A 72,089-nucleotide genomic window follows, 5' to 3' on the forward strand; every position below is an offset into this window, starting at 1 on the left:
AAATTTGTGTGTCTTGTTTAATGAACAGCCCACTAGTAAGCTGCAACATATTCCATCAAATCTGAAACGTAGCAGAATATGTGTTTATAACAGCCAAAATCACTACATATTATGGTGTGGAAAATGTTAAAGTGCATGTGCAATAGACATTAACTATGGGTCAGAAATGCTCTAGTTGTCATGCATGAAAATTGATATTTAAAAATGCATTTTCTATACACGCATGTAAAAATGAAGAACACAAGACATGTGAAGGTTTTCAAGGAAGAACATAATGAACCTGTGCAAAACAGTTTGGTGAAAGCTTTTTACAAACTCTCAAACAAACATACTATTAACCATTGAAAACTTCCTCAAAAACACCATCACTCTAATGAAAAACTGTGAAGCATAAAAAGATTGAACCTGCAATTTCAATATGCAATCAGAAGACAAAATGAAAGTATCAATCAAAAGGACAAATGGGTTGTCCCACCGGGCGTGCCAATTGTAGATGGAGGAAACGGATTGAATACAAGATTCAATCTTCCAAAATCCAACAATGAAGTACCTACAAGAAAAACACACATGCAAAGCCAAAATAAACAAAGAAACACACATGCATTAACAGAAATTTGCCTCCATTGCTCTCCTATCAACCAAGGTCTTGTATTTTTAAGATTTCGCTCTCAGAGCATTGTGCACAAGAGGCTATGGTGAATGGTGATAATTTTAAAATAAAGATGTGCGATTTGATCAAGAAAACAAAATGCAAGATGCATGAAAGATCTCAAAAGATGCAAGCAATGAATTTTGAATGCAAAAGTTGTGGATGAGTACTCAAAATGCAAAGATGGTGAAGAATACAAATTGACATAAGTTCGACGCATAAAGATGAGATGCTCAAATAAGAGAGAGGGGCTTGTTTAAATAGATTTTCTCTGGGCGAGTTCATGTTGTGGGATGAATATGGGATAATGCAAGATGAGTGGTATAGGGAAGAAGAGTGGTAAATGGGAAATGGTAAGTGGTAGGAGGGAATATTAAAGGGGTTTTATTAAATAAATAGATAAATGTATATAAGGTGAATGCATGAAGGCGTATAAATGAATATGATAGAAGTTTTATTTAATAAATTAAATGGATAAATGGTAAGATATTAATAATAATATAATGAAAGATGGAGATTATGAATAATGAATTATGGAGAAATAATAATGTAATAATAAGGACTCGTCCGATGTTTGAAGAAATTTGAAATTAAATGAGGACAAATTAATGGAAATTTTTGTGTCTACACCAAGTCTAGTGTCAAATCTATGTGGGGGAAAAGGTGCTTCACCTTGATAATTAAAGCCCTCATTTGCCTGAAAAGGGACGTCTCTTGAGAGACAAAGTATGCAAGGGTGTGATAGCTTTGGGTCTCTTTGGGACAAGGAGAGGTTGTCAACTTGAAGAGGAAGAGGTAACCATTGGTTTTTTCATAGTAGCTTCTACAGTCTTGAGATGGGGGTTGAGATGTCTTAGCAATGGGAGGAATGGATGATTAATCCTCAAAACTAGGTGGGGGTGATGGTGAATGAGAATCAAAGACAATAGGAAAACCAACAAAATAAGGTGAATTAGGTTCCGCCTCTTCAACTTGTTGCACTTGGGGCTCCACAACTCTAGGCCTTAGGTGAGGCAATGGCATCTTATTCACATCGATATAAGCACTGAAAATACTCCTCATCCTTTCTTTTGGCATTAAGAGCTTCTCCCATGTAGGGGAATATGAGCTATCAACACTTCTCTTCCCATTCTCCTCATATTACATTTTATATCATCTCTCCTTTTGCTTTAAGGCCTCATTATAATCAAAGGCATTCCTTATAATTTCTTCCTCATCATCCCATTAATGTTGACGGATATTTTGTTTTCCATGATCTTGCACAAACCACTCCAAATCATAATACCTATAATTGCCCCAAGGGAGGTTGATCTATTCAGCATACTATCCAAGATATAAATTTTTTTCTATTAGTGAAGTGGTACATTCCTACCTTAACCTAAGAAGGAAGAAGCACACCTTTCTTGTGAGCTCCCCCAATAAGGGATCTCTCTGCCTCAACCAATTGATGTAGAATTCCTAAAAAGGCCATCTAATCAGTTATAGTAGTGGGAAGGAGTCTTGGGACCACAGGGCTACCAAAAATCTTAATAATAGTATGGTCTTTAAAATAAAACCATGACCCCCAATTGTGGTCAATGCCTAACTTTGGCAAAAAATCCTTAGGCCTCAGAAACTCCTTTGCCTCCTTACTCACACCCCATTGTACCTCCCCTTAGAGAATACTCATTAATTTCCTAACAAAATGGTTATCAAATGTAAGATAATTGGCTTCCCTTAAATGAATATCCCAAATATATGTTCATTCTTGGACATGGAGGGGTTAACCTTTAAGAACTAGTACAACCTTCAAATCAAGGTGTCAAACCTTAAGGCCCTTATAAAACAAAATATGCATTAGGATAGAGTAATACCTAAAATTAAAGAAGGCCCCTTCCTCAAATCATAGACGGTCTTGTTGAGTCCCTCGGCCAACAAACTTGCATAATCAAAAGGCTTATTTATATTATTGCTTTGAATATACATGCAGAAATAAGCATTCAATTAGGGATCATATTCTGAGCATCAACTTCTCAAAATTGACACAAAGCATAGTATGTGTCCTTGAAGTATCCAACAAACATGTTGATATTGTAGGGTGAAATATCATTTGAAGTCAAGGCCCTTTCATCCCTCTTCAAATGTGTGAGCCTAAAGGTTGGAATTTTGCTTCTATATAAGATTTTATGTGTCTTGTATTCCTTTTCTAGATCCTCCTAATTTATAGGCAAATCATTATTGACATTCAACATGAAGACTTCTTCAATAATTTTCTTGGTAATAGCAACTAGTTGTTAGAATCAATGATAGTCCCAAAGACACTGAGAGGGGGAGTGAATCAGTGTCTAACTGGTTAATAGAATATTTAAACTTGTTAAGAACTTTGTATCCCAAAACAGTGTACCGGTAAATAAGAATTAATGCAACATATAAGAATAACAAAGATATCATAGAAAACACACCATGACACAAGATATTTAACGAGGAAACCTAGTGTGGGAAAAACCTCGGTGAGATTTGTGACCCACAATATTCACTCACTGGCCAATGAATAAATATTACTTACAATGAGGGGCCTGCACATGCAGGAAGGCTAGCAGCCTAGAGCTCACTACTCAATCACAAAACAAAAGTCTCGCTGACTTACAAAATGGATTATCAAAATCCAATACAATGTACTGCTTCAGATCAACATCAACTATGTCAGGTTCAGTATCGGTTTAAGCTCAGTCTATTACCAAAAACCTTCGTTGTCAACTATATCACCTTATACAAATATATCATTTATATCCACTCTCTCTATCATATCTTCTCTCTCTATCATATCATCTCTCTCTATTATATCATCTCTCAAAATGATCTATAAGATCTCATACATATATATGAGTCTTTTACAATATGCCATGTCGGCTTTTACAAAATATAATTACAATATAAAACGATAAACAAAAGTTTATTCCATGTCGGCTTGAGTGTTGATATGCATTATTGTCGTTGCCGGTGAAGTGTCTGTTGGTGAATGTAAAAGTCTATTGTCGATACCGGTAACTGTCGGTGGGTTGACAGATGATTGCTAGTTGGTTACCATCTGTGACAACATCAACTATTCTCATAAGAGTGTAGAATGCCAACAATCTTCCCCTTTGACATTAATGGCAACACTCATGAGAAAAATCCAAAACTGTTCCAAAAACTGAAGTCCAAAAAGTTTCCAAAAAGATGTGCTCCCCTGAGCAAATGATCTCCTCTGAATAAGCATTTTTCTCTCCACAACTCCCCCTTTGACATCAATGACAAAGGTTGTCAAAAATTGTCAAATGAGTGCAAAAATTTCACCTTAAAGTCTGTAACCGGTTGGTTACAATTTGAAAGATATCTGCCAAAACCAAATTCAGACTCTGCATAAACCTTTTGTTGTCATTCAAAATTTGTCTCAGTCTGTTGGATCATGTCAGTGGGATAATGCATGTGATCTTCCGGTGATTGTTCTCCTTGAAGTAATGCCTTAGATATTTCTATTCTCTGAGATATAAGATTGTCCAACTTGGGACCAAGTTTATTTTTAATTTCTTTGACATTAGACCTTATCCTTGCCTTTTCTTTCTCAAGTTTCTCTAGTTTTTCTTCAAAGCCTGCCATTTCTTGCTCAAAAACTGATATGTAGTCGGATGAACCAATTATGTTATCAGCTATGTCATCAATTTCTTTTTGTATTTTACTGATCTCCATGTCTATATCCTCTGTCAGAATGTGAGGTTTGCATATTTCCCTATACAACTCTTTGTAATCCAAAATAATAGAGTTCAATGTCGGTAATAATGTATTCAGGTTGTTATGTGCACTTCTTTATAGTGTCATCAAAGAATTTGTCCTTCTCTTTTTCAAATCTCTCCTTTATTGTATCCTCATTCACTTTATCAATGGTTATTATGTGTTGTAAGCAATAAATTTGGACAATGTGTCCAATTTACCTAAAGAGTCCTTAATATGATCTATATTGTAATTTGGTGCAATCAATTTAAGAATGGGTATAGTGTTATCAATTGCCTTGTAGGCCAAACCATTGCAATCTGTTATCTTTTTGCTTGAATCCAAAAGTACCTCTGTTACATTAGTAGGTCTGAATTCATTTGTTGATGTGTCGGATGTCTGACCAATTGCCTTTATTACCTCTGTGCTTCCATCAGTTGTAACCATTTTACTTGTGCTTTCCTCCGATGGATCAGTCTGTGTTTGCATCTCAACTAGCAAGGGTTTCTCAGACTACTTTGATGTCACAATGATTGTCGGTTTCTCTGCCTTAGCATGTACCTCTGCCTCAGTAGGTTTCTCAGTATCTTCAATTGTCGGTATCTCAGTCTCTGGTGGCCCTGTGCTAGTATCTATTCCTTCAGTAGGTTTGCCAATATCTAATGATTGCTCTGTTTGGGTTAGGATCTCAACCTCAACCATCTCTACCGATTTCATGACCATGTTGCCACTATCAACATTGTCTTCTTTAACCTCTACATTGTCCTTATCTACAACAAGATTCACTTCCTGAGTATCCACATTCATGGTGAATAGTATCTCAGATTTAGGATTTGTGTCATCATGTGTAACACCTTCAGTGTAATTAACCTGTGGATCATCTGTGTGTACTGGTGTAGTATCCAAAGGTGGCGGTAGATTGTCAGTAATCTTGATGTTGTTGGCAAATGCACACTCCAATGAGAAATTGTAGGTGATTGAAGGTATTGTGATTGAAGGTAGGTTACTGTAAAGTAAGGTTTATGATTATTGCAAAGCTTAAACCGCTACTGGATCTGGCATAGTAGATGCTTTTTGTAGCATTACACTATATTGGATTTCCATAATCCACTTTTGTAAGTCAGTGTGACTTGTTTTGTATTTGAGCAGTGAGCTCTAGGCACTTGGCCTTCCTGCATGTGCAGACCCCCATTTTTGTAAGTAATATTCACTTATTGGCCAATGAGCGAATATTGTGGGTCACAAATTCCATCGAGGTTTTTCCCACACTGGGTTTGCTCGCTAAAAATATTGTGTTATGGTGTGCTTTTTATATTGTGTTTATTTCTCTTATTTACTGCATTAATTCTGGTTTACTGGTACACTGTTTTGGAATGCATTTCATTTAATAAGTTCAGAAAATCCATTAACCGGTTAGATACTGATTCACTCCCCCCTCTCAGTATCTTTGGGAATCCTGACAGATTTTGGAATACCACCAACTTTTCCTTTGCCCTTGTCCTTATCCTTCTGATACACTTTAAATATTTTCTTCGGTCGGTTCATTTCCTCTTGTTTTTCCTTCTCCACAAAAAATATATCCCAATTATCAATAGTCTCATCTGCAATCTCTTTTACTCTTCCTACCATTAAACTTACTTGTCGATGACCACTAGCAAAAATAGATCGGTTAGCCTTAGAGATTAATTCATCAATTTCCTCTTTAGAGTTTACAGGATGTACAGCTAGAAGTTTTTCAACTTTCAGTATCTTATCTAATTCCATCACTGCAATCCTTTTTGCTTCCAATCTCCTATATAGTTCATTGGGGAAGTCATTCACAACTTCAATCAAAACCTAATTATATATGTCCAGATGTAAAATAATATTGTTTTCAATGCTTTCCTTTTCAAAGTCATTAAATGTGTTATATAGTTTGTGTACATTAGCCAAGTTTCCATCATCAGTTATTTCATTCAATAAATCATTCAAAGAAGGAGTAACAGGTTGTTGTTTCTTCTTTGGTGTTAGTTTCTTTTGTGGTTCCCTTACTGTCTATTGTTTCTTCCTCAAGGTCCTTGTTCTCTTAGGTGAAGGAGAGGGTACCGGTGAAGGTTTTCTCTTCCTTCTTTCAACTCTTTTTAACTCTGCTATTTCTCACTGTCAGAAGATGTGCCAACTGGTGAAATGTGTGCCTCTGATTGAAGTCCTTCAAGCTCACTAGCCGATATGCCACTAATGTTCATTACATTTTCCTTGATTTCCTTCACTTTCTTGGATTCATCTCTAATATATTTTTCTCTTTTCTTTGTTTGCTTCAATATTTTTACACCACTTTCAATAGTCTCGGCACTACCAAAAACTTGTTCTGATGGTTCTCTCGGTGCATCTAGTAATTTTTTGCATAAGTCTCAAGAATGTTAAGATCTACCTCATATCCCATTTTAGTCACCCAGACAGTCCTAGGGAGTATAGCTTCCATCCATGTCTCATCTTTCATGATAACAAAACAGATCTCTTTGTCATATTTGTCCACTATACTCTGTGGTAGTCTTTCTCTAGTTTTCATTTTAGCTTGGAAGGTTTTAAAGTATTCAATTATGTTATTGCCCTTTGCAGTTCCCACGCCAGTAAAAGCTTCCTATAATTGTCTTCCTACTGGTATATCATATCCAAAGTTTTTAGGTCCTGTACCGGGGATTTCCTTAGTGAAATACAACAAGAAGCATACCAAAAGATTTCAAAGTGGAATGTCCCTTTCTTATCTCCTTTAATCTTTTTTAAATTGTCAATAAGTTCATCTTTTAGTCATTCACATACATCTATCATTGCATTGTTGTTAACCATCTCATAAGCATTGTTTATACAAAGACTAGAAACTAAGTTTAGCCTGTTAACATGTGTGGTCTTGTATCCTAGCACCATACTTACAAATCTCACATTGATGTCCTTGATATCATTCACTCTCAGTGATCTATTGTCAGATGTTGCTCTTGTTAGGGTCATCACTTTGAAGTTAGGAATCTTCTATGTTTTATCAGGTCTACTGTCGGTTGAGGGTAAACCAGTTACTTCCCTAATTGTTTGCCGGGTTATTTTGCAGACAAAATCCAACCATAAGAATCCTCCATGTGCTCTACTCAAAACAATTCTTACTACTTCCTTTGGAAATTGAGGAATGTTCGGTATCTCCACAAAACCTAGAGTTTCTACAATCTTGTGTTCGTGTTTAACAGCACCATTTTCATAACAAATTACCTTCGTAAACATTTTCATCAATTCATCAGAACCTAGTTATTCTATATTGTAATGTACATAAATGCTAGGGTCTTCTGCAAATACTACACCTTTAGGAATTTTTGAAAATGCCCCTACAGAGTCATCGTATTCGGCAATCTCGGGAATTATCTTAAATATGGGCCTAGGGTGTTTCACGTTTTCCACAATAGTAGGGTTCGGAATAAACTCGAGAGCAGAAGAAGAAGCCATTGAAAAATATTCTAAATGCTTGAAGAAATCACTTCGCACCTTCGCCTTGAATGCCTTTGCTCTATTTTTGCGCTCACTACTAATTTGAATGTTCGGCGAGTCGAAAATGAGGGAAATCCGATGATTTATAATGACATATATTCTACCAACCGCATTAAATGCTCATCGGTTCAGTGAAAACTTAACACATCTACCAGTAAAGAAGAAATCTATCTTCTCACCATCAACCAAGGGTAATCTGCATGATTTTCAACTTGCTGCAATACCCCCAAAGGGTTACTTCTTAGTTGGATGAAGAATCTCCTGCCGGTGGAGGGCTACTCTGTTCTACTGGTATAGAGTTAGTTTCATCAACATTCTGATCTCTCTTCCTAATCCATTGTTTCAAAAATTCTTTCTTTACCTCATCTACCTTTTCTTTTCCTTTCAAACTGGATCCTTTATTGTTTGCCGGTGAAGTCTTGCTTCTACAAAATTTAGCAATATGTCCAATTTTGTTACAAGCATAACAAGTCACATAATTCCTTTGAATAGCCTTTCCATATCCTATGCCGATTTGTGTTCTGCATTGTTTAGATAAGTGTCCATATCTTCCACAAACATAACATTTCACATTCATTCTGCAATTTTCTGAATTATGACCAACTTTGTTGCCTTCGGAACATTGACCAGTGGGTGCATTAATATTCTGATTGTTTCTAAATCTACATTGATTTTCTCTATGACCATATTTGTTACAATTGAAATATTTTCCATTAAACTTATAAGCACTAGGTTGTCTTACCGGTTTGTTCTGATCTAGATTGTTTGCAGTGCCTGAACATTCTCCAACTTCAAATCCAAGTCCATTTGTATCTACATTAGGTTTCTGACTTTTCAGCATGTCATCAAGCTCCTCTGAACTTTTCTTGAATTTCTCTTTGTGTTGATTTGCATTAGCCAACTCATTTTCCAGAATTTCCTTTTGTCTCATAAGCTCAGTTTTATCATGTTGCATGTGAATCAGATCTGTCTTCAACATATCATTTTCATGACTAAGTCTTAGATTTTCATTTCCAGCATCATTGAGTCTCCTAGTCAAGTCTTCTTCATTCTTCTTCTTGTCTTCAATGTCTTTACAAAACCTCATAGTCATATCTTGCATTTCATTCTTCATAGTATTGTTTTCTCAACTTGTTTGCAAGTTCTCTAAGAGTTTCTTTTTCATCATCCTCATTCTGCATCTGCATATGAAGTTCTTTTCTCTTGTTCTTTGGAATAACCAGGTTATTTTGAAGTGCCAAAATAAATTCTTGAGTAGTTTTAAGTTCATCCTCCAATCTGATGTTCTTCACCTTTTCTGCATCATAGTCTACAAGAGCTCCTTCCAATTGTTTCCTTAAGTTCTCCATTTGTACCGGTGTTAGAATCTACCCTAAGAACTTCACAAAAATAATTACAAACACACAAAAACATGCATAAGAACCTACCCTAAGTGCTCAAAATGAAAGTATAAATACAATACAAGATTCACAACACCGCTTAGTTCATAAAACAATCCATTATCAACCTATTAATGCTTCATTTGTGCCGACTGGCAACAAAAACCCAATCATAGTCAGGGTCTTTACTCTTGGCCGTACAATCTGACATTCAACCCATCATTTTAGGGTTTGCAACTATATATTAGCCTTTCCTTGTTCTGTGTGCCCAAATTAGGGTTTTCCATGCTAAGCTAAGGTTTTGACCTATTAGGTTGAAAAGTTGCTTGACAACTTTGAAAAGTTGTCATGCAACTTTTTGCAACTTTTGAGTAACTTTTCCAAAGTTGCTTTTCTTAACTCCTAGGCCTACATTGGGTTATCCTATGGACACCACCATGCTAAAAGGACCCCAAGCTCATCAATGGCACACATAACCTCTCCTCCACAAGAAATGAGAACCTAGGACCTAGATTGGGACCTAATTAAGACTAATGAGCTCATGGCTCTTATTACATTTACAATGGCTCCTTAAAGAAGCAAAACACCAACAAAAACCAAAAAGAGGAAGACCTTACAAGGGTGCTCCTGCACCAGCAGGCCCCTCATTGTTAGTAATATTTATTCAATGGGTAGTGAGTGAATATTGTGGATCACAAATCCCACTGAGGTTTTTCCCATACTGGGTTTCCTCGTTAAATGTCTTGTGTTATGGTGTGTTCTCTATGATGTCTCTGTTATTTATATTTGCTGCATTAATTCTTATTTACTAGTACACTATTTTGGGATGCAAAGTTATTAATAAGTTTAAATATTATGTAAACCAGTTAGATATTGATTAACCCCCCCTCTCAGTGTCTTTGGGACTATCATTGAATCTAACACCCCCCCTCTCAGTTGTTCATCAGTTATCCTAACACTTTCAATAAACAATTTTTTTTTTCTATTTTTTTTGTTGTCCTTACTAACAACTTAATCAAATGCTATAAGAGGGCCCATAAGATGATATCCCTTTATTAGGGGTTAATTATGATTATTTTCATCTTCATAAGGCTTAGGAACTACACTAAATTTTTCACCATGTCCAAAAAAGAAAAATATTAAGGGGAAAAGAGTAATAGTTTATTTTGAATATCTTTGTTAATTCACTAAATTGTTATCATGTTAATGATTCTTGGAATGATTCTAAGAATGACACCAACTTTCAAAATGTATTAGGAAGGTAACTGCAAAGAAATTATTTATAACAAAATTGATAAATGGAAGAGATTTGAGTCATTTGTGCAGTATCTTATAATTATGGTTACAAGGAACACAAGTATTGGTAAAACCCAAGAGTCCCAAAGAAAAGGTATGCTTAAAAAAGTATAATAAGTGTAAAGAGAAGGCCTTTGATTTCCCTTAGTCCATTATGGATGAAGTCTTCTTGATATAGAAAATCATTGTCCTTATCTCCCTAAGGATGCATTGCTCTCCTTCTCCAAACTCATTTCCTTGAAGGAATCATCTGATGTGGTCCATTAAGTGGTTCAAAATTTGGATGCTCATCAAGAATCCTTTAAAGAATGACATAGTCTCAAGAAATGGTTCTTCATGGATATTAATATAATTAAAGATCAAACCATCTACAATGGTTAAAAATTGGAAGGTATTGCCTAGGTCTCTACTAAGGAGGATGATAGAATCTTTTAAAAATGGGATATTATCCATTAGGTCAATACGTTGGTTATTGAATGCATCAATCAAAAATATAAAATGAAAACTTGATATGAAGAAATTAAACAAGGCTTGGACAACCATGACACCAAATTTTTTACACTAGAGTAGGACATGAAAACAATAAAAATAAATAAAAAAATGAAAACAATCATTAAAATCAATAATTTCTCTATAGAGAATAGCTCTTTTAGTTTTAAAATTATGAGTAATAAATAAAAGAAGCTTATTGTGAACCTTAAAGTCTCCTTCACACATGTGATAGAACATAGATTAATGCTAGTCCTAGCTCTAGGACTAGGAGCGACAGAAAGAAAAAATACAATGAGCAAAAAGAAATATAGGAGTTTGTTGATCTTCATGAAAGTTTCTAGAAGACAAAGCTAGAAGTAGCTAAATCCTTAAGTATAACTCTAAAGGGACTTGATCCTTAATGAACTCATTCAAATCCACATAAAAAGAGAAGAAAGGAGAGATGTCAAAGTGCCCTCATTTTACTAGTGAAGTTGAATGGTTGTGAATGATTCCATAAGGATCAAGTCTTATTGACTGTGAGATCCTAACACTATAAGGGATGTAGCTAGGATTGTGCCCCATGCAACTTTGGTAAAAATGGGTGTCCCATACCTAAAAAGGCTTTAGCTTAAAGACCCAAAAACTATAAAAGATGAGGTAGAAATTGTGACTCGTGCAACTTTGACAAAATAGACATCTCTCGACTAAAGAGGTTTCAACCTAAAGCTAATGCTCCTCCTTAACTAAAAAAGCTGCAATATAAAAATCAAACTTCCATATGAGATATGGGAACAGTTCTATAAGATTAGTGTGGAGTAGTGTAGAAACTTTGGTTAAAAAACAAAGATAAAAAAAGAAGAAAAGGAGAGGTTGAACAAATATTTTTATCCCAACGGAATAAAAGCTTAGACTAGCTTGGCTTCTAGTTATGTCTTCCCTATAATAAAATGATATGATGACGGGTGTACTAGCACGGACGTTTTCAACCTTTTTTCCAGCGCGAGTGTCACTGAACCGTTGATCAAATATGGGAAGATCTTTGCGTGCTTACGTAACTTTTCATGCAATACAATAGTTGATGCTTTAGTTTGTTTAACGCGTAACTTGAGAACAATTTTTCTCGAACCGACTGGAAAATTAGGGTAACATAGGCAGTTAAGTCAATTGCACTGCTAAGATTGCCGTTTTTCTCAACTACAGGACAACTTTTATAAGCACATATCCCACAAAGTCACATCTATAATTTCGAGATTTTCGCATCATGTCTTTCAATACGATCAGATCTGTGTTTTTTAATGTTTTGGGTGTTTAAAATCTAGGCGTGAAAGATAACGAGGATGTTGGTAAGGTTGTTGGCTGCAAAATTGACTACAAAAGTGCTCTGGAAATGGATCTCCCAGATGCATGGCAATTGGTTTCTTTTTTTGTTTAGATTATATGCATCAGCAATTTCAACATTGTTGTTCCTCAAGTTGGAATTGCTCTAATTTTTGCAGAGCAATATGCCAATAGTTTTCCAGACTTCTCTAGAGATTACTCCTCATGTTTATGGATTCCAAAGTTCATTCAAAAAATTGCAGGTGAATGGGAGAAATGGTTTGAATGGTAGATCTGGTCTTAGAAAAGCGGTTGCTGCTAAGATTGTTGATAGTAACCTAAAGAGTAGTATTTCAGCAAATGTTAATGGATCGGCAAGAAGGAAAAGTGTTTCAGTTGAAGGAGATTCTATCATGACTCTGACTGCCATGGCCTCTGCAGCCTTAGCAGCTGAGAAGCAAGATGAATGCAAAGCGAGAATAGGAGTAGAGAATAATGTTCCTGTGGATGCTTTTAGATTGGGTAGACTGATTGAAGGTAATCTTCTTTATCGACAGACTTATGTAATCAGATCATATGAGGTTGGAGCAGACAAGACTGCTTCCATTGAGACCTTGATGAACCTTCTTCAGGTATTTAGAATGCTGCCATTATTGTGCTTCATGTTGGAATATTATTAAGTAATTCTTTCTATTTGCATAGTTTTGTGTTTTTAGTTTTTTAGTTTTATTTAACATGAGTACTTTTCGTTGTTTCTATAATGCAAGTTTTTTCAGAAATGTTTGTAGAAGTCTTTGGATGTATTTAAGACATCTGATTTTGATCATTTGATCACGAAACACTTGAATCAATAGAACATTTTATTTGTGTTTTAATTTATGATGTTGTAATTTATGAATTCCAAACCTTAAACGAGTTGGCTTTTTCTTTTAATTATGTTATAGGCATTTGTCTGGGACTCGAACCAAAGACCATCTAAAATCATTGGTGGTTGGTTCCAGATAACTTGCATACCTCGCCTAAAATCGATTGTTTGATTGGGGTCTCTGGTTTATTTCATTACTATATTAGTTGCCTGTCGTATGACCTGCTCTAGTGTTCAGCATTTGCATTAAATTACTTTTGGTTGTTCAGAATTCTTAGTTAAATAACACTTGGTTGCTTAGCATTTTTAGTCTTGGTTTCATACCATATAAATATAAAGCACTTTCTTAATTATTATTACAATGAAAATCAAGATTTGATAATGGTTAATTTTGTTGTGTTGCAGGAAACTGCTCTCAACCATGTGTGGGCTGTTGGATTGGCGGGGGATGGGTTTGGTGCTACACATGAGATGAGTCGACGTAATCTCATTTGGGTCGTAGCTCGCATGCAAGTTCAAATTGACCGCTATCCTTCATGGTAATTATATATATTTTTATAATACATAAATATCTTGTTGCAAATTTCTCTCTATTCTCTTGAAGAAATTTATGGTAATTTGATATATATATATATAGTTTTGATTGGCTAAGCATGGAAAGAGGTCTCTGATCTATTACAAATCATGGTTATGAGGGGTTAGATCATTTATTCTTGAGTTTACGATGGTTTTTTTTTTTTAAATAAGTTAATAAAGTAGATTTTTGTAGTTTTAATATTAAGAAAATTATTTTTTAATATATGAAAGAAATCATAAAGAATCAATGCGTAATAGAATAAAATAATATTGAATTGATATAGTCTGTAAACACATAATGATATAAAGATATATTAATGATAGAAATTGTTTACAGATCTATTATGATTAGGAGTGTATTTTGTTATCTAGATCAATTATGTGAGTGTGAATTTGATTCAATTATATTAATTTAAATTTTTAAAGTTAAAATAAGTAGCTGCAACATTTGATAACATGATTGTGTTTTATTAATATTTTTCAAACTAAAAAAAATTCATTTATGTTATTAATTATTTTTGAATGAAAATGAGAATAATAGAATTAGATTTACATTAAAAAAAAAGGCAAGATAAATCACATTTAATAGATATATGTTGTGTCATATATTTATATTTGTGTGTCTACGATGTTGACACATTTTTATGTTTGTTCAGTTAAATTGGTTTGCAATTATTTTAAATGTTCAATTGATTTACATTTAACAAGTAAGTTGAATTGGCTGTAGAAAGTTGAAATGAAACATATTTTTAATTCCATCTATCTAGGACCAACCATATTGTAGTGGTATATACCAGTATACCCATGCCCTTTTTTCTTTATTTTTTGTGTCCATTTCTAACCTTAATGTCTTACATGCAGTATCTTGTCTACAAGTAACATATTGTCAAGTGAATTTGGTTTTTGAAATCATCGTATCCTAATCTTATTTTCACTTATCCCCAAAGATTTATCTTGATCTCTATATTCATTTTTCATCATCTAGATAAGCCATGTGTGAGGACTTTACCCAAGCCACTTCCATGGTTGTAGGTTTGAACATTGAACTTTTAAAATTCAATATTAATATTTATGTTATGAACATTTTTATTGGTCTTTGCGAGCTAACTTAACACACATTTGTGTTGATTTTAGTACAATGGTTTTGTATTCAAGAACATTCACTCATTCATTTAAAATTGTATTGAAGATCATCATCTACAAGCATGCTATAGTTATTCAGTAATCTTGTCGTAGAAAATTCATTCAAAATCATTTTATTAAATTTTCTTGAAGTACATCATCCAAGGTCTATTGTACACTTGCTTCTTAACTTTGATCTATCTTTCACTCATCACTATTGTATCAATCCAACCAAAAATATGACTAAGCAAAACTTGATCCATAGATCAAGTAGGATCAGGTAGATTCTTTGCAACTTGTTCTTACAAACATTTAAAACAAATACATAAAGATGAATACTTTATAAGCAATAAATATATACTAGATCATGTTTAGATTCAAATAAACATACATGATTTAAAACTAGACTTACAAAATTTTTATTTATACTCACAATGTAAACATTTAAAACAACTACATAGAGATGAAAATGTTATACTAGATCATGTTCAGATTCAAATACACATACATGATTTAGAAATACATTTATAAAAATTACCTTTACGCTCACAATGTGAACTAACATCAAATTCCTAGAGCAATGACAAATATGACAATAACAAAGTGAACGATTTTCTGACATCTCCATTAAAATCATTGCCCTTTCGAAGGATAAAATAAAATTTAAAAATTTGCAAAGTCAATCTAGATATTATCGACATTGCTTCTTGTAATAAAGAAAATGCTCTAATACAAAAGTCAAGAAATTGTTGTTATTACTTGACCTGATTCCATAGACATTTTGCATTGTTCTTAACGTAGGTGTGACGTGGTGGAAGTGGATACATGGGCTTCTGCATCTGGCAAAAATGGTATGAAGCGTGATTGGTTTGTCCGTGATTACAAAACGGGACGCATTTTAGCTCGAGCCACAAGGTAACATCACCAAATTTAGTATTGCAGCCCCAGTTTTTTACAATCTCCTTTGTTCTTCTTTTGTAAAGAGCATTTAATGGATTTTTTTGGTTTGGAAATAGTACATGGGTAATGATGAACAGAGAAACCAGAAAGCTATCTAAAATTCCAGAAGCAGTCAAGGAAGAAATCCAGCCTTACTTTCTTGAAAGGACAGCTATTGTAGCTCACGATACAAAGAAACTATATAAACTAGATGAATGCACTGCTCAACACATTAAGTCTGAGCTGACGGTAAGCTTTTAACATCTCCAATGTTCATGTTTTCAAAATATTTCACAGTCCATAATGATAGTAAAATGTCTCTATAACGGATTGGGGATCTAATTCGTTCATGTGGAAACGAGGTCATGAAATCTAGTATCCTCCCAAACTATATGGTATTGGAAGACATTTTACATCACTCACGTTAAAAAGTTTATTCACACATTATTGTTTATAAAAGATCTATCCAATTTACTACTGTTATACAATTTATTGTGTTTTATATGTTTGATTAATAGAAAGCTGGGAATTGGTAGAGTTTCTTATATTAATGAGGTCATGAAATCTAGTATCCTCCCAAACTATATGGTATTGGAAGACATATTACATCACTCACGTTAAAAAGTTTATCCACACACTGTTGTTTATAAAAGATCTATCCAATTTACTACTGTTATACAATTTATTGTGTTTTATATGTTTGAATAATAGAAAGCTGGGAATTGGTAGAGGGTTTTATATTAATGAGGTCATGAGGTCTAGTATCCTCCCAAATTACATGGTATTGGAGGATGTTTTACATCACTCACCATTAAAAAGTTTACCCACGCACTGTAGTTTTTAAAAGACCCACCCAATTACTATTGTTATACAACTTATTGTGTTTTATATGCTTGATTAATAGAAAGTTGGGAATTGGTAGAGCTTCTTGTGGTAATAAGGTCATGGGGTCTAGTATCTTCTCAAACTACATGATATTGGAGAATGTTTTACATCACTCACCATTAAAAAGTTTACCCATGCACTGTAGTTTATAAAAGACCCACCCCAATCACTATTGTTATACAACTTATTGTGTTTTATATGCTTGATTAATAGAAAGTTGGGAATTGGTAGAGCTTCTTGTGGTAATAAGGTCATGGGGTCTAGTATCCTCTCAAACTACATGATATTGGAGAATGTTTTACATCACTCACCATTAAAAAGTTTACCCACGCACTGTAGTTTATAAAAGACCCACCCAATTCATTATTATTATACAACTTATTGTGTTTTATATGTTTGATTAATAGAAAGTTGGGAATTGGTAGAGCTTCTTGTGATAATAAGATCATGGGGTCTAGTATCCTCTCAAACTACATGATATTGGAGGGTGTTTTACATCACTCACCGTTTTAAAAAGTTTACCCACACGCACTTTAGTTTATAAAAGACCTATCTAACTCACTATTGTTATACAGCTTATCCTATTTTATATACTTGACTAATAGAAAATTGAAAATTATTTTTACAGCCAAAAAGAAGTGACTTGGACGTGAACCAGCATGTGAACAACGTTAAATACGTTGGCTGGATACTTGAGGTGAAGCTTGAGATTTTTGCTTCATTTTATTGTAATACTGCATGTCCTTGGCTGGATTAATAACATGTTTTTGGGCATTATATTTGCAGAGTGTGCCTCTACAAATATTAGAAAACAATGAACTGGTGAATATGACTTTGGAGTACAAACGAGAATGTGGGCAAACACATGTGCTTCAGTCATTGACACACCTACAATCTGAATTTGCTGACATTGATCCCAAAAGCAAACGCATTGATGATCTACAGTTGATGCATTTGCTTCGAATGCAAAGAGCAGGGTCTGAAATTGTTAGAGCAAGAACCGATTGGAGGCCAAAAATGGACGAGAAATCTACAATCTTATTTGCTTAGTATATTAATATAATGTAAATGGATAGTTTATTTATTTTGAGTAAAATTATTCTTGCTTTCATAATATGAGATGGAGGAATTTGATTCTCATTCCTCTAGCTAAAAAGAAGGAAAAGAGAAAGAAGAAGATCCGTGATAGGGGACAGCTTTATAAGCTTATATGAGTCCCAAACGGGTGTTACAAAATAGGATACGCTATGTTGTTTAATGATATGCATTTTGAGATTTATATGAAAATCATTTTTTAAAATTGTAACAAAAGGTTGCATATTGGCAAACTTAAGAAGTGCATATTGTATTTGGAATATAAAATGTTAAATTGGGATGAAAAATTAGTAATATAATTATATTATAATTTATATATATGGGATGTGAGATCTTTAAACATACAAATAAAAAGATATGTTAAAGTAAGAATTATAGTTATAAAATCGAAATTGGTTCAATGTGAATATTAACTATCATGACATTATGACAGAATTAATATTTCATTCTTTAAGACTTGGGTGCCTTACCATATTCTAAAAATGTTTCATGATATAGTTAAAACATTTTTTTTCCAAAACTACTTGACATAATTCGGACCTGGGTTCCTTACCAAGTAGTCCAATCCCATAGCTACAACACACAAGGAAAGAAAAAAATTAAGTGAAAACACATTTTTATTACATTTGTTAAAAAATTCATTACAATATGATTATTTGCAAGACAAAAATATCTTCATTTTATCTTCCCAACATCTGGGATAGATGCACATATTACATGGATAATTGGACCTCGGGATCGAAGGGATACTAATGCAGATTAGTTCTAGTGTTTGGAGCCAATATATAAACATCTTGAGAACCCATGGAGGGGAGGATCAAGAGTTAGGGGAAGGTAGATCCAAAAAACTTTCATTTTGGTATTTTCTCAATAATAAGCGCATGGTAGATTGTGTGCTAGTATGTGGGACCAATGTGTCGAGTGTGACTATTATGTGTAGGATTGTGGGCATGAAAGATTTCTATTATAATCAATAAAAAACATACTTTTTTATTTGCATTCAATCTTCTATTGTCCTTTGTGTGTAGCTTGGCTACAAGACTAGATAGTCCATTCCATACCCTCCAGCATTAACGCAACCATGGTCCAGAGGGTCCTCAAAGAGAACAATCTGGATCATGCAACAAGAGTAACACAATGGAAGCAACAACACAAAATGTAGAAAATTCAAGATAAGACATCTACAATATCATAGATTCATCATAAACTAGCTAGCAACATGCAGGCAAATATGCAAGCTTATAGGCCTTATTATAGAATAGATTCCAAAATACAATCCATCCGGATCTCCAAGAGGTGCTCTGATTACAAAGCATGAAATGGAATCATCATATCTCTTTGCTATCTCCCAAATGATCAAATACAATAATATATATAGCATCCGGAACACATCCGGGTCGGCCACAAAAGATTAAATTCTCCAAGATAGGAAATGAAATGTGTAAAATAGGGCGGACCCAAAGCACGAAGATCTCCTCCACCAAGGATGCAAATGAAGTGTGGACCATAAAAGAAGGCTGACCAAGGGCCCGGGAACATCGTGTGTGGTGTCAATTAGATCTGAAAGCCAAGAAAATGCTCCGCAAGAGAAGAAATCTCCAACTAGCTGTTAAGCTCAAAACTGCTTCAGGAACCAAGAAATAGACAATCTGGAAGTGACAACTTGTCGGAGAAAGATCCAAATGAACTGAAAATCTAGAACAAGGAACGAGAACAAGTTTGGAAGCCAAAGATCTTATCTACAACATAAAATGAACAACTTGCGGAGAATGCCAGAAGAAACACAAAAGTTGCAACACATAACAAAACTAAAACAAATATTTTTGGTTGATGCAAGCTAGCTCATTGACCAGGGATGCTCATGCATCAAGCATTTACTGCATTAATTTATTATCAATACACAATAAATATGCATTGAGAGAATGAAATATATAATCATGAGTATGTACCTATATATATATTTTGATAACACCTTGATCAATGAACATATACTTGCAAATACTTAAAGGTGGGTATGTATAAACAATGCACATATAGTTACATTGAGTGGATGTTTATTATGTATAACACCAAATTTTTAATTAAATCATTTATGACTTGATATGAGTGTGTGTGTGTGTATGCCTCCTACAAATCTATGACCAAAATATAACTATGCATACAAAACTAGGTAGGGATGATGGTATAGTCATACAATTGTACAAAATTTCATAAAATTATATAGATTTTTGTATAGGGGTCCTTAAGGACCTAATTTTTTTTGCAACATTTTCTATTAAGCATAATATGGAAAATTATGTATCAAAAGTCATCTCTCGACCCTCTTGAATGTGACCATAAAGTCCATTTCATGATACATGGATCTCTCGACCCTCTTGAATGTGACCATAAAGTCCATTTCATGATACATGGTTCTTGTAAAAAGTTGGTTCTCAAAACCCCTTCATAAAAGAATTCACCTACAAGATTAAAATCATATAAGCTCACAAATACGTATTTTTGATGTATCAATTCGCATGTCAAGTTCACCAAAATATATTGCATGCAAATAAAATTCCTAAAAATAACATCAAATGAAGACTAGTTCAAGTCTAATACATGCAAACATTAGGATGATCATATGTGATGTGTTGATATATGAAATGTGGTTTCTCATAAAACCATTAGCATGATAGTATTATTTAAGATGTTGAATGATCAATAGACAACATAACAATATTATGATACTGGATTCAATAAGAAATAAGATAGCATAATAATATGATGAAGGTGGATTCTTGAATGGATAACATTATAGCATGATAATAAGATATGCTCTAATGGAATGGGGGGCCTTCAATTTATAGACTTTTGGAGAGCTAAATCAAGGGCCAATATGCATTGGTTAATGGATGACTATAATTTGAGAAATATGTTCAAGCATAGATTGAAGTTATAGTCACATGAGAAGTGTGTCATGAGGTGTCTTGAGCTAGTAGGTATGAGGAATGGAGCTCCCACAATTCATGAGAGCTCTCACGCAAGGGGGATTAGATAAATGTCAAAAGGGGATTCATTGAAAAAGGTGGATAGGATGTCAATGGTGTAGATTTGACATAGGAAATAGTGGCTGGATAAGATTTGGTTGGAAATTTGAAATTGATTTCTTGTGAGGAAAGGTTTGATTTCTAAAAAGATGAGATTTTATTTCTAGAAAGGCAATATTTGAATTCTAGAAAGTAAAAATTTGTTTTGTTGCACATTCCCAAGGAGGTTTTGAATTTACAATAAAGATTTTTAATTAAAAGGGGATTCTTATCACATATGCACATGATCATGGATTAATTAAAGCCTAAGTCAATTAAATATGTATTAATTATTTTTAAATTTAGTTGGAGGATTTGAGGGATGAGGTTAAACTTAATCAAATAAATATAAATTTATTTAATTATGGTGGGATATAAAGTTGAATTTTAAAATCAATAAATGTATTTTTTTTAATTAAGGGTGATAGATAAAGCTAAAGGGTTGATTGATTTAGTAACATTTTATTTAATTTGTTAGGATGAGGTAAAATCATATGTGGCCAAGAATAGGTGTGCTAAAATACTTCAATTTCAATATTTTTGTGATTATGATCAGATATATGGCCATATTATAGGCTTATGTGTAATATTAAAACATAAATCTAAGATGTTATTGATAACAAGATGATTCGAGTTGAGGATATTAATCATAAAAGAAATGAACTTGTAGTATCTCAATGTAAAGGAGTGTAAATGGATAAGGGGGATCATCCTAAGCCTAGTCATAACAAATGTAATGATTTCACGAACAAAAATTAAGGATATAGTTAGCACATCTCTTGGTAGTATTACAAATATTAATATTTAACAAAACGTCAATGAAGGTAAGATCTACATAGAAGTGAGCATAAATAAATCATCATAATGTTTATGATTAAAATTTCTACTCCAAAGAAAATTTATAATAGAATAAAAAATATACAAAGATAATCAAGAAGAGCCAACAACTACAACATATACATCTCTAGTTTGACATTTTCATTATCATGATCAATATGATAATGATGAAACATCTATGGAAATTTGACACAAATGGCAACATAAAATGTGTTATATTTATACACAACTTTGATTTATATAGATATAATAAATTATCCTCCATTATTATCATTTCCACATGGGCATCAAATCATCATAGAGTATACAATAATGAGATGATATATATTTTGATACATCTAAGTTATAAAATTGTCATATTACACCAAAAATTTGCATGTATAACCTTGGTTAGCCTCATGCTCTACTTTATCTTAGTATATACTATGGTCATGTTTTTTTTCATATGTTTACTTGATGATGCGACTTAGGGGTGGGGAATTTTATGGTAGGTTATGTCCACTTAATTTGCTTCCATTAGGTGCATCATAATCACACGTTCTAAAATTTGATCAAACACACAAGTAACTAGGTATTAGGTACATAGTTTTTTATTTATATCGCACTCAATTTTTATTCACACTTCGAATTCTCTATCTTTGATTTGTGGGCACAAATTTTTAGTACAAACAATTTGAGAAACATATTATCTAATAATTCCATTTCTAGCTTATGATCAACTCCATAGATTGGGGATTTTTCTTTGATGGTATGAAAAGTTCAATAGATTCTTATTATACATTAGGGACAAAGGTAAAATAACTTGTTCTGATTATTCATATTTTTTATAAATCCTTTACTATAATTTTTATATATAATTCACCTTTTTTGATTATCTACACAACAAAATTGGGAGAAAGTGTAGAGGAGAAAATTGCACACTACAATATTTTCCCCAATTTTTATAATACTTTACTTAGCTTTCATTAATGCATAATTCTACCACCTATTTGGCTCTTTTGGCATATGTACTCATTAACTCCAAGCCTATAACAACCACTCTAATGTATAAAATTCTCAAGTTCAAAACATGCATGTCTCAAATTCATTAGTATATTTACCATTCTAGATGACATCATAAGCACAATGTAGTTCCTTGTTTTGAAATTCATATTTATTGCTTTACAAGGATGAGAACCTTAGGATGGGACTATTACCCATCAATGTGTATGCCTAAAGAGTTAAATTAAGCAAATTGGACTATGCATTTCAGAATATAATGCAAGGTCATTTTTAAACATTAGTCACTAAAATATATGCTCAAAAGCATCAATTAATTTCAATGTTAATTAGTATTAGATTCATTAGTTTAATATTCAAGATTTATATCTTCTCAATTTTGATCTTTATTGTCAAGAAACACCACACAAGGTATTTCTCATATCTAAATTAGCATTACAATCAACATGCATTAGTGTTGATTTGCATTAAATGTCAATAATATTAATTGCCCCTTTTCTTTTTTAAATTTCAATATTGTCAAAAAAGCCCAAGGGCTCAACTATCATCAAGGAAGTTTCATATTTCCTTCCATACATACTAAGCTTGCGACAATGCTTTTTAACACCAAAATATTTTCCAAACACAAGCATAAACCTAGGGCAACATTTTTGTATAGGTATTAAAAGAGAAACTCCCAACCTTATGAACTCACACCACCTTAACGAAATTATGATAGAATCACATGCCAACATTCAAAGATCTCAGAGTTTGTTCATCTTAGATCTTTCATAGTAAATCCAATACCATATCCTTGATATAATTTTTTTTACAAATCTCTATTGACAATATCAAAACAAACTCAATTTCTCAATAAACTTTAATTTCTTTCACTTTTATTTATCACTTACATTTATTTTCTTTCTTTTAATATTTTAAATATCAACACCTAATTGCCTTAATTTATTTATCATATCCTATTTAACCATCAACATTAACTTAACATTAACTTAGAATCTACCAAACCAATTACATTTGAATGAGAGCTTTATTCCAATTTGATCTAAGCTAAAAGTCCTCATGATATCATTTCGAAATTATTATCAATTTTGTCTTGTTTGGTTTGTTAAACCAAACATTCTCCTATAACACACGTAATGGCCCTTACTAAAGACTAAATCTTAAAAATATATACATAATGGATGCATTGATGCTTGTCCCTGTCTTCCTCTGAATTAATGATTATATAACGAATTTGTACAGCACTATTTTTGTTTATTAATTTAGAACGGAGAATCCCACACACTTCAAACATTCCCGACCATCTTCAAGGAAATAGCCTAATTTTTTACCGTATTATCAATTGGATTTTACTTTCTTCACGATATTCTCTGCAGTCCTCTAAATTTGTTACACTTGTGTTTGATTATAAGAGTATAAGAGCTTCGCATTACAGTTTGCCTACCTGAACAACCTTTTCTTCCTGTGGGCATTGCCTTTAACGTGAAGTTATAGTTTACCAGGCCATAGATAAACCAAATACATGAAAGCTTAGCATTTAAAACGGAGAGATTAGTATTTAACCATTTATTGCCTAAAATTGTCAACCCACATGCTCGCAACTAAATTAAATTCACCGGACTGTCTCACAATCAAACTCTGATCACTATTTATAACATGGCCGCGTATATGTCTCCATTGTTAAATTGTTCAGAGTCTATAGAAACAAGAAGTTTATTTTTGTTTTCAGAAGGGAAAGAAAGCTATGGCTACAGAGCGTATGGCCACGATTCTTAGCATTGATGGAGGAGGAGTTAGAGGGATCATCCCAGGAGTGATCCTCGATTTTCTAGAGGGAAAACTCCAGGTATTCTAAAATAGCAGGATCATTAAGAAACAGTAGGAAAGCCATATTAAAATTGTTGTATTTTGATAGAATTTTTTATATGATTTATGAGTTTGTTTTGTTATTTGGTATGGATGTAAAAGTTTGTGTTGAGATCTTTTTGACTAAGAATTAAAAACTGAAGGGTATCCATTCCATTAAAGTTGTGTAGGACATGATATCATTTCTTATATCCTACTTTTGAAGGTTTCAATCTTGATAGGTGGTGTAATGAAAGAGCATACCATCATTCTTATCAATTATCGGCAACCAAATTTTTATTGTCGTATTTTCTACAATTTCGTTCAGTTTATATTTTTGATCTCAAAATTATTGATTTAGACTAATCAACAGGAACTAGATGGTCCAGATGTAAGGCTTGCGGATTATTTTGATGTCATCGCTGGAACAAGTACAGGCGGACTAATTACAGCCATGATAACAGCTCCTGATAGCCAAAATCGTCCTCTGTTTGCAGCAAAAGATATTGTCAAGTTTTATTGGGACAATTCGGATAAGATTTTTCCTTCTTATACGTTAGTATCTGTTGAGCTACAGTTCATTTAAATCAATTAAGACTCAAACCTAGAACCTTTCATTTACTTTCATAATTATTTCTAGATAAATTTAACTGATTTCAAACCCCCTGTGCTTTCTTGACAGCCCTTTATGTACACTATGTCATATGCTGACAGGACCCAAATACTCTAACAAATACCTCCACTCTTTAGTTAACAAATACCTTGATAAAAAACGGCTGCATCAAACGCTCACAAACGTGGTGATTCCAGCTTATGATATAAAACTACGACTGCCTTCAATCTTCTCTACCTTTCAGGTGTTTTCAAAGCTCTTTTGTGAGATTTCACTTTTTTGGTTTTTACTTTTTTTTCATGTATCCCATCACTATTTCTTATACCATTAATTTTCCCACTTTTGCAGTCTAAGGTAGAGGTGTCCAAGGATGCACTTCTATCTGATGTATGCATGGGGACCTCTGCAGCTCCAACGTATTTACCTCCTTACTATTTTGAAACCTCAGATTCTGATGGAAAAAAAACAAGTTTCAATTTAATAGATGGAGGAGTAGTTGCTTCAAATCCAGTAAGCCATGTTACACTATGTCGATCAAACATTAGATGACATTTTTTATATTTGAAAGCTAACCATGAAAAGGTTTCTGCAGACCCTGTTAGCCATAAACGAGATCATAAAGGAAGAACTTAAAAAAAGCTCAGAGTTTCCATCCATGAGCCCTAAGGTAGATTACCCTCCAATTTTAAGTTCTATTATAGACAGAAATGCAAAAAATTAATATATTTCTTTTACTTATTTGGACTGCAAAAATTAGATAACCTCGTTATAATGGATAACCCGTATAACATAGGGTGCACTGGATAAACTTTTTAATTTATGATAAATATTAGAGCTTGGATTGCTTTTGGACAGGATTACAGTAAGTTTATTGTAATATCTCTTGGAACGGGACATGAAGCAAGTGGTAGCTACACTGCAAAAGAAGCCAGCAAATGGGGGATTTTTAGTTGGTTTTACAACAACGGAGATATTCCCATCCTGAATATGTATGGAGATGCCAGTGATGACGTAGTCGACATTAACCTCTCTGTGGTTTTCGAATCTTTTCAGTGCACTCAAAACTATCTGAGAATCCAGGTTTTCAAACAGTTTACATTAAACTTTCTAGTCATATGCTTGGATAGTCAATAAGTATTTATAACATATATGATGTTAATTTGTATGCTGTTTTAAATTTGATTATGTCAAGATTTCGGATCATATTCTGTGATCCATCATTTTTTCCTTATATTTTTTTATCATTGTGATGAATGTGATTCGAAATATTGATATAAAAAAACTCCCACAATCAAATTCAGAAGCAGCATACAAATTGTTTCATACATTATAAAAATCTTCATCATCATACTTTGATATATGATGTTGTTAGGCAATGAACTTAACTGGAAGTGAAGCACAGTTGGACGATGGGTCAAAGGGAAAATTGGCACAGCTAATAAAAATAGCAGAAAATTTGCTTGACAAGCCCGTTTGCAGAAGAAATTTGAATACGGGTGAATTTGAGCCCATTCCAGATGTGTGCACCAATAAGGACGCCCTTATTAGGTATGGAAATTGAAGGTTTTTAATGCATACAATACTTATAATTCATCAAGCAACTTTTCATGAATCTAAAATTTTGTTGCAGGTTTGCAAAGTTACTGTCAGAACAGAGGAAACTTCGTCCTCCTCGTCAACGTGACTGAACATAACCCATTCTTGTATAATGTCAATGATTCACAACTGAAATCTGACTGTTACTATTAAAAAAAATATTGAAGAATAAAAGTACCTTTCATAGTGTTGGAAAGTGAAGGTGACTTTCCAACCATTTTTATCAACCTCTCACCTGCTTTTGACTACTATGTCATTTTTAATTCATCCAAAACCTCGTTAGCTTGGTATTAGATAAGGTAGGCCCTTCAATTCTATCCTATGAGGAAGTCGACAAAAGTTCCATTCTCTTTCCTAAAAGAGAATGAAATGATTAATCAGGTTTGAAAAAATAATAATCTAATTTAAATAATTGAATTATATAGATATTGGTATTTTTATTATTAGTGGAGTATACTATTATATGTGGATAAGTGTAATAGAAATGATATATAAAAAGGAGGTCAAAAGTGATCACATTTTTCTTAAAATCAGCTAAATTTGAATATGGATGTATAATATGAGATGCATGCATTCAAAACTTAAATATACGACACGAACAAAAGTTTTGATACCCTAAATCTAGTTTCTAAAGTACTCAATGTTTATAAAAGAAAGTAGTTAAGATTAAAAAGGTGAAATCTTGTGTGCACGCGAAAGTGTTCTTGTTTTTATGAGAAAAACATAATATAGTGTCCATGTGTGCCCTCACTTTTTTTTTTTTGTGTTTAGTATTTTTAAAAATCGATTGACAAAAACATAGTTAAGAGTGATTACTAGAAGTTGTATTTTATTTTGTAATTCATTATTGAATATACTCCTTTGTGATTTATCAAAGTGGATGCATCATGAAAAACATGTCATTGAGCATGCATGCATTATAAATTACGTAAAGATAGTTGGAAATAAAATTATTTTTTAGTGTGTAGAGAATGAAACGTAGAATTGTCTTTTTTTTTCTTTCAAATTTTGATAAATGGACCAAAAGTTATAGAGAAAAGTCAATACATATGTATCTAAGAAAAATATAAACATTAGTATAAGAAATTAATAATAAATAGGCTAATGCATTTCAAATTAAAACAGTTACATAGTTTTTTTCTTGGCTAGTAATGGGCACCATTAACGTGTCAAACAATGCTTTTGACTAGAGTTGCAAACCAATGAGGTCAGGGATTAGCCCTAGGCCAATTGTATCATTTTTTCCTCCTTATCTCTCCTTTCACCTTCATCACACAACATGTGAGCTCGAATTCCAACGCAGAGGGTCCTATTTGTGACTCATTCATAGCATGCATGCATGTTCTTTAGAGTGAGCCCTACCTCCAACTCCTTCATGTCACAGCGTGAGCCACCAATCTCTTTCTATCACCTTGATGGGACAAAATGGTCTTAGTGAAGTGTTTGAACAAGAATATGAACATAGCTAGGTTTTGAACTCAAGACTAGCCTCATAATAGGCCTCGCAACTTCCATTGTGTTGTGGGGTCATCCCCCCAAAATTTATATAGTTAATAAGCTAAGAATTTGTGCAATATTTTGGCATAAATTTTATTAAATATCATTATATAATATGTAAACATGATGGTGTACAAGTTGTAATACTCTATTGAAGATGAAAAATATGTGAAATGGAGGCAATTTAATAGTCCAATCTTTCAGGCTTATTGCCCCAAAACTATTAAAAGCTAAAATTTGTGGGAAATAGTAATTGTTTATAAAAAATAAACATATTTTATAAAATTATTCAGTCTCCCTATCCCTCTCCCTCTCTCCTCTCTATATCTCTCCCCTTCCCCATCTTAATTTTTGTATACATTTTCAGCTCTCAATCCTCTCTCTACCTCCATCCATCTCTATCTCACACTCCCTCCTCTAATTCTATCTTCATATTCTTTACACCCCCTCACTCTTTCTTTGTAATTCCTCTCTCTCTCTCTCTCTCTCTCTCTCTCTCTCTCTCTCTCTCTCTCTCTCTCTCTCTCTCTCTCTCTGTGTGTGTGTGTGTGTGTGTGTGTGTATATATATATCCCTCTTCCTTTATATATTTATATATCTTAACTATCTCTATATGTCTCCCCCTCTCTCTCTTTATCTATGTATATATCCCTCACCCTCCTTGTCCACCTCCCCTTAAGTGTCTTTCAAAATATATGGATGGAAATGAGATCCTATACTTATGGAAGCAAAATAAAATCTCAAATTTCTATGGGTAGTCATCAAAACATGAATAGGTTCATCTATAGTTCTAATAGGAGAGTTGAACACTTAGATTTTGTTACTTTTTTGTAATGGAATTGAGAAATTGTGAAGTGTGTGTATGAGATCTAGGTTTAATGATAGAAAAGGGATGGAATATCAACCTAATTCCCTTTTGACGATTGTGCAAAGTGTGCCCTCGAAACAAGGCTTCCCCATCTCTTAGGATCAACTAACCCATGTACAAGTGTTGTTCACATGGAACCTTTCCCCACTTTAGTCTTCAAATTTCTCATTTGAATATTTTCTGCTACCACTAATATCTGCACCAGGGGACGGTCCACCTAGGCTCACGTCCAAGGTTTTGCAACAATCCCCATGTCCTCCTACTCATCGGAGCCCAACAATTTCCCTGATGACTGAGTATAGGTTGTGTCGTGTGTGTGAAGTAGGGTACCTGCAGCTGCAACACAAACACTCAATAGATCATTTCAAGAATGGTTATCAAATTGAAATCAAACGAAAGATAAACCATGATAAAGCGACCTATTGCCTCCTAAGAGATGCGAGTAAACCATGACAAAGAGACCCATCACCTCCTAAGAGATGTGAGTGTGGATTTGCTCTCAAATCTAGATAAGAAATCCCAGTGACTTGACTACACCTAGACGAAGGATTTAAAACGATATGATATGAAAGCTAGATGAGATTGATTATGCTAGATTGATCCAAGAGGCTAATTAAGCTAATTACATGCATGATTAAGCTATGATGATGATGATGCAATTAAGCTAGAATAGAGATTTATTATGCTATATGATTCAACAATTATGCTAGAATATGATCAAATTAAACTAAATCTAAGATGCAATTGCCTATGATAACAATTCTTAAATGATATGCTAAATGGATATTCCTATAGTAACAATGCCTAAAATGATATGAGATGGGATATTTTGTGCTCCAAAATGAGGGATATTTATAGGATTTCCAAGGCCATGGGTGAGGTGGCAGGAATCAATGGTCAAGATTGAGTATCAAGATATCAAGGGTGAAATTGGACGAGGTTGGAGAAGAGGTTGGAGGGAGGGAAACTTGTCATCTCTATGGTGACAAGTGTCAAGGATCCTTTCTCATAAGAGGCCAAGTCTCCAAGGGAGGAGACATGTGGCATAAGTGCCATGTGTCTCAAGGGGAGGATATCGAACCCATACAAGGTTAGGATAAGGAGGTAAGGATTGTTAGAATAACTAGTGAACAACTGAGAGTCGGGGGGGGGGGGGGGGGGGGGGTGAATCAATTGTTAACATATTATAACTTTTAATCCACAATATAACCTTAAATAGATCAAGTACCGGTAAAGCACAAACAGATGCCGATAGGGACATATACCGATAAACAATACAACTTAACAATTAACCAGATAATCAATGTAAAACAACCATACCACATAACACCATGATTTGTAAATGGAAAACCCAAAAAGGAAAAAACCATGGTGGGAAACCTACCCACAGTCAGATGATAATTCTACAAAAAGTATGTGTTACAATGAGGGGCTTGCACTTGCAGGAAGGCACACTGCCTAAAGTGTACTTCTCATTACAAAAGAGTCTCACTGACTACAGAGAGGCTACAACCTTCTCAAGATAAATGGACAACAACCCAATAGAGTGAACTGATAGAAATAACATCTTCCATGCCTGATCACAGTCCCAGTTAAGCTCAATGCTGGAGGACTAAATCCTCTTCTGAATCCAATTCGATCACCAATGATCGATCAACTCCTCTTCCTGAATGATATTACAATATTCACACATTACATTCCTCGACTATGACCTTTCCAATAACAATGATACTTTACAAACAGTTTCTACCTCTTATTTATACAAACCTTAAGGCCTAAACCAATAAGGTCGGCCACCTAAAGATATTACAATAAGATCATTACATAATTCCTTATTACAATGATATGCCATGTCGTCTTAAGATCAAAACTGTAATAAAAAATCCATAAAACATCTTGAAACATCCAAGTAACGTGTAGAGTACACACTAGCATGATACCGGTCCATAACCTAGATAGGTACCAGACTTATTTTGGGTCCACCATGCTAAAGCAACATCTTCAAGCAATTGAAGAACGATCAATGAACATCTTCAACATCTTGAAATTCATCTAGAAGTTGCACCAATTTCACTTATGCATCCTGTCACAATTCCTCATTGAAAGGTCTACCGATAAAGCCTTAAACCAGTGCCAGTAAGGGTTTACCAAAGTGTATGATTACATCCAATTGCCAAGCCAATACCAACTGACCAAAACATGCTCATGGAGAACATAACACATGAAATCCAATATAATTCACCGATCCAAACATGTCGAAAGTGCCAACAGATAATCTCTTCTGTCGGTAACACTAGATCTTATACCGATAACCTGTCTGTCGGTAACCATCCATAACAGCTAGTGTAAAACCTGTATGTCGGTAACAACTAGTATTGACATCAATGAAAAATATCAATGCAACACATAATCAATTCACCTATAATGCCAACAATCTCCCCCTTTGGCAGTGATGACAACACTACATGTGAAAAACATCTAAGTACCAAGAAGTGCCAAAACAAGTCTCCCCCTGAGAATGATATCCCTATTAGATTCTGAACAAATCTCTCTCCCTAATGTATACATCTTTTTTTTTAATTTCACATCAATATCTCCCCCACTTTGACATCAATGCTAGAAACCTAACAAAAGTATCAAAGCAATGATATAAACCTCTGAATCTAAAATATAACTACTCCCCTTGAGTAGTAGCACCATTCATTAGTACCGGAATGAAAAATGTTCTTGATAATGCATACCGGATTGATGACAAACTTCATCAATCAAGTCTCTGTCGGAGGGGCAAAAACCCCTAACCTGTCTCTCAAGTATTCAAATGATTCCTTAGACAACGGTTTAGTGAATATGTATGTAATCTATTGTTTAATGTTCACATAAAACAATTTGACTTCCTTTGCTTCTACCTTGTCCTTCAGAAAGTTATACTTTATTGAAATATACTTAGTCTTAGAGTGAAATACCGGATTCTTAGACATGTCAATAGCTGCAGAGTTATCATAGTAGATAACTACCGGTTCACTATAATTTACCCTAATATCCTTCAACATTTGCTTCGTCCACAAACTTGAGTGCAATTAGTTGTTGCTGCAACATACTCAACTTCTGCAGTAGATAAAGAAATACATGACTATTTTTTGCTTATCCAGATGAAACTAGTTTCTTTCTAAGAAATAAAGCTCCACAAGAAGCGCTCTTCCTGTCATCAGTGTCACCTGCTCAGTCTGAGTCAGTATATGCACATAAACTGAAATCATCATCTTTGGAATACCATAAACCATATTCTATTGTTCCTTGCAAATACCGAAATATTCTCTTTACTGCACATTCATGATTTTCTTTAGGATTACTTTGATATATTGAAACAATACTTACTGCATTCATAATATTAGGTCTAGCGTGAGTTAGATATAATGGACCACCAATCATAGATTTATACCTTGTCAGATTTACCGATGTAGAAGTATCCTTGATAGATAATTTCTCATTTGTAGTCATAGGAGTACTTACCGGTTTGGAATTCTCCATACCATATTTTTTCAACAATTCCCTCAGATACTTAGTTTGAAAGATAAAAATCCCTTTGCCAGTTTGAGTAATCTGCAAACCTAAGAAAAATTTCATCTCACTAGTCATGGACATTTTAAGTTCATTTTTCATGTTGTTAGCGAATTCCATGCACAATTTATCTTCTCCTCCAAAAATGATATCATCATCAAAAACTTCAATAATCATAATATTATTATTAGTGACTTTATAGTACAGATTACTATCAGCACTGCCTTTAGTAAAACCAAGCTTCAAAAGATATTTATCCAACCTTGCATACCAAGCTCTAGGAACCTGTTTCAAACCATACAAAGCTTTATTCAATCTGCAAACCATATCTTTATCACCTGTCAATGAAAATCAATCAGGTTTCTCAATGTAAACTTCTTCCTCAATCTCACCATTCAAAAATGCACATTTGACATCCATTTGATAAACCTTATAATTCTTATAAGCTGCATATGCAAGAAATAGTCTAACAGCTTCAATTTTAGCTATAGGTGCAAATGTTTCACCATACTCAATTCCTTCTATTATCACTGTTTTAAAAATGGGTATTCTTGTCCCATGATTGGCTGAAAGTCTAAATTTTTGAGTCTGGCATTGGCCTTGTTACCTATGTTTTGTGGTAAGCCAATGGGAAGGTTTAAGGATTTTAAGTTTTAACCTTCAAGGTGTCTGAGTAAAAACCTGGTTCTAATTCTGCGTTACTTTTTACCACTTAAAGAAGGGTCGGTCTATCATAAGAAGTGTCCCCGCATTAGGTATTTCCTTAAGATGATCTCTTTATATTTCAAATTTTATGCGCCTTTCCTTTATCTTGTTCTAATGTTTGTTGGCCCCTATAAGTGTTGTGCAACTCTTGGTTGATCGTGTGATTTTCGTTGTTTCATTAAGCAAAGTTGCTAGTAATTTAATCGTCATGAAATAGCGAAAGGCATAGGCGGGCCCGACCAAATGGATTGATAGTTGGACAAAAGAATTGCATCTTGATTGTGATCCAACAACTCCCGTTGATTCTCTAGCTCGAGCTGCACATGGTATATGTTCTGTGAAACAGCGAAAACATGTGGCGGTTCCCAGAGACAAACAGTCTTCCTTGGTTAAAGGGTGATCGGGTTGGAAAAGGATCAACGACTCACGTTGATTCGCGGTCGGCAGATCCATGAATTCTACCTTTCGCGAAGCAGGGAAAAGGTGGCGGGTCCTATTAAAGGTGGCAGTAAAGGTGGTAGGTCCAGCTGGCGATGACAGAGCAGTGATGGGGCGCTCACTTGGCAGTCCATAGTGGGCCCGGGCGAGGTGGTCATAGAAAGAATAAACAACGAGCAAGTTCATGAGATCTGATGCCTCGCATGGATTCAAGAAGATAAGAAGCTAGTAAGTTAGTCATCGCGAAGTGGCGAAAAAGGCTAGTGGGCCCAAAGGACAGGCAGGGCATGAAGTTAAAAGTTGATCAAGTCTATTTTGATCCAACGATCCTCGTGGTTTCGTGGCCGCAAGCTAAATGAAGATTAGTTTTTGCGAAGTAGCGAAATGAGGTGGAAATCACATGAAAGCATGACGTGGCATGACAGTTGGTGCATTTCGTAGAGTTTAATAGTGATGTGTTGAATGCCACATGGCTCTAAAGGGTAGTTGAGGGCCCGCCTAGCTGTAACCGGCAGTTATGTGGAGAATAGTGAAGCAAAACACGTGGCAAATTTAGAATGGAACCTAGAGGAACTTCCAAAGCTAATGGATGATTGCCACATGGCATTTGTTAATCGGTGACTAGGTAAAGTAAGTGATCTTTGAACATAAAGGGCCCACTTGAAAGGTCTAACGTTTGTAAAAGGTATTCACCTTGTGCTTGATCCAATGGTTCTCGTTGTTTCATGGCCTGAAGATGCCTGCAGCTTAGTCTTTGCAAAATGGAAAAAACCGTAAGCCATCAAGATGAGGCACGATTAGTTAGTGGGATTGACGGTCCTGGTTAGAGTTAAAGATCGGGTGATTAGAGCTTGATCTAATGGTTGGCATGGCTTCATGAAGTAAAAGTACACGAGTGTTAAAGCCCGCGAAATAGAGAAAAGAAGGTGGGGCCCGACATTAACAAAGAGAGATCAAACGGAGGTAAAGGTGGTGTAAGTTCTTGTAATCCAACGGCCAGTGTTGTTTCGTGAAAGAAAACTACAAAGGTTTTTTGCATTGTGAAATAGTGAAAGACCGAAATAGAGGAAAGACTCAGAGAAGTTATGACCCATTGGAGCCAGTTTTGAATTCGATTTGGTGAATTCAATTCTGAAAAGATAGCCTAAGCATGTGGAGTTAATTTCTAAAAATTCAATGCCAACTTGTCCTTTAGAGCCTGCATCAACTTGATTGTTATTATTGTTTCATTGAAGTCTGTTGCAAAGCAATTGGTGTGGTGCGATTCTTTTTAGGAAAATAATCAGGTTTTTGTGCTTTTCTTGATAATTCTGGTTTGTTTCCAATCATTGATGTGTGAGTTATTTCATTAGAGGTCTGTGCTAGTTTCAAGTGGTATAGTTGCTTATTTAGAATGGCACCAAGAAGAGAGTTGACAGGAAAAGTGAATTATCAGGACAAGAACATCTGTGATGATTTTTTAGAATAGTTAACCATGTCCACCAATGTCGGGGCTAAGGCCAAAGAGTTAGTACCAAAGAACCCTCGTCTGAAAATTGGGGATGACCTGTATGTTAAAGGCAATTGGTTAAGGGACCCTGAGATAGGGATATCAGGTTTAGGACTGTTCAAAGTTGGTTTTGGGCAGAGACATTCCCCAACTCCTTTAAATAGCATATGGGAACTGGATGTAGGAAAACTTGTGGTCCCTGGTGTATTCATGGATGTAGATCTGTTGACCCTAATTGCATAGAATTATGACCTTGTAGCAAGATGCATCAGGAATTTAAAGGGATCAACCCTAGTTGAAATCAAAGATGATGAGTTTAGAATTTTTTTCAAGTTTAGTGAAGCTTCAAATTATCTTGAGCCTATTGATTTTGAAGCATTAGCTCAATTCTACAATGCACAAAGAGATCATCTTAGGAGTGGCCCATTGAAAGATTTCTTTGTTAAGATAGGGGGGTTAACAGTTGTAGGACCCAGCACAACGGAACTATTCTCCCTCAATTTATTTACTCTGAGAGCTAAGGGTATGTATTGGGCACTATGTCAGATCTTTGGAGAGGATGCTGAAAAAAACATGCCAACCTATTACATGTTAATGATTGCACAAATTCTGAACCCCTCCTTGGCAATAACATTTGATTATGCCCCATACCTTACTAATGCAATTCATATAGGGCTAGTAGGGATAAAAAATGGTAAGGTGGATAGGCCGTTTGGATGGTACTCCATGTTAATGAACATGTTCTTGTTCAAAGGTACTATTTACTTTGCAAAGGAAATGGACTTGATCAAGGTAAAGGATAAGGAAGAGATGCCTATTCAATTTTGGATCACTCTCTTTACCTGGGATAGAGAGGATTCTAGTTTTCTGAAGTTTGATAGATGCTTTGCATCTAAGATTACAATTCTTTTATGTGTAGAAAACTCTAGAATTCCTAAGGCTCTTTTGGAATTCCTTAGGCCTAAAGAGTTTGCAGAAGATATCAAGATTGTTCACAACTGGGGAGACATGTATTTGTACCTTGTTTCTACTATTTTCAGAGTATATGGCTTCAGAGAAACCCCCTATCTACTGCCATATCAGGTCCCATTGAAGATAGGGATTGCAAAAGTGTTGAGATAGATTGGAGGAGTACAAGAGGCCGAGCTGACCAATAGGGGTAAAGGGACCATTTTCCCAACTATTACCATGGCCCATCATTTTGTAATTACCAAAGGTGGCTGGAAATACTTTGAAGAATTCTTTAAGCCATATAGGTTGTCAACTGCAGTTTCAAGATGTGCAGACCCTGAGGACTTTTTCAATGGCATGTTCAGAAAGAGAGCAGTGTGTAGAGGTAGGCCTCACCAATTCCAGTTCCCCGAAGATTTAATTAGGAATGAATTCAGCCTAGATGAGCAGGAACTAAGGAAGGAGAAGTGGGTTGCATATAAGAAAGCACTTGATTTTATCCATCAATTTGACAGTAGTTATGAGCATCTTTCTAGCTTCAACCCTTTTGAGGAGAAAATCAAATTTGTGATTCTCTATTTAGAAGACCTCATGCAGACCTTAAAAGAAAAAAAGGAGGCTATAATGCAAAATGATCTTGATAGGGTTAAGCTGGTCTTCGCTAAGCATGCCTTTGCTAAGGCTATCCCACTCGGTGACTATGTAATGCATCAGAAGTCAAAGTACACTGTGATGATGCCAGTGACAGGTGAGCCTTCCACTTTAAAAGGGAAAAGGAAAATTGAAGATGTCATCGACATTCAGGATTCCCCTAAAAGGTAAAGAGTGGGAAAGGAGGTTGAAACTGATGAACCTCAATATTCTCCATCTCAGTCCCCAATCCACATTGGAGATGAGCAAGTGGTGGCTGAACAATTATTATAGTTAGGGAGTCTTGGTGAGATTGCCTATACCTATGAGGAGACCCAAGAGGGGATGCCTGAAGAGCCACCTAGTGCTGAAATGGATTTAACTGATGGTGAGCTAAAGGGCCAAGAATTGGACCTTACTATTAAACAAGCCAGTGAAGAATTCTTGGCTGACAGTAACTTTGTTACAATAGGGGATTTCATGCAATTTGTATGGAAGCATAACATGGAATGAATCAAGGTTAGATGTGAGTGGAGGAAGAGTGAACAACCTCTCAGAGATGCAACTCAGGTGGAAGAGGAAATAAAGCAAGAAATGATGGAAGAGTTTAAGACAATCATCCCTGAGAAAGGAAGAGAAATGGTAGCAAAGACTTGTGTGTTAATTCTCCCTGAATGGGATATAGCTGATGCTTTAATTCTTGATGTAGTAAGGAAGGAAACAAAGCCAATGGAAGGAATGACCTTCAGCAAGGATGATGTTTCTCTTGTCATGTGGTCATTAAAAAAAGGATGAGAACAAAAGGAGGAAAAATGCATCAGATTCTACCCTCTTAGGAGGTATGATTATTAAGAGAGTCCAAGATACAGGGGTAGTGGAATCTGCAAAGTTTAATGTGGCAGTAGCAGAGAAAGAGGCACAAGAAAGAGATAATCTCCAAATGAAGTTGGAGACTATCTTAAAGGCTTACAATGAGGATAAAGAAGGAATAGCCAACAGGGACAGCATCATTACTAGACTCCAAAGTTAGTTGGCAGGTCAGCACCATCCTGGTGAATCCTCTACACTCATGATAGCCTCCTCTCCAGCAAGACCCCCTCCTACTACTCCCATTATAGAATACCCCCCTTCTCCTATGCCTTCTGGTTCCCAATCACCTGAAAATGTCCAACATGAGTTGGAAAGGTTGAAACAAGCTCAAGCCTTGTTTGCAAACAAATATGAGAAGGTGAAGGCCACAATCTTGAAGTTTGTTGACTCAGTCAAAACCTCCATTGTATACTTAAATATGAAAAGGATTCTGGATGTTATGATCAAATTCAGAGAAGATGAAGCCACTTTGGAACCAACCCTTAATAAGTGGATGCCTAGAGGTAAGGAGTTGGAGCTCATGTGTTCATCTCATCTAGATGCGGAGGAGAATGACATTCTAAGGTCCACCAGTGAATTTATAAAAGAGATGAATATGATCTCAGAGGAAAGAGCAGGTGTGAAAAGAAAAGCCCAACTTTATAGAAAAGAATATTCAAATCATAAATTTGAATTGTTTCCAGGAGGTTTTATTGGTCCAATTCAGTTAAAAGAAGAGAAGACCTGGTTAAAAGAGGTGGACCACAATTTGTCCCTAAGGATCAATCAAATTATTAAAACTGATGACACATCCTTATTTGTCCAAACAATTGAAGAAATTGAAAAGGTGAAATCTCATTGCGGTTTCATAGAAACAGAAATTGGGCATTTAAGAGTCACTTGGAAAAGGCTAGAAGAGATGAAACAAAAGGTTGTTAGCTTTGCTTGGCCAAGTGATGATGTTTTTCAGGAATGGAAGGATAGTTATGTGGGACAGAAAGAAGAGGCTCTGGAGCAGTTACAAGAGGTTGCAATAGAACAAAAGGCGCAAGAGGCCGTAGATGTTGAAAAGAACTTGAAACTATTTCTTGTTAGCTTTGCTTGGCCAAGTGATGATGTTTTTCAAGAATGGAAGGATAGTTATGTGGGACAGAAAGAAGATGCTCTGGAGCAGCTACAAGAGGTTGCAATAGAACAAAAGGTGCAAGAGGCCGTAGATGTTGAAAAGAACTTGAAACTATTTCTTGGAGAGTATTTCGGTTTGTTAAAAACTTTTTTGAAAAGGTCCAAAGCTTGTATGCATCCATAATGCTATAAATGGATCCCAGGATAGAGGAAAAAGTATCACAAGAATTTGTAAAGAAACTCTGCAGAAATTTATCTGCATTTTTTCTAATGTTTCACAGAAAATTATCTAAGTTTTGTAAGATTTTCCAAATTGAATATAAATATACAGACCATTAACTTTGAGCCTAAAACTTTTGTTCGCTTCTGGTATGCTTTCAAATATTTTACTGGTTTCATTTGGGTAATTTAGGGTTATTTCAATTGAACAGGGATTGTAATGCATTCTTTATAGATATGTTTCTTAGATTTCTTCTTCAAGAGGGGAATTAAATACGTGAGAAATATCTTTATCAGTAGATTATTTTTTGGGAACTTTGAATTTGATGAACACTGTTTAGTATAACAAGGGAGGATTCTTATACATGTAAGGCATGTATGGAGTTGGTAGAAGCCAAAGTGATTGAGATGCATGGATATGTTTAATTCTGAAGTTCTTGTTTAAAATAGATTACTCTGTAGCCTGGATAAGGCACTGGTATTTGTTAATGTTTTCTTTTCTAAATCTCTTGAGGATCAACACTAAAAATGAGCCTAAGTTTTCCTATATTTTTCAGTTTTTTTGTTTAAGGCGATAAGATCCACTGGTTTTTGGACAATGGTTACTGTGGATTTTGGTTAAAAGTGTGAAAGTATTCACATAAGATATACCCGCCTGAAATTTGGATAAGTTTGAAGTGTAGAAGGTTATTAAAACCTTGTCATATGTTGCTCTAAGGTTCTTGTTTCTTTATTTCTCCATTCACATACAGAGTTATTCTTTCTCATCAAAGGGGATAAGAAGGGGATTGGAATTTGAGAAGAACAAAAGTGGTGACTCTGCTGGGGATAAGCCATGGTGTGTCTATGTTGCAGATTGGTGCTTCAATGAACTATGAATGTTGTCTGGATATCTGTATTTAGAAATTTTCAGGATCTTTGATTAGTGTTCCCTCTTTCTCTGAAAAATCTTAGTGATTTTGGTTTGAAGATTGGCAAATATTTTGTTTGAAGCTTGTTTTCATATTTCCCATAGTCTTTGTGGGTGGCGACTCTGTTAGTCTTAACCAGTCCTTTTGGAAATAAGTAAAATTCTGAAAAGAAAAGAAGCACAATGCAAGGAGGAAAGAACACCAGATCTTTCATGAAAAAGCATCCTCGTGAGATGTTGTAGGAGGGATTACCTGAACAGTCATGAAGAGGTCAGAAAAGGTCAGTACTACATGAGCCATCAAATGCTGCTTGGGTGCAGAAAAATAACAATACTAGTAAGATATTTGAAAGACCTATTTATGCAAAGTCAAATTCTTCTTCCTGAGAATCTGAACATGATGTTTTGGGTTTCCATTCTGGTTTATTTGGAAATGTAGAAGATGTTCATGTTTTAAATCAAGATATATCTCGTACTAGTTTTTCTGGGAGAGACAGAAGTAGTTCAAATATAGTTAGAAATTTTGTACCTAGAACAGTTGATGGAAATATCAGCTTAATTGATATTGACCAAGTTAACATATCAGACTCTAAAGAAATCTTCCCTGATGAAGATAAAGTATCCCAAGAAATAGAGGACCTAAATAGAAGGGTTCATCATTTGATCTCCTTAAGAGCCCAAAAGTAAGCAAATAGGGAGAATGAAGTTAAGGCAAAATTAATGGAGAGAGATAGGCTCCTGAGACAGATTGTTGATCTTGAGTTGCTTGCCCAAGAAAAGGCAAAGAGTGGTGATGAAGTTCATGTGATTAGAGAAGTTTTAGTCCCTAAGACCAAATTAGCATACAAGATAGTAGTGCAACAAAATAGAGAAGTTCTTAGTGACCCGCAGCCTTTTAGAAATGATGTAGACAAAGGAAAGCAGAAATGCATGGAAGGTGGGTCAGGATCTAAGACTAAAGTCAAAATCTCTCATAGATTATCAACACATGAAAGGGCAATGGAAAGGATGAGGAAAGAGAAAGAAGATCTGCAAATGGAGTTAGAGAAAGCTGAGTTAGAGGTAGCTAACCAAGAAGTTAAAAGAAAAATTGGAAATCTAAAAGCTCCCCCCATCATCTTTCCATCAAAAGATCTAAATAAACCTATTCCTCACCAAGTTTCCCTCCCTCCTGTTAAAATTCAGCCAACTTTGCCTATTAATATAGCAACAGCCAGTCAAGCCCCTATTATTAACCAAAATAACCAGATCTCTCAAACTCAAATCCCCAATGTAATAATGAACATGGGTAATAACCATGTTGTTAGCCCATTCCAGAGAAGACCTATCAACTTAGAGCTATACAGGCAGCTATTTTTTGATGGAATCCCTAGATATCCTAACCATGTTCCAACTAAGTTAAGAGATAGACTTCATAAATTTGTTGGGAACAACACAATCAGTGCAGAAGAGAATTTGAAGTCTTTTGGTGATTTGATTAATGATTATGAGATCATAAATGAAGATGTCATAATGAAATTATTTGTTTAGTCCCTAATAGATGATGCAAGAGACTGGTATAGGGGTCTTCCTATTAATAGCATTGGGTCTTGGGAGGATTTTAAAAATTGATTTCAAGAACAATATGGTGGCAAAACAAATGTGAGCTTCATGCTCAATGAGTTCAAAAATATTAGAAAATCTGATAATGAAATGGTCACAAATTTTAATGCTAGATTTCAGAAAGCAATGCATAGATTATTTCAGGTAATGAGATTAGATGATAACATGTGCCTGAATACTTACTACAATTCCTTTGATTCTAAAATGGCATATATTTTGAGGGATAAAAATCCACATAGCCTGAGAGATGCATTCAGAATTTCTATCAATGTAGAGAGCAATAGAAAGGCATCTAGAAAATTAGGAATAAGAACTGATGGTAGGCTATGGCAAGAAACAAAAGAGCAACCAAACAAAGTTGCTAAGGAAGAAGATAAAATAGAAAAGTTGGTGACCGCCATGAAGGATCTCATTACCAAGGTGAACAAAAATGACAAACCTCATTATAATTGGCAAGATAGACCTCCTAGATTGCATGATATGCCTTACAACACCAATTGGAAGGATGGTAAGTGTTAGAATGAGAAGCCTAAGAATGTTCAAAGCCAAGATACCCCTGATCCCTTAAAAGGAAAAAATGTTCATAACATAGAAAATACTCCTTGGTGCATAGCTTGTGATGGACCACACTCTCCTCATCAATGTGTAGTAGCTCAAGCCCTTGAAGAATCCATGAGACAAGAGGATGAGCCTGATATAAACATGTTTGAAACTATTATAGAAAGTGATGAGTAGTCTTTATAGAGTGAATTTAGTGAGTGTGATGTGTTAGATAGTAAAAGGTCTTTTCAAGGACAACTAACACTTGATTGGCATCCTACTCTGAATGTGGTAACCATTGAGGATGAAGAAGTTCATCTTAGAAAGCCTAGTGAGGAAGAAGTAAAAAATCTCACTAAGGCTACTATAGCCAAAGCCAAGCACAATTATAATCTGAGGAGTACCAAAAGGTATAGTGATCAGGGTGAACCTAGTTCCATGATTATAAAAGAAATATCCTAGAAGAAACCATCAAGTAATACTCCATTGCCTCAAGTTGGTCAAGAAAAGAAAGATCAAGCCAAAGAAGTGGCTAAGGAAACAGATGATAAACCCAGTAGTGATATACAAAGAGCTGCCACAATAAAAAAGGTAAGTCAACCAAAGCCAAAAAAGGTTAAGGCCAGTACTGAGTTGATTACTAATTCCACATTTGATATGACTCAGGCTCTTACTCAGATGAAGGTCACTGTCCCATTAATAGAGTTGTTAAAAATAAAAGAACATAGAGAAGCTGCTTTATCTTTATTGTCTCAATTATCTGACAGTGATACAACTTCACCTTCCGGTTCTAATAAGAATGAAAAGGATCAGGAACTGCAAACTCCAAAGGTGTATATAGGAACAACCATTACACAAGAACCCTCACATGTTGATCCTTTCTATGTTACTTTATTGGTAAATAACTGGTTGATAAAAAATTGCATGATAGATTATGGTGCAGCTGCAAATATAATGCCTTATGGTGTTATGAAAGAACTAGGATTATCAGTTAATACAATGTATCGAAAATGCTACGCTATGGATAACAGAGAAGTGCCTGTGATAGGTACAATGAAAGCTGTTGAAGTTAAAATAGCAGCCTTCCCTGAGGCAACATATAAAATGAATGTCATTGTAATTGACACAAAACCCCATTATGGCATGTTGTTATCTAGGCAGTGGGCCACAATAGTGAGTGGAAATGTTCAGTTGGATTTATCATATGCTACCATCCCCATTAATGGAAACCAAGTAAAGTTGTATAGAGAGCCGCGTGCCCCTAGGGTAATTGAAAAAGTAGATCCTAGTATGCTAAATTGTATGATTGAAGTGGATCTTCATAACTTTAGACTACAACCAATTTTGCCTCCATTGAAAAATACTGACAATATTGTGGCTGAATTGGAATCTTAGCAGCATGCTTTGTGGCACATGTGCTTTGATGGAGCTTGCTCTAAAGAAGGATTTGGGGAAGGAGTTCTCTTTGTGTCCCCTTCAGGTATTACTTTCAAATATTCATTTTTGTTAGCTTTTCAATGTACCAACAATACTGCAAAGTATGAAGCCTTGTTATTGGGGCTTGAAGTGGCAAAAGGGCATGGGATACAACTGTTAAGAGTGTTGGGAGATTCAAAGCTGGTCATTTCTCAAGTTAGGGCTAAATATGCATCTAAGAATGAGAGACTGAAATGATATAAGCATGCATTGTCGGATGTAATTGAATATTTTAGTGCATTCTCTATCAATTAGATAGAAAGGTCAAAGAATATCATGGCTGATTTTTTAGCAAATGTTGCATTGAAGAATGATGATGTAACACTAACAGGTGTATCCGCAATAAAGATAAAAGCTAGGCCCACTATCCCTGACAATGTTTATAACTGGCAAGTGTTTGAGTATGATGAAGATATCCTTAGGTTTATACAATGCATAGATGATTATGACAGACAGAAAATTGATTGCAATGCATTGGTAGAAGTGGTTGATAACAGAGAAACAGTATTTGGAAATGACTTGGTCCAGCTAGAAACCAATGAGATACCTAAGGGATTAGTAGAACTTGAAGGTATGTTTAGTTACAATGACAGTCATCTGCAATAGTAGTCAACCACTAAGTTAGATGAACTAGAGGAGGTAAACTTAGGGACTAAATCATCCCCTAAGTTGGTTTATATTGGAAAGAACTGGCTCCTCTTGTCAGGATTAATCTTATTAACTTATTAAAGAAGTACAAGCATGTTTTTGCTTGGTCTTATGAAGACCTAAAGGCGTATAGACAAGATTTGTTTCAGCATGAAGTTCCTTTGCTTCCAGATGCTAAGGCTTTCAGACAAAAGCAGAGACCTATTAATCCCCTACTGGAAACTAAGATGCAGCAAGAATTGACCAAGCTAAGAGAAGGGGGGATCATTAAGCCTATAAGGCATTCTTCATGGGTCTCCAATTTGGTCCCGGTTAGAAAGAAAAATGGAGACATAAGGCTCTGTGTCGACTTCAAAAACTTAAATGTTGCTTCCCTAAAAGATAATTATTCATCTCCAAATATGGAAGCTATGTTGCAAAGGGTGACTGGTTGTGACTTACTGTCTATGATGGATGATGCCTTTTGGTTTAAAAAATGTTGGAGCTACCTTCCAAAGGGCAATGGATGTAGCATTCAAAGAATTTATAAATATCATCATGGTAGTATACCAAGGTGATCTGACATTTTTCTCCAAGAGGGCAGATGACCACTATGGGCATTTGGAAAAGGTGTTCAATAAGGCTCTAGAATATGGTATCTCTCTAAATCTAAAGAAGTGTCATTTTGTTGTCACTAAAGGAAAGCTACTGGGGCATATTGTCTCCAAGGATGGGGTTAGGATAGATCCTAAAAGAATTGAAGCCATAGAAAATGTATCTGAACCCACAAGTGTTAAAGGTATTCAGTCCTTCTTGGGTAAAGTGAATTTTGTAAGAAGGTTTATTGCAAATTTTACAGAAATTGTCAAGCCCATTGTTAGACTACTCAAGAAGGATACCAAGTTTTGTTGGGATCAAGAAGCTTCAAAGGCTTTTGATGAGATAAAAAAGGCCATTCAGGAAGCGCCAGTGTGGAAATCCCCTGATTACAGTAAGCCTTTCTCTCTATTCTCTTTCGCTTCATATCACATAGTGGCTGTTGTGCTTTTACAAAAGGATAATGAAGGGTATGAGCATCCCATAGCTTTCTATAGTAAATCTTTGTAGGCTATAGAGTTAAAGTATGCAATCATGGAAAAGCAAGCATATGCTTTGGTCAAGGCTGTCAAAGCTTTTAGGCCATATTTGGTAAGTGCACAAATAGTTGCTTGTGTTCCACATGCTACAGTCAAAGACATTTTATCCCAATTTGGGGTCATAGGTAAAAGGTGTAGATAGATAAACAAAATTCAAGAGTTTGACTTAGAGATAAAGATTACTAAATTGGCAAGAGGTTTAGGCCTTGCAAAGCTCATGACTGAATCAAATCTTCTTAATGTGGAAGTAAATAATGTTGAAGTTGATAACACCCTGGTCACCAGTATTGAAAGGCAACCCTGGTATTCAGAGATAGTCCATTTCTTAAGAGATGCAACATTTTCAGAAAGGATGACCCACAATCAGAAAAGAACATTAAAACTCAAGTCACAAAAATATGTTCTCATTCAAGGTGATCTGTTTTGGAGAAATAGAGATGGGGAACTGCTAATGTGTTTGGATGAATCCCTGGCTAAGAAAGTGTTGACTGAAATGCATGATGGAGTGTGTGGAGGTCATTACTCTGCTAAGACAACTGCTGGCAACATAGTCCGGGTTGGGTATTATTGGCCTACTTTATTTAAAGATGCCCATGAACATGTTAGGAAATGTGACCCATGTCAGAATTTTTCATCCAAATTGAAGTATGAAGGAGCTTTACCCCTAAATCTGGTCATAGTGGAAGCCCCTTTTGTCCAATGGAGCATTGATTTTATTGGAGAAATTGTTGAGAGATCGGGAAGAGGTCACAGGTGGATCATAGTAGTGACTAATTATTTTACCAAGTGGATTGAAGCTATTCCCACCAGAAGAGCTACAAGTAAAGTTGTCATTGACTTCATGATGGATAATGTTATAACTAGATTTGGAGTCCCTGCAAAATTAGTGATGGATAATACCATGTGTTTCAGGTCAGAAGAGTTTGTTGAATTTTGCACCAGTCATGGAATAATTATGTCTTACTATTCACCTTATCATTCTCAGGGAAATGGACAAGTTGAATCTCGTAATAAAAGCCTCTTGAACATTATCAAGAAAATCCTGGAAGAAAACAAGGGCTCTTGGGACCAAAAGTTGAAATTGGCTTTGTGGGCTGATAGGGTTACTGTCAAGAAAGCTATTGGGGTTTCACCTTTTGAATTAGTTTATGGCACACAATCCAGGGTACCACTAAATAATCTTCTTCCAGTATATAAGTTCCTGCAAGTTGAAGACATGGAATTATCTGAGCCTATGGAAGACCGGATGATTTAGATGGTGGAGATAGAAGAAATTAGAACTTTGTCTCACAACAGGAATCTAAAGATTCAATTGTAGTCCAAATATCTATTTGACAAAAGGACCCTGTTGAGAAAGTTCCAAATTGGTGATATTGTTCTTCAATGGAATGCGAAGGGACATGACAAGGGAAAGCACAAAAAATTTGAATCATTATGGATAGGCCCTTCTATGGTCTGTGAAACTAATGGCAAGGATTCATACTTTTTACATAATATGAATGGTGAGGTATAAGAATTTCCAGTGCATGGACGATTCCTGAAACATTATTTCTCTTGATGTCCATGCATAGTAGGTCCTTGTTTGTATATATTTGGGTTTGTTTTGGTTGTTGTTTGTTTGGCTTATTTTTGGTTTGTTTCTCTAGAGTTTCTGAATTCTTGTGTTGATCTCGTGATCAACCATCCCCAGTCAGAGCCGTTGTTATCACTATTTTAAAAATGGGTATTTTTGTCCCATGATTGGCTGAAAGTCTAAATTTTTGAGTCTAGAATTGGCCTTGTTACCTCTATTTTGTTGTAAGCCAATGGGAAGGTTTAAGGGTTTTAAGTTTTAACCTTCAAGTGTCTGAGTAAAAACCTGGTTCTACTTCTGCGTTACTTTTTACCACTTAAAGAAGGGTCAATCTATCATAAGAAGTGTCCCCCCATTAGGTATTTCCCTAAGGCGATCTCTTTATATTTCAAATTTTATGTGCCTTTCCTTTATCTTGTTCTAATGTTTGTCGGCCCCCGTAAGTGTTGTGCAACTCTTGGTTGATTGTGCGATTGTTGTTGTTTCATTAAGCAAAGTTGCTAGTAATTTAATCATTGCAAAATAGCGAAAGGCATAGGCAGGCCCGAGTAGATGGATTGACCGTCGGATAAAAGAATTGCATCTTGATTGTGATCCAATGGCTCGCATTGATTTGCTAGCCCGAGATGCACATGGTATATGTTCTGCGAAATAGTGAAAACACACGGCGGTCCCAGAGACAAGTGATCTTCCTTGGTTAAAGGGTGATCGGGTTGGAAAAGGATCAACAGCTCGCGTTGATTCGCGGTCGGGAGATGCAAGTGTTCTACCTTTCGTGAAGCAGCGAAAAGGTGGCAGGTCTCGCTAAAGGTGGCAGTAAAGGTGGTAGGTCTAGCTGGTGATGATAGAGTAGTGATGGGGCGCTCCATTGGCAGTCCGCAGTGGGCCTAGGTGAGGTGGTCATAGAAAAAATAAACAATGAGCAAGTTCCTGAGATCTGACGGCCCACGTGGATTCATGAAGATAAGATGCTAGTAAGTTAGTCATCGCGAAGTGGCGAAAATGGCCGGTGGGCCCAAAGGACAGGCAGGGCATGAAGTTAAAAGTTGATCAAGTCTGTTTTGATCCAATGATCCTCATGGTTTCATGGCTGCAAGCTAAATGGAGATTAGTTTTCACGAAGTAGCGAAATGAGGTGGAAATCACATGAAAGCATGACGTGGCATGACAGTTGGTGCATTTCGTAGAGTTTAATAGTGATGTGTTGAATGCGACGTGGCTCTGAAGGGTAGTTGAGGGCCTGCCTAAGTGTAACCGGCAGTTATGTGGAGAATAGTGAAGCAAAACAGGTGGCAAAATTAGAATGGAACCCAGAGGAACTTCCTAAGCTAATGCATGATTGTCACATAGCATTTGTTAACCGGTGATTAGGTAAAGTAAGTGATCTCCAAAAAGAAAGGGCCCACTTGAAAGGTTTAACATTTGTAAAAGGTATTCACCTTGTGCTTGATCTAACAGTTCTTGTTGTTTCGTGGCCCGAAGATGCTTGCAGCTTAGTCTCTGCAAAATGGCGAAAACCATTAGCCATCAAGATGAGGCGCGGTTAGTTAGTGGGATTGATGGTCCTGGTTAGAGTTAAAGACCAGATGATTAGAGCTTGATCTAATGGTTGGCGTGGCTTCGTGAAGGAAAAGTACATGAGTGTTAAGCTTGCGAAATAGCGAAAAGAAGGTGGGGCCCCACATTAACAAAGAGAGATCAGATGGAGGTAAAGTTGGTGTCAGTTCTTGTAATCCAACGGCCAGTGTTGTTTCGTGAAAGAAAGGTGCAAAGGTTTTTTTGCACTACGAAATAATGAAAGACCGAAACAGAGGAAAGACTTAGAGAAGTTATGACCCGTTGGAGCCAGTTTTGAATTCGATTTGGTGAATTCAATTCTGAAAAGATAGCCTAAGCATGCGGAGTTAATTTCTAAAAATTCAATGTCAACTTGTCCTTTAGAGCTCGCATCAACTTGATTGTTAGTATTGTTTCATCGAAGTCTGTTGCATAGCAATTGGTGCGGAGCGATTATTTTCAGGCAAATAATCAGGTTTTTCATGCTTTTCTTGATAATTCATGTCTGTTTCCAATCATTTCTATGTGAATTATTTAATTAGAGGTCTGTGCTAGTTTCAAGTGGTATAGTTTCTTATTCAAAATGGCACCAAGAAGATAATTGACAGGAAAAGTGAATTATCAGAATAGGAACATCTGTGATGATTTTTAGAACAGTTAACCATGTCCACCAATGTCAAGGCTAAGGCCAAAGAGTTAGTACCAAAGAACCCTCGTCTAAAAATTCAGGATGGCCTGTATGATAAAGGCAATTGGTTAAGGGACCCTGAGATAGGGATATCAGGTTTAGGACTGTTCAAACTCAGTTTTGGGCAGAGACATTCCCCAGCACCTTTAAATAGCATATGGGAACTGGATGTAGGAAAACTTGTGGTCCCTGGTGTATTCATGGATGTAGATCTATTGACCCTAGTTGCACAGAATTATGACCCTATAGCAAGATACATCAGGAAAGTAAAGGGATTAGCCCTAGTTGAAATCAAAGATGATGAGTTTAGAAATGTTTTCAAGCTTAGTGAAGCTTCAAATTATCTTGAGCCTATTAATTTTGAAGCATTAGCTCAAGTCTACAATACACAAAGAGATCATCTTAGGAGTGGCCCATTGAAAGAGTTCTTTGTTAAGATAGGGGGGTTAACAGTTGTAGGACCCAACACAATGAAACCATTCTCCCTCAATTTATTTACTCTAAGAGCTAAGGGTATGCATTGGGCACTATGTCAGATCTTTGGAGAGGATGCTGAAAAAAATATGCCAACTATTACATGTTAATGATTGCACAAATTATAAACCCCTCCCTGGCAATAACATTTGATTATGCCCCATACCTTACTAATGCAATTCATAAAGGGCTAGTAGGGATAACAAATGGTAAGGTGGATAGGCCATTTGGATGGTACTCCATGTTAATGAACATGTTCTTGTTCAAAGGTACTATTTACTTTGCAAAGGAAATGGACTTGATCAAGGTAAAGGATAAGGAAGAGATGCCTATTCAATTTTGGATCACTCTCTTTACCTGGGATAGAGAGGATTCTAGTTTTCTGAAGTTTGATAGATGCTTTGCATCTAAGATTACAATTCTTTTATGTGCAGAAAACTCTAGAATTCCTAAGGCTCTTTTGGAATTCCTTAGGCCTAAAGAGTTTGCAAAAGATATCAAGATTGTTCACAACTGGGGAGATAAGTATTTGTACCTTGTTTCTACTATTTTCAGAGTATATGGCTTCAGAGAAACCCCCTATCTACTGCCATATCAGGTCCCATTGAAGATAGGGATTGCAAAAGTGTTGAGACAGATTGGAGGAGTACAAGAGGCCGAGCTGACCAATAGGGGTAAAGGGACCATTTTCCCAACTATTATCATGGCCCATCATTTTGTAATTACCAAAGGTGGTTGGAAATACTTTGAAGAATTCTTTAAGCCATATAGGTTGTCAACTACAGTTTCAAGATGTGCAGACCCTGAGGACTTTTTCAATGGCATGTTCAGAAAGAGAGCACTGTGTAGAGGTAGGCCTCACCAATTTCAGTTCCCCAAAGATTTAATTAGGAATGAATTCAGCCTAGATGAGCAGGAACTAAGGAAGGAAAAGTGGGTTGCATATAAGAAGGCACTTGATTTTATCCATCAATTTGACAGTAGTTATGACCCTCTTTCTAGCTTCAACTGTTTTGAGGAGAAAATCAAATTCTTGATTCTCTATTTTGTAGACCTCATGAAGACCTTAAAAGAAAAAAGGGAGGGTATAATGCAACATGACCTTGATAGGGTTAAGCTGGTCTTGGCTAAACATGCCTTTGCTAAGGCTATCCCACCCGGTGACTATGTAATGCATAAGAAGTCAAAGTACACTGTGATTATGCTAGTGATAGGTGAGCCTTCTACTTCAAAAGTAAAAAGGAAAATTGAAGATGTCATCGACATTCAGGATTCCCCTAAAAGGTAAAGAGTGGGAAAGGAGGTTGAAACTGATGAACCTCAATATTCTCGATCTCAGTCCCCAATCCACATTGGAGATGAGCAAGTGGTGGCTAAACAATTATTACAGTTAGGGAGTCTTGGTGAGATTTCCTATACCTATGAGGAGACCCAAGAGGGGATGCCTGAAGAGCCATCTAGTGCTGAAATGGATTTGACTGATGGTGAGCTAAAGGGCCAAGAATTGGACCTTACTGTTAAACAAGTCAGTGAAGAATTATTGGCTGACAGTAACTTTGTTACAACAAGGGCTTTCATGCAATTTGTATGGAAGCAGAACATGGAACAATTCAAGGTTAGATGTGAGTGGAGGAAGAGTGAACAACCTCTTAGAGATGCAACTTAAGTGGAAGAGACAATTAACCCTAAGAAAGGAAGAGAAATAGTAGCAAAGGCTGGTGTGTTAATTCTCCCCGAATGGGATATAGTTGATGCTTTAGTTCTTGATGCAGTAAGGAAGGAAACAAAGCCAATGGAAGGAGTGACCTTCAGCAAGGATAATGCTACTCTTGTCATGTGGTCATTAAAAAAGGATGAGAACAAAAGGAGGAAAAATGCATCAGATTCTAGCCTCTTAGGAGGCATGATTGTTAAGAGAGTCCAAGATACAGGGGTAGTGGAAGCTGCGAGCACAATTTTGGAAACTGCAAAGTTTAATGTGGCAGTAGCAGAGAAAGAGGCACAAGAAAGAGATAATCTCCGAATGAAGTTGGAGACTATCTTAAAGGCTTACAATGAGGCTAAAGAAGGAATAGCCAATAGGGACAACATCATTACTAGACTCCAGAGTCATTTGGCAGGTCAGCACCATCCTGGTGAATCCTCTACACTCATGATAGCCTCCTCTCCAACAAGACCCCCTCCTACTAGTCCCATTATAAAATACCCCCTTCTCCTATGCCTTCTGGTTCCCAATCACCTGAAAATGTCCAACATGAGTTGGAAAGGTTGAAACAATCTCAAGCCTTGTTTGCAAACAAATATGAGGAGAAGGTGAAAGCCACAATCTTGAAGTTTGTTGACTCAGTCAAAACCTCCATTGTATATTTAAATATGAAAAGGATTCTGGAGGTTATGATCAAATTCAGAGAAGATGAAGCCACTTTGGAACCAATCCTTAATAAGTGGATGCCTAGAGGTAAGGAGTTGGAGCTCATGTGTTCATCTCATCCAGATGCAGAGGAGAATGAAATTCTAAGGTCCACTAGTGAGTTTATAAAAGAGATGAATATTTTCTTAGAGGAAAGAGCAGGTGTGAAAAGAAAAGCCCAACTCTATAGAAAAGAATATTCAGATCATAAATTTGAATTGTTTCCAGGAGGTTTTATCTATCCAATTTAGTGAAAAGAAGAGAAGACCTAGTTAAAAGAGGTGGACCACAATTTGTCCGTAAGGATCAATCAAATTATTAAAATTGATGACACATCCTTATTTGTCCAAACAATTGAATAAATTGAAAAGGTGAAATCTCATTATGGTTTCATAGAAACAGAAATTGGGCATTTAAGAGTCACTTGGAAAAGGCTAGAAGAGATGAAACAGAAGGTTGTTAGCTTTGCTTGGCCAAGTGATGATGTTTTTCAAGAATGGAAGGATAGTTATGTGGGACAGAAAGAAGATGCTCTGGAGCAGCTACAAGAGGTTGCAATAGAACAAAAGGTGCAAGAGGCCGTAGATGTTGAAAAGAACTTGAAACTATTTCTTGGAGAGTATTTCGGTTTGTTAAAAACTTTTTTGAAAAGGTCCAAAGCTTGTATGCATCCATAATGCTATAAATGGATACCAGGATAGAGGAAAAAGTATCACAAGAATTTGTAAAGAAACTCTGCAGAAATTTATCTGCGTTTTTTCTAATGTTTCACAGAAAATTATCTAAGTTTTGTAAGATTTTCCAAATTGAATATAAATATACAGACCATTAACTTTGAGCCTAAAACTTTTGTTCGCTTCTGGTATGCTTTCAAATATTTTACTGGTTTCATTTGGGTAATTTAGGGTTATTTCAATTGAACAGGGATTGTAATGCATTCTTTATAGATATGTTTCTTAGATTTCTTCTTCAAGAGGGGAATTAAATACGTGAGAAATATCTTTATCAGTAGATTATTTTTTGGGAACTTTGAATTTGATGAACACTGTTTAGTATAACAAGGGAGGATTCTTATACATGTAAGGCATGTATGGAGTTGGTAGAAGCCAAAGTGATTGAGATGCATGGATATGTTTAATTCAGAAGTTCTTGTTTAAAATAGATTACTCTGTAGCCTGGATAAGGCACTGGTATCTGTTAATTTTTTCTTTTCTAAATCTCTTGAGGATCAACACTAAAAATGAGCCTAAGTTTTCCTATATTTTTCAGTTTTTTTGTTTAAGGCGATAAGATCCACTAGTTTTTGGACAATGGTTACTGTGGATTTTGGTTAAAAGTGTGAAAGTATTCACATAAGGTATACCCACCTAAAATTTGGATAAGTTTGAAGTGTAGAAGGTTATTAAAACCTTGTCATATGTTGCTCTAAGGTTCTTGTTTCTTTATTTCTCCATTCACATACAGAGTTATTCTTTCTCATCAAAGGGGATAAGAAGGGGATTAGAATTTGGGAACAATACCTTCCATTTGAGAATATCCTTTACAAACCAATCTAACCTTGTTTCTTATAAATTGACCATCCTCATTCAGTTTATTCCTAAAAACTCATTTAGTTCCAATAACATTCTTATTTTTAGGTTGGGGAACTAAAGACCAAGTTTCAGTCTTTTCTATCTAATCTAATTCATCTTCCATATATTTTAACCAATGTTTATCCTTACAAGCTTCAATAATAGTTTCCGGTTCAACTTGAGAAATAAGACATACCTCTTCATTTGCCAGTTTTCTTCTTGTCATAGCTCCCTTGTTTCTATCTCCAATAATTTGATCTTCAGAATGATTTAATCTTATATACCTTGGTGTATTTTGAACTTCAGGTTCACTATTCTAATAATCAGTCACACTTGAATTTTCTGACTATGCTGGTGTAATTGTTTCAGCTTCCTGTACCGGTTGAGGCATTGTCGGTTTTGTTATGACCATTTCCACTGCCGGCTCCCTGTCATATGATATAGAATGATTTCTGTACTATTCATCCACTTTCACATTAGCACTCTCAACAATTTTCTGTAATCTTTTGTTATAACATCTATATGCTTTGCTTTGAATTGAATAACCAAGAAATATTCCTTCATCATATCTAGGATCAAACCTTCTAATTGAATCATCTCTTTTGATATAGAATTTACTTCCAAAAATTTTGAAATACTTAATAGTAGGTGTATATCCAAATCATAATTCATAAGGGGTCTTACCGGTTTCACCTTTGATGTGAACTCTGTTCAGTGTGTAGACTTTTGTACTCACTGCTTCTCTCCAGTAGATATGAGGCAATTTGGCTTCCATCATCATGGATCTAGTTGCATCCAAAATGGTTTTGTTCTTCCTTTCAACTACTCCATTTTGCCGAGGAGTCCTAGGTGCAGATAGTTGTCTTCTGATTCCATTTGTCTCACAATAACTATTAAATTCATGAGAAGTGAACTCACCGCCATGATTTGATCTTAGACATTTAATTTTTAATCCAGTTTCTGTTTCAACCTTCGCTTTAAAGATCTTGAATTTATCAAAAGCTTCAGAGTTCTCCCTTAGAAAAGTCACCAACATCATTCTAGAATAATCATCAATAATCAACATGAAATACCTATCACCTTGAAAGCTTCTAGTCCTTGCAGGACCACATAAGTCAGTGTGAATCAAATCAAGTACATAATTAGATTTATCATGTATGCTCTTAAAAGAACTTCTAATTTTTTTACCCAATTGACATTCCTTACATAGCAAATTATGAGGCTTCATAACATTAGGTATATCTCTAACTGCCTTAGTTGAATTGATCTTAACAATGCAATCAAAATTAACATGACACGACCTCTTATGCCAAAGCCAACTCTCATCAATATGAGCAATCAAACACATCTTATTACTAGTGTTCAAGTGAAATATATTACTTCCTGTCTGAATACCAGTTGTAGTTTCCAAACCAGTCTTGTTAATGATTTTGTATTTTCTATCTTTAAACTGAAGTTGAAAACCCTTATCAACTAATAGTCCAACACTCAAAAGATTATTCTTCAAACCTTCTACATAATAGACATTATCAGTATTATGCTTTCCATCCAAAGAAATAATACCTCAACCTTTGATCATACATGCTTTGTCATCTCCAAATCTGACTTGACCACCATTGTATTATTGTAGGGACATAAATTTCCTTTTATCTCCAGTCATATGGTGTGAGCATCCACTATCAATTACCCATTCATATTTATCTTCAACTTTTGCTGCCAGGGCCTTCTCTTCATTTTTGATAGCCGGTTCCGATTCATCTTCCTTCAAAGCATAGAGTCTTCTATTGTTTCATCTCCAGAGTCCTCTGTTGCTCCTTCCTCATATGCTATGTAGCATTGTTTGCTTTTCTTGAATCTATATCTATTTTGGTTAGGCTTACAAATTTTCTTTACTCTTTCCTCAAACCTTGCATTCCTTTCAGGACATCTAGATGAAAAATGACTAATCTTATTACATGCAAAATATTTAAAAGGTTATTTTCCTTCATACTTACTTCCAATTGGTCCTTTAGGTACTCTTCTAGCAAATAAGGCTTCAAGTTGCTCAAGCTCTTCATCTTCTTTCCTCATGTCTTCCAGTTCTTTTGCATATAAGGCTCTCCAATCACTTTTTTCGGTAGATGATGATGCATGATAAGCAGGTTCAGACTTTACAGCTCCAAAAGATCCAAATTCTTCAAGCTCAAAAGAAGATAATTTCCCAATCAGAATAACTCTGTTAACTGAAGTGTTTTCCATTGTTCTTAACTCATTAAATGTAGTCACCTTCATCTTGTAAGATAGTGGAAGGGCTCTCAAAACTTTGGAAACTATTTCATCTTCACTTAGAAATCCTCCACAACATTGAATTCCCATAACAATCTCATTTACTCTTTCCATAAACACAATAATTCTTTCATTTTCTTCCATTTTTAAGTTTTCATATCTTACCCGATAACCATCAAGTTTAGCAATTTTGACAATAGGGTCACCTTCATTCAAAGTTTGCAATTTGTCCCACATAACCTTAGTTGATGATTTGTCGGTCAATCCCATGATCTACTGATTAGTAAGTGCACACAGGAAGGCTTCTCTAGCTCTACAATCATTTTTAATATTCTTATCCAAGCTTGCAGGAGCAAGATTATGAGATGCCAGATCATAAGGTGTGTATCCTTTCTCAATGATCTCCCAAATATTATTTCCAAGACATCTAAGACGAGTCTCCATTTTAATTTTCCATATCCCATAATTTGTTCCATCAAGCTTAGGGATTTCTCTTCTGAAAATGGTTGTCGGTGGATTAGTTGTGTTAGTTCCCATGAGATCTACCTCAAGCGGTTAAGCTTCTACAAAAGAGAACCAAAGATCTAATACAAATTGTTAGGATAACCAGTGAACAATTGAAAGGGGGAGGTGAATCAATTGTTAATAGATTATAACTTGTAATCCACAATATAACCTTAAACAGATCAAGTACTGGTAAAGCACAAACAGATGACGATAGGAATAGATACTGGTAAACAATACAGCTTAAGAATTAACTAGATAATCAATGTAAAGCAACCATACCACATAACACCATGATTTGTATGTGGAAAAATCAAAAAGGGAAAAACCACGGTGAGAAACCTACTCATAGTTAGATGATACTTCTGCAGATAGTATGTGTTACAATGAGGGGCCTGCACTTGCAGGAAGGCACATTGCCTAGAGCGTACTACTCATTACAAAAGAGTCTCACTGACTATAGAGAGGCTACAACCTTCTCAAGATAAATGGACAACAATCCAATAGAGTGAATTGCTAGAAATAACATCTACCATGGCTGATCACAGTCCCGGTTAAGATCAATGTTGGAGGACTAAATCCTCTTCTGAATCCAATTCGATCACCAATGATCGATCAACTCCTTTGCCTGAATGATATTACAATATTCGCACATTACATTCCTTGACCATGACCTTTCCAATAACCATGATACTTTACAAAGAGTTTCTACCTCTTATTTATACAAACCCTAAGGCCTAAACCAATTAGGTCAGCCACCTAAAGATATTACAATAAGATCATTACATAATTCCTTATTACAATGATATGTCATGTCAGCTTAAGATCAAAACAATAATAGAAAATCCATAAAACATCTTGAAACATCCAGTTAACGTGTAGAGTACAAGCTAGCGTGAGGGTATGTGCACAAAGATGGTGGTCAGAAAAGTGGACACCACCCAAAAAAAACATGGAAAAACAAGCAGCGTGTATGCGGTTCTAAAATTTGAATTCACTGCTTACACGCTTAGGTTTGTTGTTCCCGAGCCTAGAGAAGGTAGCATGTATGCGCTACTTTTAGGGAAAGTAGTGCATACACGCTACCTCTAGGAAAATGAGCACGTACGCGCTAATAATCCCAAGAGAACTGCGTATGTGGTGCCTGTCAGAAAAAGTTTTTTTAAAAAAACCGGGTCTTATTTTCCAGTGAATAGCGCATTTTTACTTTGTTTTTTCTTCATTTTCTCTCCTAAACTGCGAACGGTGTGCTAGATTTCTCCTCCAGCCTATGGATCAAGGTTAGTTTTTGTTTACTTTTATCTCTCTTTCCCATTTGTTCAATTTGTTTTGCATTTTGAATTTAATTTCATTAATTCTGATTAGGTTTTTTCATTTTTTGTTTCAAAAACCAGAGTCTTCTAATCCACAACAAGAAAAACCAAATGCACCTCCTGAAAACCCACAAGATACAACCCCAATTCTTCCTTTGACCGCACACCTGAAATACAAGAGCAATTAATTAATCAGTTAGCACAAAATACCTCTAAAATCAATAGACTGATTGTTAAATTGAAAACATCCAAACTTGAGCATCATGAATCCCTCGCCAATAGCTTAGAAATATTAGTTAGTGGTGCCATAACTATTTCCACACAAATTACCAAATGGGGAATCTTTAGGGATAGGTGTCGTCAAATCTATGCCGATGGACTATTATACAAGGTGTTGGTACTCATTAAAATTAAGTCAACTTTTGAGGCACAATTCAATTTTTTTCTTTGCATTTCCAAATGAGTCAGTTTGAATGACCTAGTTAAAGAGAGGGAAAAATGGAGCCAGTTGATTTTCAAAGGGTAAGGTTCAGGAAACATGTCCTACACCTTTCATTTGGCATATGCAGTGATGTGCAACTTTCAGAATTCAATTTGGATAAGTTTACTAGGTACCCATTTCAAGGGGTGAGCTGAAAGTGCATTCTAGGCACAAATGCATATTTTATTGAGTAGCCTACTTTGAGTGTTTACATATTTTGTCCTGTTGATTGTCATGAAGAAATTCAAAATGGATTCAATTGTATGCATAAATTTGAGTTATCCTACAAAGTTTCAAGTCTTTACGAATCCATTTGCTCAGTTTTCCAAGATCAAACTGTTTGCAGCTTGAATGTTTTGACAAGTCCTTGTTTCAGTGCCTAGTCAGAGCCTTGTTTCGCACAAGTGTAAAATTTGCCTCAGTGAGTATCATGACAGAATGTTTGTTTTGGGTTATTATTGGTATAGATGACAAGCTATGTTTCAAGTTTCAAGCCTCTGCCAATTCGTTTGATCGGTTTTCAAAAATGTTCATTGAGTCATCATTTTCAGTGATCCGTACTTTCAATGTTATATCAGTTAAAGTAGCCATTTTCAGGAGCGTGCCATTTGCACCCAGTCAGAATTTTGGTCGAACTGAGAATCCAAAGATTTAATATGTACTTCAAGGTACCTATGTTACAAATTTGAGGGTCTATGGAGGTCGTTTGATATTTTTGAGAAAGGCATCATGTGTTGCCAGAACATTGACTTCATCAGGTCCGCAGTGTCGACAAAGCCAGTTGGTTATTTTCGCCAATTAATATCTCTTTGCTCAGGATTCATCTTGAAAAAACACTTGGCAGAGTTCATCCTTGTATACCAGAGTACACGCCTGTCAAATGGCGAGAAAGGTGTTTTGACTGGCTTGAAAAATACGTCTTCGCGATTAAATGCGAAAATTTGGCGTAAGCGCCCAAAAGTTGCAAAACTTAGTCTGCTGATTCGAAAATGGTGTCGATCATTTCCAGAGGTAATTTTAAGGTTCCTGAGATATTCCAGAGGTCAGTTGTATGAAAATGAATTTTTTTTTAGCTCGACCCACTTTGGGGCCCAACCTGGTTGGCAACTTCATGCATCTTTTCAGGCAAACTTTGAATTGTTGTTTTAAATCATGTTATATGAATTAAGAATAAAAGAGAAACGTTTAGAGGAAGAATGAGAAAACAAGAGGAGGAGAGGAACTGGAAAGAACAAATGAATCTTGTTCCTCTATTGACCGATGGAAGGCTCCAGCAGATGCATTGCCAAGTCAAAATGGCATCAATATCCCTCTACATGGTGGTTGACCCAAGTGTATACAAATCAAGAAAATGTAATAATGGTAGATGCAGCTACATTTGAGGTGGAGTATGGAGGAAATTCAGTAAATTTTTAAAGCTTTCAGAATTTGCCTTTGGTTGGTGTAAAGCCCAAATTTTACAACCTTTCAGCATACTCCTCTGCCCAAGTGGAAATTAATGAAGCCCTTGTATGGAGAGTGGGGAGGTTTAAAACAAAAATGCAATTACCTGGTGTAAAGCCCAGATCTAGTGCCTTTTGCCAGCCCTCCCTCCTTCATGTGAGGTGAGTGAAATTAAAAAAAAACAAAACATGAAACTTCCAGCCAATGCAAACAGTAGTTTGACCATTTGCGTGGAGTTTTTGGTGGGCAACATTTAACCAAATCAAAGGCAATGACAAAATTCTCCTTGTGTGCAAGCTTGAGGATGGAGCATGGTGTGGGAAAAGACAAATAAATTCCCAGCAAATGCAAACAGAAACAACATCCTCTCCTCCTTGTCTTCTACGTGGATAATGATATGAAGTGTCTTTTTTAGCAAATGGCAATGTGGAGTTTGGAGGGCAGGTTGAAAACTCCAAGATAATGCAAATCCTTTCCTCCTCCCTTGTGGTCACATGGGGGTTTTCAGACTGTAATGAGTGCAATGGCAGATGTGAAGGCTTTTCTTCCTAGGGCAGCGTTGAAGGAGGTATTAAAGAGTTAAAAACTTTAAATGCAAATTGCAATTTCTGCAGTCTTACCTCTCCATGCTAGTCGTGGTGTTTGGCGAGGTTGCATAAACATTCCAACGAATACAATGCCATTTTAAATTTTCAAAACAAAATGCAAATGAAGCAGCAATTTTCTCCTATATATGGTGAAAATGGATAACAATAATGATAATATTGAAGGACTGAATGGATTCAACCACAAAAACCCTAGCCTAACAACAACAAAGATCCACCATAACATATGAAGATTACCTAAGACAATGCAAATCAAATGAAATCACAAAGATTATACCATCACATGTCCAATAGGGTTTGAATCTCCATTCTTCCTATCTCCATTGATCTTGCTTGATATATTTGCTCTCAGATTTTATGTGCACAAGAGCTCAACAAAGAACGAAATGTGGTTGCAAGTAGGATCGCATATGAAAGTGCAAAGCGTAGTGTAGTCAAGTACGTAATTGAATTAGCCAGGTAGTTAGGGTTTGATAATGAAGGAAGCATCTCCTTATATAGAAGACACTATATGAAATGGAGGGATAAGATTGAGAGGTGTAAAAAAAGAGGTCGGCTATGATTAGAGGGTAGGTAAAGAAAATAATAAAATAATGAAAGGGGTAGGTAGTGTATGAATTAAGAGATGAATGACATGTGTCATAGGTAGAAAAGGTTAATGAATTAATTAAATAAATAAAGATTTATTTAATTAATAGAAGAAGTGGGATAATTAAATAAATAAGAGTATTTATTTAATTTAGGCAAAGGATAATTTAAATAAATAAATGTATTTATTTAAATGAGAAATAAGGCTTGAAGAGGATAAATGAATTAATTAAATAAATAAAGATTTATTTAATTAATAGAAGAATTAGGCTAAAATAATTAAATAAATAAAATATTTATTTAATTAGACATGACAATTTTAGGTGTCTACATTTTGCCCCTCTTTGAGACAATGCAGCTTGTCACGTTGTTTCAAAGAAGATAATATGAACTGATACAAAGTTGCCCCAAGATGGGAATGATATGCCCCCTCGAGAGATTGGATGAAAATGTTTGGAAAGATCACAGACAATCTCTCGATAAGAAAGAAAGGGCTAGAATGGACTGACTGGATAGAGTGACAGAGTCACGGGATAAAGAAGACTGACTCAGGAGACAAGGGCTAGGGCTAGGGCTAGGGTAGTCTATAAGATATACCACGAGGGGAAAACATCCTCATTGTCATCCACACATCCAAGAGATTAGAGTGCAGAGAGAAAATAGAGCAGCAACAATCAATAGCGATGGCATTGGTTCACAGATTCGATCGCGTTCGCCGATTTCAGAGGCCAACAGAGATAGGAGAGCTGGTAAGTACCACAAAACCTCCTTGTACTTTGTTGCATTTATTGTTGTCATTAATGCATGCTAGATAGGGTAATAAATGCACTCTAGGATAGGGTCCAAAAAAAATGTCAAAAACGTCTAGGCGCGTCTGCATTGGTGCCAGGCGCGTTTATGTTAGGAAAAGCGTCTGTGTAGAATGCAGTCGCGTCTATGTCATACAAGCGCATCTGTGAAATTGAAGCACGTCTGTGGAAGGGAGGCACATCTATGCAGAGCATAGGCATGTCTGTGCAGAGCAGGCACATCTATGCAGTCTATAAGAACGTTTATGTCATGAAGGTGCATTTATGTCTTCAAGGTCAAATCGGCAGGTCTGTGATGAACATATGCTGTCGATTGGATAAGCTGCTAAGAGGATATTCTCAAGTAGGTCCTATAAGGAAGAATAGGATAGGTCAAGGCACTTTGTGATGAATGGTGAGTACCAAGACATAGAGAGTACTTTGTGATGAATAGGGAGTACAAATATGAGCAACACTTTGTTATGAATAGGGAGTGCAAATGTGAGCAGCACTTTGTGATGAATAGGAAGTGCAAATGTGAGCAGCACTTTGTGATGAACAAGAAGTGCAAAACACATAGTACTTTGTGATGAACAGGGAGTACCACTAGGATAGAAGCAACACTTTGTGATGAACAGTGAGTGTCACTATGATAGAGTACCATATGTATGATATATAAGCACTAGGATAATAAGCAGCATTTTGTGATGAACAGGGAATGCCACTATGACTGACATGATTGATTTTCTTGACTGTAGGCGTACCTACCTATGCTAGAGTCACGGGAGAGATTCCCATCAACTCAGAGGTTGCGACCTGAGTTGACATTTGAGGATAGGGCTACCATTGAAGGCATGGGTATGAGACATATTCTGTATGTGCCTGAGTTTCAAGCGAACATGGGGTTGCTGACTGCATTGGCTGAGAGATGGCATTCGGAGACTTGCATGTTCCATTTGCCGATGGGGGAGATGATAGTCACCCTAGAGGATGTATAAAGGATTCTACGGATACCGATCGATGGGGAGCTGATTCCTTACGATTGAGATGGAGACAGGGATGCCCTGAGATGAGTGTTCCAGGATCCGGGATTGGAGATGAGAGCTAGACATGTGGCATGGGACACCATGACGGCAATAGGGTTGGCACTACCAGTAGTGGTAGGAGGAGTGATCAGTGGGTTCTTGTGTTCGGATAGAGCGACACGAGGGTTGGTTGTGGGCTGGGGGAGCACATTGGAGACACTGGTGACACAACGCACTAGATATGCTTGGGGACCGTGTGTGCTGGCACACTTATACTATGAGCTTCATCAGTTTGTGTACCACGGATTAGTGGGATTGGGTTGTGGAGTCACATTGTTACAGGTGTGGGCCTATGAGCATCTATCGGTGACATGACAGATACATTTTAGGGGTAGAGGTCACAGATGCAATTTCATGCATTTGTACGATATGATTACCTCACAGTCACAGATTGGCAAGTTGGAGTACTGGCGGCGGGCTATAGATGAGATTGATATGGTTATATGGAGGCCGTACCTTGGGTGCGAGCAGTGGGAGGATGATGTAGTAGAGTTACCATACACCTTCCAGAGCAGATATTTGATTGGGCGGATGCCTTATGTATTGGAGAGGTAGCTAGTGGACAGAGTGGGTAGATAGTTTGGTAGGATTCAGCGGATGCCACAGGGCTCAGGTATGTATGCACAGACAGTGTGTGACCAGGCACATTTTGGGCCACTACTGTCATATGATCAGGTCGTGATGCAGTTGGTGGAGATGGTTCCCTTGCAATGGAATATGTGGCCAGAGATCGAGGATGCAGGGATGGATGCAGAGTACACTGCATATTGGGCTGAGCATCCCTTCCCACGACTGACAGACCCCTAAGAGCTGATAGATGGGGATGGCAGAGGAGATGATGATGATGATGGAGATGGTGGGGGCAGAGGCCGACAAAGGAGGCGAGGTGTGGTAGGAGAGAGGAGAGTGGTTCCGCGGAGGGAGGGTGGAGAGGAGAGACTGGTTCGAGTGGTGAGGGGTCGCGGTGGGTTGCCTGTACAGGTGCCAGCAGCACAGGGTCCTAGATAGGTGCAGGGACAGGGACAGGGACAGAGCCAGGTATAGGTACTAGCACAGGGATAGGCACAGGCACAGGCACCCGTACAGGGGGAGCCACAGGAAGAGGCACAGGGGGCCAAGGCGGAGGAGGATGAGCTTGTTAAGCTGAGGGAGATCTGCCAGGGATAGGCAGATGAGATTCAGGACTTGGAGAGGGAGAGGGATAGACTCAGGAGGTGGCTCAGAGATACTGAGCGGGAGTGAGACCAAGCTATACAACGCTACACTGAGGTTGAGACAACACTGAGGGCTGGGAGGCAGGCGGTAGAGGACACAGGGGCTAGATATGCCTATGTTCTGCGGGCAGGGGAGGAGATAGGCTACTAGTGGGATCTATATTATGGTGGAGTGCCACCAAATCAGCAGGCGAGGAGCTTCTGTAGACCATCACAGATAGCGATAGCTACGGGAAGGAGCCAGAGGAGACAGGCATCTAGTGGTGGGGTTATGGGTCCTCCACCACCACCAGATAGAGGGGACAGGAGGGATGATCTTGGGGTGGGTCCTTCTAGGGCTCAGACTCCGTCGAGGCTAGGCAGCTCCGAGGGAGGGAGTTCATCATAGTCGTAGAGGGCTCCCTATGTATCAGTGTGCTGTACCATTTTGTATTATGATGTAGACACCTTCGGGTGATTTTGTAGACATATGATTTTGACATCATTGTATCATGACACTTTATATATATATATATATATATATATATATATATATATGAGATGATTCATCTTTGTGGCAGCTATATGCATGTGTACCTATGTGATGAGATGTTTCATGATGTATGTTTTATGTGATGCTTATGATATGGATGCAAATATGTATATAAGGAAATGCAATATTTTTGTTCTTTTATGTTTTATATGTTTATGCATGCACTTGTGAATGTTTGAAATGCAGATGAATATGATAATATAGATAACAGTGATGAAAATGTAAGATGTGCTAACATGTGTTGTGTGCAGAATGTGATGCAATTGTGATATCTATATGTATGTATGAAATTATTATATGTGGTAATGCAGGCACAACTACATGAAATGCAAATATTTTTGGTGTGTCATTATACTCAGTCATGTGATAGTAGGCTACTCGGACTTGAGAAGGACGATGGAGGTCAATCAAGAAATGGGGATGGAAGATAGAAGATATGAAAGTGAAAGAGCTTCTTGTGTGTTATCATCATTGAGCTTTATTATGGAAAAATAGGTTATGACAATCGAGGCATATATTCGACCCAGAAAGTCATTGTACCTATTTGCATGGAGATAAGACAGTCACAAACAAGGAATGCCCCAGTTCATACTAGACTCATAGTGTCCTCATATCCTTGGACAAGTCATAGCATTACTAAGAGACAATCCACATACAGCAAAAAAAAAATAGGTGACAATAACCCATCCTCACCTTTCTAGTCAAAGACATCCTGGAGATAGAATCTCTAGTCAAAGACATCCTGGAAAAGATAAAAGACATGTCACCAAAAGATAAAAATCAAAAGAAAACCAAGACTCGACACCAACATCCACTGTAGTCCTCAAGTTTAGTATCTCTTGTCACTTGTATAAGTCTTATTTGATTGTGGTCACAATGTTTACTTTCACAAAAAGGATAGATAACACTAAACCATAATGTTGTTTGAGTCTGTTGAAAGATTTGATTTGTTGAAGCCCATTGTTGCTGCTATGTCTCATCTAAAAGAAATCATACTCCTCAGAACATGCGATGCTTTCAGTTCCACACCCATCACTAGACATAAGATTTGCCTTAGCCACAGATAGGAGCTGATTTATTATGGATGGAAAGAGGGGGAAAAGGGGGTTATCATGAATGGTTAACCAATGTTGGGTAGATCAATAACAAGCCATGATGGGAATGGGTAAGTTTATTATGGATGAATAGGTTGTGAGTGTGTGCAAAGTGAAAGGATGAAGATGAATCCTGAAGGAGGGAGGAGCAATGTCTCTACGCATGGCACCGGTAACCCAGTTTTCACCATGGTACTTGCCCAGGGCGCCACCGAAGTGGTTTTCACCATTGACGAAATGTTTTTCTTTACTTTTATGATTTTTTTGATTTTTTTGATTTTTTTTTTTTTTTTTTTTGAATTTTGAATTTTGAATTTTTTTTTTTTAATTTTTAAATTAGGATACTCTGAAGAGCTATGTGTAAAACCTGTGAAGGTACATGTTGTTGATAAGATCCTCCCAAGGTTCACCCTCTGTGGTTGAGAGCTGATATGCGTCTGATCCATATGCTGTTGTGATGATGTAGGGACCAAGCCAGTTTGGTTCAAACTTGCCCTTCTTCTCTCTATCTTGCTGATTTTTAGGATGTTCTTTGAGAACTAAGTCACCCACCACGAATGTGTGAGGCTTTACCTTATGATTGTAGTTGCAATGTTCCTTGACTGAATTATGTGTATCTCGAGTGACTGTCTTCCTTGATGAAGAAAGTGAGATAGAATTACTAGTGTGTGGACTACACAGGCCCATATACGTGTCACCTAAAGAAGTTTGGGCATCCCTAAAAACAAAGTCCTTTGAGAAAGCTCCATTAAAGGTCCATGATGTATTGCCAGAAGGGAAAAGATGTGTGGAACAAGTGGATGAGCTATGAAGGCTTATGATTGTGAAAAGAAGTGAAAGTAGGATAGCATGATGGAGACTTAGGATCAACAAGTGTGCTTTTTGACTTGAAATTTTAGAACTTTTGCCCCCAGTTATTTTGATATTAGGGGAGATCAACTCTTGTTCTTTTTTCTTCATAGGATTTTTATCCTTGACTTTGATTTTTGCAGAGTCCAATAGCTTTTGATTTTGATTTGGACTAAAGGACTTCTCTTTAGTTTTGACTTTTAGATTTTTCTGTTCATAGCTTGATTTTTCATCCCCAATTTGTAAGGGCTTTTCTGATTCTTGTTGATCCAAGTCTAGGAGTGGAGTGGAAATGAAATGAGTGGATGAAATGGTAGAGCTATCTGAGTTCTCAAGAGGGCTGGTGATATGCTCAATAGATTCCTTTTTGGAACCATTCTTAGGACTATTGATATCAAGAGATGCTTGCACCCCTAGAGGAGATTTGCATTAAGACTTAGTAGCCACAACACTAGGTGGTTCACACCCAATTCCTTGGCATTGCAAATTGTTTGTCGTTTATTCTTGTTGACTCAATCTCTTAGGAGATAGTGGGAGTTGATCAACATGAAAGATATACTCACCACATCCCAGGTCTTTAAACTTGAACTTTTCTTTGATCTCTGCTTGTTTTGATGTAGAAGGTTTTAAGGATTCTAGATCCACATATGCTGATGAAGGAATAGCTTCTTGATTGACTGGGATTGTTATTTCTGATCGAGGTAGCAGGTTATTGCAATATATAAATGGATTTGGGTCAACTTTGACGGTCACTTCAACTCCATTGTGTGGAAACTTGATACATCGATGATATGTAGATGGGACTGCGCTCATTTCATGAATCCATGGGTGTCCCAAGAGTATGTTGTATGTGAGATCAAGGTCTAGGACTTGACAAACCACATCTTTTGTAACTGGCCCAACTTTGAGAGGTAAGGTGACTGTGCCTTTGGATGAGCGCTCTTCATCATCATATGCTTTAATGGTAATTTTGTTTGTAGAATTCACAACTTTATCGGAATATCCCAATTGTTTAATAGTGCTCAATGTACAAATGTTTAGACCTGCTCCTCCATCTATCAGAACTCGTTTTATTTGATGTTGGTGTATGAAGGCTTCAATATGTAATGGTGCATTATGTGGCTGACTTATGGAGGCATCATCGACTTTTGTGAATGTAAGGGAGTGTGGAACAGAAAGGTATCCCACCATGGCTTGAAACTGGTCCACATTCAGATCAGTGGGGATAGAAGTGTCTCTCAAGATTTTGTCAAGAATGGCTTTATGTGCGGGGGATATGCGTAAAAGCTCAAGGATGGAAATAAGCGCGGGTGTTTTTCCTAACTGTTCTACAAGGTCATACTCAGGCTTGGTTGATGAGGAAGTGGTGTTTTTAGTTGGAGCTCCTTGCAAAGTGAATTTACCTTGATGGGTTGTAACATGACATTCAGAGGTAGGTTCGAAAGAAGATCCAATTCCTTTCAGAACGATCTTGGGTCTCTGGGTAGAATTCTCAGGGGTTTTGTCCTTGATAATAATGGTAGAGACATAATTATCCATCGAGATGTGATTGATAGTTGAATCATAGTTATAAGATGCTCTGGTATAGTTGGTCTAGTCATCTGTGGCTGCAGCTTTTCCCTTGTCATGCTTTGGGAATGGTTCCTTTAACATCTCATGTTCTTGATTGGATGAGTGTCCTTCAATCTCAATGTCACCTCTATCAATGAGATCTTGTATGATGATCTTCAATCGATGACAATTCCATGTCTTACGACCCTTGCTCTTATGAAATTCACAATATTCATCATCATTCCACCAATTTGGTTTGACCTTTGGCTCATATGGATGAAAATCTGGAATTGTGATTACTTTGTTTGCCACTAGCTTCTTGAAGACTGACTCAAGTGGTTCTCCCAATGGAGTATACTTCCTTCATGATCTAGAAGTTGTTTGAGTGTTCACTTGATTGTTTGTAGAACTTGATCCCAAAAAAATGAATTTGGGTCGCACTGTATTGGCATCAACAACACCATCATTGACTGTGTTCTTGTTTTTATTCCAAAATCTTGGCTTATCTTTTCCTTTAAAGTCATATTTGTTTTCCTTGAATATCTTAATGACTCCTTGTTCAATTAGGACCTTTTCTATTGCTAATCCTTTTTCAATGACGTCCTTGAAGGTAGACAAACAAGCTTTCCTTAGATCATAGCCAATGTCTTTGTTAACATTTTGGGTGAACATCTCTACCATTTGTTTTTGTGGAATTTCATAAGAGCATCTACTGGCTAGATTCCTCCATCTTTGTAAAAATGATGCAAAAGACTCTCCCTCTTTTTGCTTGGTGTTGCACAAAGTAGTGACTGATATGTCTATCTCTATGTTGTAGGAGAAATGCTTGATAAATGCCTCTGCTAAGTCACCCCATGACTTAATTCCAGGTGGAAGTTGGGAGAACCATTCCATAGCTTGATCACCTAAGCTTTGTGGGAATAATCTCATCAAATATGTCTCTTCTGCTGCTACCTCAATGCAGCCTATGAAAAACTATCTTATGTGTGCCTTAGGATCCCCTTTGCCTCTATACTTATCAAATTTAGGTGTCACAAAGTGTGTAGGAAATGGAGGCATTGGAATGCTCTTATCAAATGGATAAGGACATATGTCTCTCATTGTGTAAATTGGCTTCGGTGTATTTATGTTCTCCATTTTCTTTTGTAAGTCCCTGATTTGTTGCTCCAAATTGTTCTTAGGTGGATATAGACTCCTTGGACCATACCCCATGCTTGAGGCACCAATTGGAGGAGCATGTTGCATATATGGATGATATTGATCATACACATGTTTATATGGAGGAGGTCTATAATGATGTTGCGTATATGGACCACTTGGTATAGATTCATGTTGAGGAACGAAATATCTGCTTTGTCCATGTATACCATACTCTACAGGCATGTCATGTTCTAATGTGTTGCCCCCAAATTTGACATGGGGTTTCCTTGTGTCCAAATTTTGAGCATGCCTTTGAATATCCAATTGCTTTGGTGGTTGATCCTTAGCATTGCTATGTGATTGAGCATATTTTTCAGCATAAGACTTCCATAATGGTCTGCGAAGGTGAGTATCATATGCTTGGCCATGTGTATGGGACCTCTGGTTTTTTAAACAAAGATGATAGTGATTTAGGCACCATATGTGGTCCTCTATTGCCTCCACTATTAGGCCTCCTTTGATCCATGTTGGAGTGAGTTTGTGGCAAAGGTCGATTTTCCATTATTTGAGACATGTCAAAATCATGAGGTATCTTGGCTCCACTTTGTGCCATCACTTGTAGAAAATATTGTCTATCTCTCCTCATTATTTCCTCAACCAATCGATTGAAATGGGGATTCATAATGGTGTCTTCCACTTCTGCTGAATGTATGGAAAAGTTGTCCATATTGTCATTGTGTGTATCATTGTTGTTTGTAGTGTCAATGTTTTCAACATTTGGAATGTTTCGATAAGCATCTATGTCATGTAATGTAGTATGATCAGAATTGAAAAAGATATCATTGTCATACTCATAGGAGCTCATGTTTGCAGACTCTTGAGCCTCTTTCGTTTCTCTCCTAGATTTTTGGGAACGGGTTTCAACCATGAACTAGGTATTGACCAAGATGTGTGAGACTAGATGAAAATGGAAAAGAGTATGGAGGACCAAGAGTTGGATGGAATGTAAATGAATCTGAGGTTTACTTGCAATGTCCGAAATGTAAGACCAAGTATGTATGTAGTAGAGTAGGTGTGGCTTCCAAAGAGAGGATAGTTTCTCTTGATGAGGTAAGTTGACCTTGACTCTAAGTAAGACCAAATGAGACCCAAAGGTGATAGACCTTGATGAGGGACCACTTAGCAAAATGTTGTTGTATGTAGTGTGTTGACAAAGTATGATGAGGACAAGCAAGTGACCTTTTGACTCAAGTTTAGACAAATGTGAATGTAATGTAAGATGTAAAGCAATGATGGACTGTGTGAGACCCAAAGATAGGTTGAATGCTAGATGAAAACCTGGAGAAACAACCTAGGAAGCTCAAGAATTCCGAAACTGACTGTGTTTGTTTGTTGGACAGTAAAAGTTTTTTCAATTCTGAACACAGACGTGCCTGTATACTACACAGACGCGGTTTCCTGACACAGACATGGTTCTATTTAACACAGATGCGTTTCTGAGATTTTGTCAATGCAATGTTGATTCTGAGAACATAGACGCGTTTCTGCCCTTCACAGACGTAGTTATACGACACAGACGCTATTATGTCAGACACAGACATGTTTCTGCAAAATTTGTGCAATTTTTTCCAATCTGTGAAGTTGTTTTGTTGTGACCAAATCTGAATGTTTGACTATTTTTTTCATGACAAGATGACACAGTGTTGATGAGGACTCAATGTTTGCAAGTTTCTAGACTCAAAAATATGACTCAAAGAAAGTGTGTTGTTTGATGTAAAAATGTTTTGCATACACTTGAAGACACAAAAGACACAATGTTTTGTTGTTTGGTCTTGAATGTTTGAATGTTTAAAATAAGTCAAGCACAATTCTTATGGTTGGCCAAGACAATAATTGTTGATCCCACATGGAGTTTTACCCCTGAGGCTATGGTATTCAAAGCGGATACTTAGATGCTTGGCCTCACTGGCTCCACCTTCGGCCCTCACTTCTCAGGTCAGCCAAGCATCAATCCCCACGAAAACTCCCCATGGCGAACTTTGTATCTCTACTAAGAACCGTATGTGTGTGGGCCGCTACCAGAGGTCCGACCTCTTGCCCCAACAACTAGAAGGATTTGGGCTTCTAAAACAAAAAGGTGCTAGTAAGGGCATCCGCTCGTGTGGCCATACATGCGGCACTTTCAGCTCTATAAATACAGAAGGCTCCCAGTCAGTAGGGGTTACGCCCTACAAATGATCAAATAAATTTGATCAAACGGGTTTATGGGGAGACATAGTGTTGGTATGAACTAATCAGCACACGTTATCCATAGTTTTCACCATGAATATAGTTGTTTATAGTGGTTCGGAAGAGGTGGGTTTTCCTCACTACCACTTGGGTCATTCTCTTCTCACTAGTAGTCCTAATGACCACACGGGAAGATAGGCCCTCTAAAGATTTAAACAAAAAGAGCCTATTGCTCAAGACACAAAAGATAATGATTCAATTTTAGTGCACCAATTGAAGTGTTTGCTAGTCTATGAAAACAAGGCACACAATCAAAATCCAAAAACCCTTGCCAAGGACCTGCAACAAAGATTTATTAGTAGTTTGGATTGTTTGAAATAATCACCCCTTCCTGCAAGCACACAAGTTAGGTAAATTTTAGATCCAAAAGACTTTGTGAAAATAGGGGCCTTCAACAAAAAGATTTTGCTTTCAAGACAAGCTGCACCAATTTCATTAGCTAGATTTGCAAATGTTAGCTCAAAATAATCCAGATCTAAAAAAAACAAAAAAACTGAATGACTAGAAACCAAATCAATAAAACTCCCAAAATAAAATCAATGCACACAGACGCGGTTACCCCAAACACAGACGCGGCTCTCTAACGCAGACGCAGTTTCAGAACGCAGACACAGCTTTTGGACATAGACACGTCTAAAAACACCACAGACGTGACTAAGGAACA

At 36.3% G+C, this 72,089-nt stretch overlaps 2 protein-coding genes across 2 annotated transcripts; both read left to right on the top strand.

Annotated features, from left to right (window-relative positions):
- Window positions 1-12,459: 12,459 nt before the first annotated feature.
- On the top strand, window positions 12,460-18,041 carry LOC131078043 (palmitoyl-acyl carrier protein thioesterase, chloroplastic). The gene is made up of 6 exons (XM_058015663.2): window positions 12,460-12,986; window positions 13,625-13,758; window positions 15,719-15,832; window positions 15,934-16,105; window positions 17,370-17,438; window positions 17,528-18,041. Exons 1-6 carry the CDS (start codon window positions 12,540-12,542, stop codon window positions 17,789-17,791), a joined length of 1,200 nt encoding a protein of 399 aa, XP_057871646.2. The 5' UTR covers window positions 12,460-12,539; the 3' UTR covers window positions 17,792-18,041.
- A 6,308-nt stretch (window positions 18,042-24,349) lies between these two features.
- On the top strand, window positions 24,350-27,018 carry LOC131078044 (patatin-like protein 2). Its single transcript, XM_058015664.2, has 8 exons — window positions 24,350-24,583; window positions 24,956-25,137; window positions 25,265-25,439; window positions 25,544-25,705; window positions 25,788-25,862; window positions 26,051-26,275; window positions 26,568-26,743; window positions 26,826-27,018. The coding sequence occupies exons 1-8, from the start codon at window positions 24,482-24,484 to the stop codon at window positions 26,881-26,883; spliced, it is 1,155 nt and encodes a 384-aa protein (XP_057871647.2). The 5' UTR covers window positions 24,350-24,481; the 3' UTR covers window positions 26,884-27,018.
- Window positions 27,019-72,089: the final 45,071 nt, after the last annotated feature.

This window comes from Cryptomeria japonica, chromosome 8 (assembly GCF_030272615.1).
Source record: "Cryptomeria japonica chromosome 8, Sugi_1.0, whole genome shotgun sequence".
Lineage (NCBI taxonomy): Eukaryota > Viridiplantae > Streptophyta > Pinopsida > Cupressales > Cupressaceae > Cryptomeria > Cryptomeria japonica.

Coding starts and splice junctions, on each gene's coding strand:
- LOC131078043 (XM_058015663.2), top strand. CDS start 12,540: ATGCCAATAGTTTTCCAGACTTCTCTAGAGATTACTCCTCATGTTTAT. Junction 13,759..15,718: donor ATTGACCGCTATCCTTCATG/GTAATTATATAT, acceptor TTCTTAACGTAG/GTGTGACGTGGTGGAAGTGG. Junction 16,106..17,369: donor ACATTAAGTCTGAGCTGACG/GTAAGCTTTTAA, acceptor TTATTTTTACAG/CCAAAAAGAAGTGACTTGGA.
- LOC131078044 (XM_058015664.2), top strand. CDS start 24,482: ATGGCTACAGAGCGTATGGCCACGATTCTTAGCATTGATGGAGGAGGA. Junction 25,138..25,264: donor AAGATTTTTCCTTCTTATAC/GTTAGTATCTGT, acceptor CTTTCTTGACAG/CCCTTTATGTACACTATGTC. Junction 25,863..26,050: donor TTCCATCCATGAGCCCTAAG/GTAGATTACCCT, acceptor GCTTTTGGACAG/GATTACAGTAAGTTTATTGT.